The sequence below is a fragment of the Leuciscus leuciscus genome (assembly GCF_965113295.1).
Source record: "Leuciscus leuciscus genome assembly, chromosome: 13".
Lineage (NCBI taxonomy): Eukaryota > Metazoa > Chordata > Actinopteri > Cypriniformes > Leuciscidae > Leuciscus > Leuciscus leuciscus.
Window position 1 is genome coordinate 796,411 of NC_138737.1, and position 71,245 is coordinate 867,655.

Consider the following 71,245-nt stretch of genomic DNA (forward strand, 5'->3'; position numbering starts at 1 on the left):
GGAACAGAGCACATCGGTCGACACACATCGCTCCTGCTCCTCAAGTCCTCGTGTTTCTCCATCAGGATCAGGACTTCTGCAGCCGGACGAGCTTCTGACACACACACACACTGATGGAGTTAATCAGTAATCCACGGTCGTGCTGACTAATGCAGATGTACAGCTCAACAAAAACACACTGTGGGTAAAAGATGATCCACGTTTGGGGGAAAAAGGACTAAACAAATGTAAAAAGCTATAAAGTCAAATACCATGATATTTTAATCAATCGTTTGGAAAAGCTAAAGGTCTTAAATGTGTGTTAAATTGGGTTTAAACTTGAAGGGAGAGATTTCTATGTTAAACTTGGAGTGTCTGAGAAACATGAAACCCGCTGGCTCAGTCCTTTATTGTTTTAGAAATAGTAATAACTTTATAACTTTATAAAATGAAACGAGGATAAGACTGACATTAGTTAGCACTAAAACTAAAGGAGAAATGTTGCTCCAGAATCTGGTTAAATTGAAGTCTTGGTGTTATTTTAGACTCAGATTTAAGTTTTAACTCCCATATTAACAAGGTGCCAAAATCTTCATTTTGTCTAAGAAACAAAAATTCGACCTTTTTTAATCCAGAAAGAACAAATCAAGCTCTTATCTCATATAGACTTGACTACTGATGCACTTTTTACTGTCGCCCACAAAAATCAGTAAATAGACTTCATCTCAACTTCAGCAGCTCATATAACATGGATGAGAACATATAACATTAAACTTTCAGAATATTTTAAAGTCCTCCTCACATCACAAGCTCGTAATGGACAAAGACCTGTTGCCATTTCTCTCGTTAATTATATCCCATCAAGATCCGTGAGTTCATCTAATAATGCAGGTTTATTGGAGATTCCCGAAAGAAAATCTGTGATCGGCCTCTGCAACTTATGCACCATAACTAGGAACATATCAGATATTAGGGAATTAATCTTTAAAAGAAAGTTAAAAATGAATCTTTTTACTCTGCCATTTAATGAGTTACTCCGAATTGTGCTTATAATAAATGGTCTCCTATATGTTTGACCATTTCCTATATTAGATGTGTTGTTGCTGATTATTGTACTTTTATTGTCATTCATGTGTTTTAGTATTTCATCCTGTATGCGTTGCATTTAATGTTTTTTATCTCTTATGTGTGATGCACATGTTTTTATTGAATGTGATGTCACTGTTGATATTTGACTGTATAATTTGTTATGTAAAGCACTTTGAATGCATTTTATGCCTGAAAAGTGCTATCTAAATAAAGTTTATTATTGCTATTATTATATCTATATGCAAATATGCCAAAAGTTTGAACATATCTAATCATTCTGTATTATGTCTATTTTGCTTATGGTACATATTTAGTGTAAAGTGAAACCTCTAAAATAACACAAATGGAGGTCTGGGAATGTGTGCTGAATTTCCTTTAACTTACATGAAAATATATATTTTTTTAATCTAGAACAAGAATTTGTGTTTGCCTGTCCTATAAAACTAATTTTTATGTATTTAAGCACCCTGTAGATTAAATGGGTTTTAGTGTTAAGAGAAAATTAAATTCAGTCTGCGTGTCCAAACCCCTATGGTCCAAACTCTTGTTCTGCATTATGTTGTAATTGCCGCTTCTCTCCACTAAGTGTCGCGCTTTTGCAGGATAATGTTGCTGCGTCCCAGTTCACCTACTTATACTACACGGCACCCTACCATACTACAGTATGCACTTGATATCTGATATCTTGATACTTTTGAGTGTGTAGTAGCAGAAGAGTAGACAAGCTTTGGGACATACAACTTTGTCATAAAATAGCGTCTTTAAAGGTTGCTCTCAGTGGCTTAGTTACAAGCACCCTGACATAACTGGCATGTCAATCATCTTGTCACACTTAAAAATCCTTCACATTTCATGCCATTTAATTTCCTACCGTATCTGAGAGAAATGCAGTAGCTCTTTTATCTTTGATTCTCCTCATATTAATGCATTATAAAAGTTCACATTGTTGTAGCAGATGAAATATAACATGGATAACATTAAAAGTTTCAGTAAATTACATTTTTCTCATTTGCAGTAGTGTTAATTTTTACACTTCTGTTCGTACAATTTTGTTTAATCCAAAATGTACTTAAGTATTAAACACATTCATGCTTTTGTGTGGTTTTTTGTTATTTTTCTTATATTTACAAAATAAACAAGAAGTTCAGAACAATCACGCTAGGATAGATTTAAAAACTTGATACGTTTATACAAGTCAGTTACTTACAAGTTCAACGAATGAGAACAATTAGTAAAAGACACAGTTTTAAAGCATTTAATCAATAATATTGTTGAATATTAAATGTCCCCAACTAAGCAAGACAAAAGCCAAGGCGACAGTGGCAAGAACCAAAACTCCATCAGTGACAGAATGGAGAAAAACACCTTGGGAGAACCCAGTCTCAGTCTCTCAGTTCTCCTCGGGCCAACCAGCGAACAGTGTGTGATTATGATCCAGGTCAGAGGTCAGAGGTCAGATTGGTCGTGTCGATGAGGCCTTCACAGGGCTGATGAGGCTGGCACTTCAGGGATGCGTAATGGTCCTATAGATTTTAAAGTTTTTTTTTTTTTTTTTTAAACAATAGCTCTAATATATATCTTTGAAATGTTTTGTTACATTTTTGCCTAAATAATTTTGTACTTCATAATCGTTTCATAGTTTAAATTTAGCTGAAAAGCCTTTAAAGAGGTAAAATAAAAAATAGGCTACAGCTACACCTAACGTTAAAAATATCCACTAATTTTTACTAGTCACTGACATGTTGCTTTTCATAACCTACAGTTCTGTCATTTTGTTTTAACTCTGGATTATCAGTTGATATGTGGAAGTTCCCGAGGACTCGTTATAGCGGACTGTAACGGAGATTGCTGTGAACATCGCTGGTGTCGAGCTCATTCTCCACAGGGACGAGCTGAACCGATCCCGAGTTTGGCTCAGCTGGTGAACCGAGCCACGGATTCCACACGAGAAGATCTTTCTGATGACTAGGATGACTTAAAGCGAGAGTTTTATTTGGACAGAAACCCAGAGGCTTTTAAATGCATCCCAGAGCTGTATTACCACGGTAAGATTCAGATGAAGCGAGGAATATGTCCCATTTACTTTAAGAGAGATATGAACTATTGGGGAATCGACGTGGAACATCTGGATGAACGCGTGCATTTGATACCCACTTTATTGCGTGTAATACACACGCACCCCACACGACTAATCCTACCCATGCGTAGGCTATCATATGCACGTACCCTACACCACTACTAAACCTACCCATGCGTATTAAATGCACGTAAAAACTCATTGCACGATAAACACAATGCGTGCTATATAGACGCATTTAGGGACAATTGTTTAAAACAATCTCCTTCATTGTATTAATTCAAAATTTACAATTTTAATGAACATAAACAATTTTTTAGGCAACCAGGTAATTTTTTTTTTTAAGTTAAACCAACAACTTTTTTTTTTTTTTTTTTTTTACAGTTTACGCATTGAAAACTACAGTAAATGTATCTTTTTTTATATATAATCCATTAATCCTGCTGTGATACACAAGGAGCTTGATTCTCAGTTCCGCGCATGAATATTCATGTACTCCACCCACTGAAACCGAAAATCTCGTAACATCTCCTGATAAAGACCACAAAGGTATCATCACAGGTTAGATTGATAGACCACACCCGAATCAGAAACTGAAGTTAACTTTAAAAAGCCACAGGTGTGAGGGTCAGTTGTACTTGTCTTCCCATCCGAGCACAATGTTGACGTACTCTGTCAGCACTGGTAAACAGGAGTTCGCTGGGACATTAGATCATGTTTACCTGACGCTGATCGGCACGGAGAGATGCAGTGACCGGACTCTGATGGACAAATCCTGCTTTCAACGTTTTACAAGAGGAACGGTAAGATTGTTTTTCTTGACGCGCATTGAGTTATTAAATATAACATAGAAAATATTTTATCACTTATCATTAAATCCTTTTTTATTTCCTCATAAAAAGTGAGAAATCACAGTCTCTATGACTGTGTCTCCAAACTGCATTTCTGTAACCCTACTTTTCCCAATGCTTCCACATATTTCTTCACTTGTCCAGTTTATTCCCAGCAGTATAAAGCACTCTGACAGATAATCCAATTTAACATATGTTTGAAAATGTATGGAAGCTTGTTTCCGCCAAACAAGGTAGCCTATACCAAGTTATAACAATTAAAAAGATAATTGCGACCTTTTTATCTTGCAATTCTCATTCTTTTTCTCAGAATTGCGTGATATAGTAAGAAAGAAAAGTCAGAAATACACGATATTAACTCACAATTCTGAGGCAAAAGCATTTTGTTCCACTTGAATTGGACTTCATAACTCACAATCCTGACTTTTTCCTCACAATCCTGACTTTTTTTCTTTTTTTTCCTCTCTCGCAAATCTGAGAAAAAAGTCAGAAATGCGAGATACAAAAAAGATCACAACCTTTTTTATTCAGAGGGGGAAACCAGCTTTCATAATGTTTTAAAAAAATAAAACAACCGATATTGAATAACAAAATACCTAATGAGATTAACTAGGGCATCCTGACTGCAGTGAAAATTGTGTGTGGTAATTTGATTAGTTTTCCCCCCAATTAAACTCTTTTTGCACATAACCTGTGATGTCCAGTCGAGGCCTGTCTCACCGGTTCTACTGGAAGCGGGCCTCGTAACAGAAGGGCCCTCAGTTGTGCTTGAAACGGGCCACTGAATTGCAAAGGCTCTGGTTGTGTCTAACAGAAGCTGTCGTTAAAGGTGATGCCCATCGACATCAGTGTGAAGGAGACGCTGGGAGACATCGAGCTGGTGAAGCTTGAGAAGAAGAACTTGCTCAATGATCAGTGGTACTGTCGAGGCATCAGTGTGATGTCTCCCTCCGGAGATCGCTTCGACTTCCCCTGTTATCGCTGGATCGCGAACGGAAAGGCAGTGGTTCTTCGAGATGGCATGGGTGAGTCCTATCCCGTCCTCTCATCACTATCCAGGCCTGAATCAAGCATGTCTCAAAAACTGCAATTTCTGTGTGTGTTCCTTTAGCTCGATTGTCTCACGAGGATAAAACCAGTTTGCTAAATGATCACAGACGCATGGATCTGGAATCCAGACAACAACTTTTCAGGTTTGAGGACACAGTTACAATCCTGGACTATATTCTATCGTTTGGTGGTGTAAATGTTGTCTTTATTTCCCTCCAGATGTTTTAGTTTAAAATGCTGAACACACTTAGGCCCAATCCCAATTCTATTTTATACCCCTTCGCCTACCCCTAACCCTTACCCCTTGCCCCTTGAAACAGAGTGGCAAGGCGTAGGGGTGAAAATATTCCCCTAAGAAATGGGACACCACTACTCAGGGCTCCAGACTAACTTTTTGCCTTGGTTGCACTGGTGCGCCTAACTTTTTTATTTAGGTGCACCAGCACAAAATTTGGGTGCACTGAAAATTTTTCTCGGCTCGCGTCACCTTTAACGCCACAATTTCAAGGTCACCTTTTTATCACGCTCTATATACATTCATATTATGTAAATGATTTTAAACAAGAATAAGGTGTAGGTAAATAAAAATCAAATTTTTTTTTAAAGTGCTTCACTGAGCTGCCAAACTAACTATTTTGAGTCTCTAGCTCAGGCGCGGTATAGGCTCTACCTCCGTCTCTGAGTCGGATGCCATCTCCGACGAAGGACCAGGGCTTGGCATCTTACCAGGGACTGGGGAGAATGGTGGCTGAAGTAGCTTCATGTCTGGGCTGTTGTCGGAGCATTGACCGGGGAGTAAAGGGTTTAACGGTATTCCTACTCTTACCGATACTGCTTATCGATCCGGTACTTTAACTGTATTCTTATCGGTTCTTTTTGTTTTTATATATATATATATATATATATATATATATATATATATATATATATATATTAGTCTAAAAAGAAATCTAATAAAGTAATCAAATGTAAAATAACACTGCATAATTTTTCATAAATAGATTAATGCTTAATAAAGCTGAAGTTATTCTTTCAAGAGCTTTGTAGTGATTTTTCTCTTGTTGTTTGATTCGCAGTAATGGCGCAATCGTCCGCATGTTTATTAGACTGCGGCCCCTTTAAGACCGAGTGCAGATCTGCTATTGATCTGATGCACCATATTCTCCCAACTATTTCCATAACTACGTCCATTTAAGACATAAACTGTTTTTAGTGAATCTCCAAGCCGGTCATTTTGACATACTTTTGTGTACATTTGATCGTTTAGACACGCACATTAAACCCAAAGTAGGCTATAATTTGCTTGTCTTGGTTTCGGTTTCGGAGCGCGTGCCGCCTTGCGAACAACATCTCTTGCGCAGATTTTGTGCTTTTAATAGCTCTTTTAATTATTTAACGCGTCTCGCAAGTTAGCAACAGTAGCTAGACTGCATTTTACAAAAATCACCGATCGTGCTGATTCTGTCGTTAGGTTTGAGTTTTAGGGAGAAATGACAGTGTAATGCTGCGAAGGGAAGAAGTTGCGCAAGACAGAATGCGGCTATAGTTTTTAATGGTTTTACCGGCTCAATATATTATTTTTTATAATCTTTGGAAGCCGAAATCTAAAATAAAATCAGACTAATATCACAGACCTTAAGTGTAACCAGGCTACGTTTGAATGTTTAATTCTGTCCTCCGTCATCACTCATTAAGCGTGAGAGAAGAGTGTGAGTTCCGTCAAAGGAGAACAAACACTTAGTTCGTGGAGAGGCAGCGGATGCGAGGACGTTAGGTGCACCGGTGCGACCTAGGAAAAATTTTAGTCGCACCCTTACAAAATTTGGTCGCATGTGCGACCAAATTGGTCGCACTCTAGAGCCCTGCTACTACACCGTTACATGTCATTATACATCGTCGCTAGCGCCTACGTCACAGGAGATGCGCCAATGTTTATCACAAACTTCCAAGATGCCGTCGTCAGCTGTAGTCTTGCGTGAGTTACAGCTATTTTTTGTATTTTTCTTCTGAAGTTTGCAGAAAAAAACGGAGATGACGATATCTTCGACGCCTAAAAGCTGCGTTCACACCAAACGCGAATAGAGCGTCTGGCGCGAGTGATTTCAATGTTAAAAGACGCGTTTACACGCGTCTGGAGGTCTTGCGGCGCGAATGAGGCGTTTAGTGCGGCGCGGTGGACGTGAATTCGCCTCATTCGCGCGTCCACTTCGCTTCAAACTTTTGCTTTTTACACGCGTCATATTGTTAACGAACTTTAACGATTTTTTTGCAACTGTTTCTTTGAAGAACATGACCATAAATATGAACACAAGATTGAATGTGACAAAGAAAATGATTATTGGCAGTCATGTTGCCTCTGTAGCCGGTGTATGCAGGTACATTTCTCATACCCCTTCGTTTGAAGTGTGGCCCCGAAAAATCTTCGTTTCAAGGGCTATCTGGCCCTTCCCCTTACCCCTACCCCTCCAACCAAAAGAGAATTGAGACAGCCCTACCCCTTCACGTGCACACGCAAAACAGAGGGGAAGGGGTAAGTGAAGGGGTAAGGGGTAGAATTGGGATTGGCCCTTACACTCTCATATCACTTTTCTTGAAGGTGGAAGGAGTGGCAGCCTGGTTTCCCCATGAGCATAGATGCCAACTCGAGCAGTGAACTCCCTCTGGACGTTCAGTTTGAAGCTGACAAAACTGTGGACTTCAGTGTAAACTTAAGTAAAGCGTAGGTTACACCGTTTGCATTCCTCCCTTCGCCTGTGTCCATAACAAATATGCTATTATTGATTTCCAATGACCCTGTTTGCAGTCCAATGACTGCTGAAAAGGACAGTTCACCCCCAAATTTAAATTCTGTCATTTACTCATGTTCATCCAAACCTGAATGAATGAACAAAATATATATATATATATTGAAGAATGTTGGTGCCCGGACAGTTGATGGTAACCATTGGCTTCCACTTTCTTTCTTTTTTTTTCTACTAAATATGGAAGTCAATGGTTACCGTCAGCTGTCTGGTTACCAACATTCTTCAAAATATATATATTTTTTAGTTCAGCTGAAGAGAAATTCATACAGGTTTGGAACACAAGGGTGAATAAATGATTTTTGGGTGAACTCTCTTAACCAGGAAATATCCCAAAATAAATTGAGAAACAAGTGAAGCTGAAACCGAACCAGAAAATCTGATTATGAACATGTATTTTTCTTGCTGTGATCTCTTTCAGGATCAAGAATCTTGGTCTTAACAAACTTAAGAGCTTGTTCCAGTCATCTTGGACAGATATTGAAGATTTTCAAGAAATATTTATGACAATCAAGAACCCTGTGTCAGGTTTGAACAGTTTCTTCCTTTGTTAAATCTTTATTTCTAATACAGAAATGAGCTGTCCAACTTATTGTGGGGAAAAAATACAATAAACCGGCTGAGACACACATTGTTTGCATTCCCCTAAACTCACTGGCATTATTCCCTCTGACAGAATATGTGATGCAGAACTGGGAAAAGGACTTCATGTTTGGCTATCAGTTCTTAAACGGATGCAATCCTGTCATGATCAGTAAGTGCACAAATCTTCCAGACGAGTTCGCAGTCACGCAGGAGATGGTGAAAGACTCCCTGGATCGAGGTCTCACACTACAGGAGGAGTTAAAGGTCAGGAGATAATGCTTGGTCCTCAGTGGTGTAGACAGGACAGTTGCAGTGGTCAATTCTGGATGTGAATGAATGATAATGAGATTTTCTCCAGTGTCTCTCTAAACGCCTCTCTATTACAGGAGGGAAACGTCTACATCGCAGACTATGCGATCCTGGAGGGAGTGCGAGCCAATGCCACCGACCCGAATACCCAGCAATATTTGTCTGCTCCCTTCTGCCTTCTGTACAAGAACAGCCAGAATGAAATCATGCCGATCGCTATTCAGGTGCTTGTAGAAATCATCTAGTGAAATATTACTTCAAATTAAAGTTAGCGTTTGGAGTTTTAACCAAATATTCTGTTGGTTTACTTGATCTGAAACAGCTCAGTCGTCAGACTCCTTCTGGGGAGGCGAACACTGTGTTTCTCCCGAGCGATGATCACTACGACTGGATGCTAGCCAAGATGTGGGTGAAATCCTCCGACTTTAATGTACACCAGCTGGTCACACACCTTCTCAGGACACATCTGACATCTGAGGTTTTTGCCATAGCCATGTACAGACAGCTCGCTGCAATCCATCCAGTGTACAAGGTAGATTTTGAAACCCATGGCTTACTGCTTTATTAAAGGCCGTCGTCTTGCAGCAAATCATTGCAGCCTTTATGTTCTCCTCACAGTTGCTGATACCTCATGTCCGTTTCACCATTGCCATCAACACTGCAGCTCGAGAGAAACTCATCTGTGAAGATGGGATCTTTGATAAGGTATCTTTAACCCTGAATAAAGTTCCTTGGAACAATTGTTTTTCTTTTCATGTTTATTCCTGGTTCTTTCACATGACGTTTAGGTCTGAAGAGGCATACAGTCTTAACCCGTCTTTGACTTGATATTCAGTCCTCTAGCTGTCAGCTCTGGCTTCAGTTTTGTAGACTTCACTGCACTTCTCTAAAGAAGTGTCTACAAAAATGTAGTCTGAGACTCAAAGATTCACTAGTGTCCTTGTGTTTCAAAGGCTAATGCCACTGGAGGAACTGCAATTGTGGAAGTGATTCAAAAGGCCATGAAGACTTTAACCTATAAGTCCCTGTGCTTCCCTGAGGCCATGAAAGCTCGAGGAGTGGAAGATCTGCCCAACTACTACTACAGAGACGATGGCATGATGGTCTGGGAGGCAGTCAAAAGGTACTTGATAAAATACACAAAAATTAGGGGTGTAATGGTTCAAATTACTCACGGTTTCTGTACGGTTAGGTATGTGCTTGTATTGTAATAAATAAGGTTATGACACATTTTAGATGCCAGTGAAATTTCACAATTCTCTATTCCAGTTTTGATACCACAGCAAAAACTACAAGCGTAACCCATATAAATTTTAAACATTATTAAAGACAAACCGCCAGTAATAAAATTAGAACAAATGATCAAAATATAAATATAGATGAATCCTTATTAAAGTTACAAAAGTTGTTCAGCCAAGAGCAGTGTGGGGTTTCCCCCTTATTTTCTTGTTGTTTGATTAACATTGAAAACACAGACAGCAGCAGAAATATATTAGGCTGCTGCCACTTTAAGACATAATGCATGGATCAATATACTGATACTGTACACATGCGCTGCCTTTCTCGACTGTTTACGTTCACTTAAGACATAAATGACTATGTTTACTAGGATACTCGCCAAGATGTGCATTTTGATAATTTTGTGTGAATTTGTCCATTCAAGCGCAAGACATGAAAGAGAACTCTATTTAGTATTCACGCAAAACTTTTAGCGCGCATGTGTTCTCTTTCGTGTCTTGCACTTCAATGTTTTAATTGGCAAGGCTTAACGTGTGCAAATGATAAACTTCTTTGACAATGCAGCACTGGCTCAATTTTTTATTTTATTTTATTTTTTACCAAACCATATAATAGATGCAAGGTCAGATTTGAGAATAACCGCCGTGTGTCACGTTAGATACAAACAAAACCGAGGACTCAATTGCAGCCAAAACAAGAAGAACTTTAATAAAAAACACAATAACAAAAATACCCACGAGGGGGGAAAAATACAAGAAACTCTGAAACAGAACTGGGACTGGAAACAGAACACCAAACATAGACAACGTAACCACACAAGACTACAGACACAAGGAGACTAAATAGGGGAGCAAACAAAGGAGGGTAACGAACACAACAGGTGGGGCAAATTAACCAATAACTAGGGCGGGACGGGAGGGACAAACCAGGGCGGGACGGGAGGGACAGACCAGGGCGGGACGGGAGGGACAGACCAGGGCGGGACGGGAGGGACAGACCAGGGCGGGACAAGAGGAACAAACTGTCCATGGGAGGGCCAGGGTGGAGACTTTCCCTCGGGCGGCCAGGGCGGCGAAGACCCCTCGGGCGGCCACGGCGGCGAAGACCCCTCGGGCGGCCACGGCGGCGAAGAACCCTCGGGCGGCCACGGCGGCGAAGACCCCTCGGGCGGCCACGGCTCAGGAACAGGAACTGGCGGCACCGTCTCAGGCACTGGAACTGGCACCACCAACTCAGGCACTAGATCTGGAACCAACGGTTCTGGAACAGACCCTGGCTCCGGCTCTGGAACAGACACCACCGGCTCAGGAACAGACACTGGCTCCGGCTCTGGAACAGACACCACCGGCTCAGGGACAGACACCACCGGCTCTGGAACAGACCCTGGCTCCGGCTCTGGAACAGACACCACCGGCTCAGGAACAGACACTGGCTCCGGCTCTGGAACAGACCCTGGCTCCGGCTCTGGAACAGACCCTGGCTCCGGCTCTGGAACAGACCCTGGCTCCGGCTCTGGAACAGACACCACCGGCTCAGGAACAGACACTGGCTCCGGCTCTGGAACAGACCCTGGCTCCGGCTCTGGAACAGACCCTGGCTCCGGCTCTGGAACAGACACTGGCTCCGGCTCTGGAACAGACACTGGCTCCGGCTCTGGAACAGACACTGGCTCCGGCTCTGGAACAGACACTGGCTCCGGCTCTGGAACAGACACTGGCTCCGGCTCTGGAACAGACACCACCGGCTCAAGTGTGTGTGTAGCCCACACACACCACATGGCTGTGGCCATAATGGCCAGTGTCGCGGTCACTGAGGGCTCAGGAACAGACGCCACCGCCTCAGGAACAGACACCGGCTCAGGAACAGACACCGGCTCCGGCTCAGGAACAGACACTGGCTCCGGCTCAGGAACAGACACTGGCTCCGGCTCAGGAACGGACACTGGCTCCGGCTCAGGAACGGACACTGGCTCCGGCTCTGGAACAGACCCTGGCTCCGGCTCTGGAACAGACACCACCGGCTCAGGAACAGACCCTGGCTCCGGCTCTGGAACAGACCCTGGCTCCGGCTCTGGAACAGACCCTGGCTCCGGCTCTGGAACAGACACTGGCTCCGGCTCTGGAACAGACACTGGCTCCGGCTCTGGAACAGACACTGGCTCCGGCTCTGGAACAGACACTGGCTCCGGCTCTGGAACAGACACTGGCTCCGGCTCTGGAACAGACACTGGCTCCGGCTCTGGAACAGACACTGGCTCCGGCTCTGGAACAGACACTGGCTCCGGCTCTGGAACAGACACTGGCTCCGGCTCTGGAACAGACACCACCGGCTCAAGTGTGTGTGTAGCCCACACACACTACATGGCTGTGGCCATAATGGCCAGTGTCGCGGTCACTGAGGGCTCAGGAACAGACGCCACCGCCTCAGGAACAGACACCGGCTCCGGCTCAGGAACAGACACTGGCTCCGGCTCAGGAACAGACACTGGCTCCGGCTCAGGAACAGACACTGGCTCCGGCTCAGGAACGGACACTGGCTCCGGCTCAGGAACGGACACTGTGGGTCCAAAAGGTCTCTCCAGGATTCTGGCCAGACGCTCGAAGTAATCTGACAATGTCCCAGACGCCACCGGCTCGGGCACTGGAACTGGCCCCACCGGCTCGGGTCCTGGAACTGATACCACCGGCTCGGGCACAGGAACTGGCACCCCCAGATCCGACTCAGGAACAGACACCACCGGTTCAAGTTCAGACACAAGCTCGACGGCGGCCATCTTATCCGAAGACACAGGCTCGGCGGCGGCCATCTTGTCCAGAAACATAGGCTCAGCAGATGTGACGTGAACATTCCTGGGTGTTTCTAGGATCTTCCGTAGCGTTGAAAAATAATCCAACAATGTTCCAGTGGCCATCTCCTCAGGGAACACCAGCTCCGCGTCGGCCATCTTGTCCGAAGACACAGGCCCGGCAGACGCGACGTGAACAGTCTCTGACTGGGCAGACGTGACGTGAACCGTCTCTGGCTGGGCAGACGTGACTTGAACCGTCTCTGACTGAGCAGAACTGACCTGAACCGTCTCTGGCTGGGCAGACGTGGCATGAACCGTCTCTGGCTGGGTAGGTGTGACGTGACCCGTCCTTCTTCTCCTCCTGCGTCTCGGAGTCCCTGGGATCATCGGCGTTGGAGTCACCGGCGTTGGAACCCTGGGAACCGGCGATGAAAAACACTCGGGGCTGAACCTCGTCGGTCCTTGGTCACGAAACGACCAAACTGGAGAGTACTGTTGGTGCTCCCTTCTAGCATCTCCTCCCCTGTGTCCTCCACGAATTCCCCTGAATTTAGCGAGACGGGTTCCTCTGAAAGACTCACTCTCCCACGAAACGAGCCCGTGAGTCTCCATGCTGCTGAGTCCTCAAGGTGGTGGTTACGTTCTGTCACGTTAGATACAAACAAAACCGAGGACTCAATTGCAGCCAAAACAAGAAGAACTTTAATAAAAAACACAATAACAAAAATACCCACGAGGGGGGAAAAATACAAGAAACTCTGAAACAGAACTGGGACTGGAAACAGAACACCAAACATAGACAACGTAACCACACAAGACTACAGACACAAGGAGACTAAATAGGGGAGCAAACAAAGGAGGGTAACGAACACAACAGGTGGGGCAAATTAACCAATAACTAGCTAACAAGACGGGCGGGGCTAACAATGAACATGAGCACCTGACTTAACATAACCAACACCCAAGTGCAAAACAAGACAGGACAGACATGTGACACCGTGCAAATGCGTAACGAACCGTGGGCGGGAAACGGTACTCTGTTGTTGTTGTTGTTTTTTTACCGAAAACGTTACATCCCTAGTTTAAATGCTAATGGTAAGAATTAAAAACAAAGAACAAATTAGTAAATCATTTAACTTGATCTTCCTCCAGTTTTGTTTCTGACGTGGTGAAGATCTGCTATGGCAGTGATGAGACGGTTCAGGAAGACAAGGAGATTCAAGCATTTGTTCAGGATGTTTGCTTCTCTGGTCTGAAGAATTGTCCGAAGAATTGTGGTGAGTACAGGATCATTTAACTAAAATGTAAATGTGTGAGGGTTAATGTGTTACCCCCTCAATGACCGTGCGAGAAGTCCCGGACGAGCCCCCAATTCTCACATGCTTTCCCAGTCTATGGAGGGCGTAACAAGGGAATTCAAGGAAGGGAACAAAAGCTCTCCTGTCCCAGCATTACAAAAAAAAATCCAAATTAAAGTTTATTTGGTATATTCAAAATACAAAAGGGAAGCTTCAGATAGACTTCAGGAGGGGACCAGGCCAAAATAACAAACATTAAAGTTCTGACTTTGAGGGAAGTACTTTCTAAACTATCACAAAATTCAAAATGGGGGAAAAAATTATTCATACCCACCTCCCTCTCTAACCAAAGACAGGAGAACACATGGACATTAACCACAATGGCATCAGCCTTCCCACTGCTTCCAAAATAACAATCAGATTGTAAACAGTTTCAAATTTAAATCCCTCCTTAAGTGTCAGTGAACTTAACAAAACCGAGTAACTAAAGTCTTCTTCAGTGAACAGAGCTTCATCCACAAGCAGAGGAAACCCGCGGTGAATGGTAACCAGAGTCGGCAAGTCTCCATTGAGCTTTGCATTAAGGCGGGCAAAAACATTCCACATGAATAAATAAAATCAAGTAATTCACCTTTTGCCGGGAGTTTGATTGATAGGCGATCTGATCAATCATAAGGTCGAATTGCCATTTTATCAGGAAAATAAACCAGACATGAGTTAGCAGATTGACGTCTGTGGACTTGAACTTGAAAAATGGTGTATTGAACATTGTAGGTCTTTGCGAACGGTCAATTACGCCCTGGAATGTAACATGTTTACATTGTTTACATGCATGCTTTGTTCACATCACTCTTAAATGCATGCATGTGCTAAACCTGTAGCCAATGTTCACAGAGTTTCCGGATTCCCTGAACACTCGGGAGCAGTTGGTCGAGTTCCTGACCGTTGTGATTTTCACAGCTTCAGCACAACACGCTGCAGTCAACTTTGGACAGGTGCGTTTACACACACTCTTCAGGATGAATATAAACTATCTATATAGGCTGATATCTGTGTGTCTGTCCTGTGTTCCAGTATGACTGGTTCTCCTGGGTCCCAAACAACCCTTCCACCATGCGGAAGCCCCCTCCCGCTCAGAAGGGCCAGGTGGATATGAAGTACATCATGGAGAGTCTGCCGGACCGCGGACGTTCCTCTTGGCATCTAGGAGAAGTTTGGGCCCTCAGTCAATTCCAGGACAACGAGGTTTGACTGATTCTTCAGAACTAGTTTGCATAAACTCCTACAAATTCGTTGAAACATTGTTTTAATATGTGCAAATCTTCTCCAGCTGTTTCTAGGTGAGTATCCGGATATGTACTTCACTGAACAACCGGTCATGGAAGCCGCTAAGACTTTCCGCAAGAAATTAGCTGAAGTGACCAACGTCATCAAGAGCCGAAATGAGGATTTGAAAGTGCCGTACTGGTATCTGTGTCCAGACCGAATCCCCAACAGTGTGGCCGTCTGAGAGAACATCGCTGGGGGAATCGCTTTTTTTCTTCTGTTGTTTAATCTTATGATTGTTGGGATTGCTTTTCACGAATGAGTGGTAAGAGCCATTTCAAGATTTTTAAAGTCACAGGATGAAGTTGTGAAGCAGTGTTTTGTCTTTCCTTTGCTTGTGCTGTGGTATAATAACACTTGTTGAATTTGTACTGGTCGGATGAAACATGCGCAACTAAGATTTTCAATAAACCAATTCACCATCACTTTGGCTCTTCTCTGGCTTTCTCAGTCAAACTCTCTGGCTGATAGTACACTGTTAATACAGTTGACAGAAAAGGAACAACGACAATCTGTGAACCCATGAATTATGCAGATTTACTGAGATGATACTGAGTCTCTATGAGTTTTTACCTGATCTCTGATCAGTTTTATGTCTGATTAAAATGTGTACAAATGTATTAGTATAATTAAAATGAATAATAGTAGGTCTGTTTAGCTGAGCAATTCAAGGAACCAACAAAACAAACATTGATAAAAGAACACATTACACATACCTGATATTTAATCTTATTAGATGATTAGTCAATTGCATTTGATTTTACTTTCAATAAAATCAATGTTTGCAATTGAATTTACATTGTTCTGACCAGCAGGGGTCACCAGCATGTGGCATTTGTTTTTTTAATTGTCATGTCCCCATGAGTATACCGATTTTAAATATGAATAATGAGTATATTCTCAGAGTACGCACATATTCTAGTACACCTGGCACACTTGGATAAATCCTTTTTTTTTTTTTTGGAAGGGCAAAGTTCAATCTTATAGGAATAGTTATTCATATGACAATTTCCCCAGTGCATAACGGATCTCTCTCTAGGTTGGCCTAGTTCATCATAGCTTATCTTAGAGACAGGTTTCCCATTCCTTTTAGGACAATGCTCCAAGTTTGATGTATTTCCAGAGCAATTTTTCCTCCTCTTGCAATTTCTGAAAAGAGTCTACAATTGGGTGCATATTCTCTCTGCAATCCTCATTTTCATAGGTTTCCTCCACCACTTCCTCTCCTCCAGAATGTTGAGATTCACTGTTGAATATTCTCACTGTCTGTCACCCTCTTTAACTTCAGTCTTGTGCTGGAGATCAGGAATTAACTGCGTCCATTGTCTAGACCAGTCTGGAAAATAGTACCAATATTTTTCCCCTTCACTTCCTGAGGAATTATCAGCAGTTTCAGGAGTTTCCAATGCTCTATCCTCTCTCAATGTTTCTTTGTGCTCTTTTGCAGCTGATTTGCACTAAATCAGAGGGTGCAGGGTTATCTATTACATTTTTAGTCGGTTGTCTACTACTCACTTGTACAAAAAGTGTGAAGGAAGTGATTGCTATGAAATTGAGACCATTTTACTAATCACATTAAGATCTTTAAAATAATACCAAACATGAATGGGAAAAAACGTCTCGGTTACATATGTAACCATTGTTCCCTGAGTAGGGAATGGAGATGTTACGTCAGTGACGACGAATGGGGTTTCGCTTAGAAAGCCTGTCATCTTCGAGTATATAAAGCGAGCCAATGGCAATGAAATGCCATGGGTCTGCGGAATTTGCATAGCGTAACTCCGCCCCACCTCGTGGGTATATAACGGAAGTACGCTGGCAACATGCAGATATGTCTTCGCTGAGGAGCTGAGACTGAACTCAAGCGTTCCAGCGGTACAGCGGAAGTGGCAGGGAGACGTAACGTCTCCGTTCCCTACTCAGGGAACGAGGGTTACATATGTAACCGAGACATTCCCTTTCGTGGTCACTACGAGTTACGTCAGTGACGACGAATGGGGTTCCCAGTCTAATCACGCCACCTCGGCTGTCTTCCAGTGCCCTGCGTAAGTGTGAGCTCCCTGTCGTGAGACTGGCACGGATGAAGGACTCCTACTTAACACAGGAATACCAAGGTACACTGGGAAGCATATCTCAGTGGAAATATGCAATCATGCCCAACCCGAAGGGGGGGACTTGGAATACACATATGACCCTGAGGGGCTGCATATGGAGTATCACTGGGGTATCCAGCTGCAGGTGGAATATTTCAACCCCAGGGGTGGCAAGGTGGCTTGCCGAGGGAAAGACACATGCTCAGAGAGGCTTACAGTGGAAAAACACATGTGGGGGTCGCCCAGAGGGGGAACCTTGCACATGGAGGCACCTAGCCGAGCGCGAAAGCTGCCGGTGGCATAACTCTGGCGTTGACGTCGACAGTGCTGGAGGAACTCAGGGCTTTTTAGGCTCACCTGAGGAAAATATCGCACGTATCCCGTCCGTGGAGAGGAATGGTGAGCAAGCGAAGACACCTGAGCAGAATCTAGTACCGGCTGGTTGAAGCGAGTACATGAGAAGAAACTGGCTCCACTCGGAGATTATAGAATCTCGCAAATGTGTTAGGTGTCGCCCAGCCTGCAGCTCTACAAATGTCCGTTAGCGAGGCACCATGTGCTAGAGCCCAAGAGGAGGCCACACGAGTGGAGTGGGCCGTCACACCAAGGGGGGCATGGTCGACCCTGCTGCTGGTATGCCAAAGCAATGGCGTCCACTATCCAGTGAGACAACCTTTGCTTGGAGAGAGCCTTTCCCTTCAGCTTCCCACCATAACAGACAAAGAGCTGGTCTGAGGTCCTGAAACACTGCGTTCTGTCTACGTAAGCACGGAGGGCGCGTACTGGACAGAGCAGTGCCAAGGCTGGGTCTGCCTCCTCCGATGGCAGCGCTTGCAGGTTCACCACCTGGTCTCGAAAGGGAGTGGAGGGAACCCTGGGCACATATCCAGGCAGGGGTCTCCGATTTTATCTCCAGCCCAAATTAAACACACCTGAGGCAGCTAATCATTAGGATCAATGAAAACTTACAGGCATTGGAGCTAAACTCTTCATGAAGAGGAACAAACACCTCTGAGCTATAGCCATTAACTATATCTCAGTTCATTTTCTGTGAAACTACATAGCATTCAAGTAACAAGTTTATCTTGTAGAATAAAAGAGCTTAGGTTTTTTCAATGAAAATTTCTTTAAAGGGATGGTTCAGCCCGAAATTAAAATTCTGTCATCATTTACTCACCCTCAAGTTGTTCCAAACCTGTATGAGTTTCTTTCTTCTGTTGAACACAAAAGAAGATATTTTAAAGAATGTTGGTAACCAGAAAGTTGACGGTGGCCATTGATCTCCATAGTAGAAAATAAATACCATGGAAGTCAATGGCTACCATCAACTGTCTGGATGCTAACATTCTTCACTCTATCTTCTTTTGTGTTCAGCAGAAGAAAGAAATTCATACAGGTTTGGAACAACTTGAGGGTGAATAATTGATGACAGAATTTTCATTTTGGGCTGAACTATCCCTTTGAAGCTGCAGATTCACCTTATGTAGACCTTGATCTCTTTAAATATCACAAAATAGCCATGTCAGTCACTTTCTTAATAAACACAAGATGTTTTTTGTTATTGTGTTTCCATGGAAACAAGCTAAACTGAATGGAAATCAGTTACATTTCTCAAATTTAATACAGATTCAGGAATATGAATGATTACCTGATTAAGCAGTGATAAGGCACAGGATATCATCAAGTCCCAGGTCAGGTGATTATGCTGTCAACAACAACTCAGTGTATAATCAATGTCAGCATTATCAGGAGGGTGCTGCTTTTTTATTTTTTTAATTGTCCATCTTCATCTGCCTTCATTCCTACTAAAGGAGCAATGTGCTCTGCATGCAAGCACTGATGGATGCAAGACATGGGCTATGTTTGCAGTGTAACTTTCTTGCTCATGTTCATGTCTCCTGCACTTCAAGAAATGTGTTAAATGACATTAGAACTTTATTCAGGAAATTCGTAATAAACTTTACTAAAGCAATGTGCATTTTTTTAAGAATGTAGATGCACCATTGTTTGAAATTGCGCTAGAGAAGTCATGTAAGTATGTCAGGTGCTTCAACAAATAAGACTTCTGTATAGGATGCACCTGTGTTTTCTCTCTAATGAAGAAGCATTAGACTACTGAGAAGTGCACATGCAAAACCAAAATGGGCGTTTACCAATCAGTGGCCAATTTCAAACTACAATAAATGTTTTTCAACCATTTTTCAAACAGACTTGCTAAAATCATGAAGGTCCACCCCTACACCAAGCCCCCAGTGGATTAGAGCAAATCGGTAAAGCGGTTGAAAATGCCCATTGTGGTTTGAAAACGCCCCACTGATTGAGAAACACCCACTAGTGTTCTGCAGAGATACATGCCTGAATGATCTTGTGCTCATCAACTACAAATCACTGTTAGTTCAATGTCACTGTCTCCATCCATGTGTGCTGTTGGCTTTCATCAAAATTTCAATGCTGATCCAACACACTTTAAACATTGAAATGTCAATCTCAACCAAAATGATGGTTTGGATCAAAACTCAACATTTTATCAATTTTACCATGCTGTCCGGGAGGGGACGTCGATTGTAGACGAGACCCAGATAGACTAAACGGTGACTGCAGATGTTAGGGGACGTCGATTGTAGACAAGACCCATGTACGTAGTTAGGTTTAGGGAAAATCTACCACACAAATTAGATAGTTTAGAAGAACTCGATGTTGCAACAAACTACTGACTCTCTTTTTTTCTAGCACTTTAGACATGGTTGCTCCTTTGCACTTAAAGAAGAAAATAGTCAGACACTGTGGTACAACGAGCACACTCAGGCCCCCCTATTTCGCATTCCGTGGAAGGAAAGTGTTATTCGCCACTGTCGCCTCTGGCTTGCTTACTTAATATTCCACAATATTATTGATCTGACTGTACTGACGCTGTTGTACGAAAACTGAACTGAGCTGGACGATGACATCATTTTTTCCAGAACTGCTTTTTAGATTAATTTAACTAATTTAATAATTGATGATCTTTACAATGGAACTAAATCAACATTGAACTGACTTCAGCTGAACAACAGCCCAAATGCATAATTTTCCTGTTATCACTGAGAAGCTTCTTTGACCAAATCTGTATTGTATAAAGCGCTATATAAATAAAGCTGACCTCTGTGGTGCACTGAACGGAAGTCTAACCCACCCGAACAAAAGGGTAGGGTGGTTTTTTGGGTCTATTCCAAAGGGCAGCAACTGGTTTTGGGGAAGAGGAGCAATGATTATCAAATATCTTAAAGAGGACACAACCAAAAAAGGAGAACAAAATTCTCTGAAGTTTTCAATCTTTCACATAATGTAAGTGACGGCTGGGAAACTGAGACCATTTTACAATTGCACTAAAAATGATACCAAACATGAAAGGGAAAAAACAATAGATTCACAAGATACCGATGTGTTATCGCCATTCTTAGTGAACTTTCACTGACTTGAGTCAGGAGTGAAGAGGAGGAAGCAGGAAGAGGGGGATGCATAGCTCTTTCTTTGAGATTTTCTCATCAGAGTTCTGTTGTTTTACTGCCAGGATCTCATGTTATGTAAGCTTGAAATCCTGTCTTACAATAGACCCCACCACAGTACCAAGTGCAAGTCAAGAAATTCATTTGATATAACTTCATATAAAAGCCACAGGTGTGAGAGTCAGTTGTACTTGTCTTCCCATCTGAGGACAATGTTCACATACACCGTGTCTGTCAGCACTGGAAAACAGGAGTTTGCTGGGACAAATGATTACGTTTACCTGACGCTGATCGGCACGGAGAGATGCAGTGACCGGACTCTGCTGGACAAATCCTTCTTTGATCGTTTTGCAAGGGGAACGGTAAGATAGTTTTTTCCCCCTCACAAACTCAGCTAAAATGAAATAAAACATAATAAATAGTATAGGTTTGTCACTATTTAAACATGCATTTATTTGATTTATTGCTTGATATCTTATGATTTGCAGACATATTTTATCACTCTCATTTATCTGTGGGTGTCATCAAAAACCTTTGTTTCCTCACAAAAAATTCGAGAAAATCATACACTGTAAAAAAATCTTTTGTTGACTTAACTCATAATTTTCTGTTATCTTTTTGCATTGTTTTTTTTTTGTTTTTTTGAGTTAAACTAACTTATTTGGAAAAGTGTACCTGACAAATTTGGAAAAGTTTACCTGACAAGTTATAAAGTACAATGAACTGATTTAATTTAGTTAAGTAAACTTCAAATTTAAGTTCAGCCAACTAAAGTTAAGTTTTCTAAACTACATCCAATAAGTTCAGCCAACTAAAGTGCAGCAGTACCAAATAATCAATTACTACTAGAACATTCATTTGTAAAATACATTTGATTTTTTTTTTAAATGATGGAAAATTAACGATGACTGATATAATTTACAATAGTCAAGTCACCTTTATTTATATAGCACTTTTTACAATACATATTGTATCAAAGCAGATTCACAGTGATAACATGAAAATATCATTTTATATATTTTATATGATCTCTATTATTAAAGATAACTGTTGTTTAAAGTTTCTCCAAACTGCAATGCAGTAACAACACTTTTTCTTTCAATGCTTCCACAAATTTCTTCAGTTGTCCAGTTTATTCACAGCAATATAAAGCCGTCTGACAGATAATCTCATTTAGCCTACATGTTTGTTGAAAATGTGTTTCATAAAAATAAAAAAAAACTATATTATAATATGTCACAAAATACCTTGAGGAATTAATTAAAACTAAAGCATCCTGACAGTGAAAATTGGGGTGGTATTTTTGATTCATCTGACATTATTTGTCTCTTCCCCAATTAAACCCTCTTTATTTTTCACACATAACCTGTGTGATTGAGTTATGTCTGGTAGTGGCCTATGTTTCACCTACTATATGTTTTCATCGCCCCTCGTAACAGAAGGACCCTCAGTTTGCGCTCTGACTGGTTTTTGAAACGGGCCACCGAATTGCAAAGGCTCTGGTTGTGTCTAACAGAAGCTGTTGTTAAAGGTGATGCTCATCGACGTCAGTGTGAAGGAGACGCTGGGAGACATCGAGCTGGTGAAACTTGAGAAGAAGAAATTCTTGTTCAATGATCAGTGGTACTGTCGAGACATCAGTGTGACGTCTCCCTCTGGAGATCGCTTTGACTTCCCATGTTATCGCTGGATAGAAAATGAAAAGGCAGTGGTTCTTCGAGAAGGCAAGGGTGAGTCCTATCCCGACTCTGATCACATCCAGTCCTGAATGAAGCACGTCACAAATTGTTACGAACTGCTCCGAGACACGAAGGTTGAGGATCCAAATGCAGCTTTATTAAGGGGTAATCCAAAGACGAAATCCAATAAACAGGCAAAGGGTCAAAACACAAGTAGACAGTCCAAACAAACAAACAAACAAACAAAACAGGCAGGGGTCAGAGGCAAGAGAGTAATCCAGGGAACAGGCAAGAAATCCAAAAACCAAGAGACATGAAAACCAGGGAAAATGCTCAGAAGTGCAGTGCAACAACATACAAAACTTCGCAGTGAGTGAATGAGTGAACATGGTATAAATAGGCTGAGACTAACAGGATGATGGGACACAGGTGAATGCAATCAGTGATAATGAGGTACAGGTGAATGTGATGAGTGATCAGAGATGAGTCCGGGCAGTGAGTATGGGAAATGTAGTCTGAGAGTGAACGTGAGTGTCTGATGTGGAGTGCCCTCTGGTGGCTCTCAAGGGCACTCCAGCTGGTGACCGTTACACAAATACTGTAATTTCTGTGTGTGTTCCTTTAGCTCGATTGCCTCAGGATGACAAAACCAGTTTGCTAAATGATCACAGACGCACAGAACTGGAATCCAGACAACAACTGTTCAGGTTTGAGGACACCGTTACAAACAGTTACAATCCTGGAAAACAATCAATCATTTGGTGGTATAAATGTTTTTTTTATTTTCCCCCAGATGAATCAGTTGGCTTATATTTACAGTTTAAAGTGCTTACACTTATACTTGTCACTGTGACACCTGTCTTGGACTTTGTTTTGCCTTCTGTGTTTGTGCACCATGTGTTTTCTTGTTATCCGTTATCCGTCTTCCTAGTTTTCCTGAACATGCCTCACGCAGCCCAATCGTGACAATACTATCATTCCACTTATACTAGGGGGAAAACTTTGTGTATCACCAAATATAATTCTTGGTCCAGTAACTGAAAGATTAATGTTGCCTATTCTTGAAGGTGGAAGGAGTGGCACCCTGGTTTCCCCATGAGCATAGATGCCAACTTCAGCTCTGACCTTCCTCTGGACATTCAGTTTGAAGCTGACAAAACTGCGGACTTCTCTTTTAATTACTTTAAAGCGTAGGTTACACAGTTTATTTTCATCCCCTTTGCATCTATACCTAACAAATATGCATGTTATTGATTTCCTGAAACAGTTTGACTGCTTAATCAGGAGAAACAAGTGTAGCTTAAACTGAACCAGACACTAGCCGCGTTTCCATTACCCTTCAAATTGCTTAAAATGAAATTGCGAATTGATAATTACGTCCAATGGAAACACGTAATTTTCGCAAAAACTCCCATTTATCGCAAAAAAGTTTTCCCGCTCGCATGAGGGTTTTTTCCAGGCAATTCGAAAAAGAAATATTTCGCAAAACTGCAATGGAAATAGTTTTTGCGCATTTACAGGTCAGCTGACGTAGACGACGCGGTGTGATTGGACAGAATACGAGACAGAGTTCTTTATTAAATTCATATAAGACGAAAGAATTACAGGAATAATGGATTCTAAACCTCAAATAAATGCCACAATCAAGACCTGGAAGCAGAAATGAGGGAGAAACACCCAGAAACACCTCATATGTGCCGCTCACAAGTATAATAAGGGTCGTTCCTCACCATTAATGCTTGGAAACACACATACATCTCCTTCCATTAATAATAATGGCCAGTGCAGTGGCTGGCATATAGTACATAATCCTACCAATACCCGTTGCCATGGTTTTTGGAATTATTTTACTGATCGCGAGAGGAAAAAATTACGTTTTAGTCGCAAAACATCGTTAATGGAAACGCCGTCATTTTGCAATAGTTTTTTGTCGACATTTAGAAAACAACGCAAACGTTTTGCGCAAATCTGTAAATTCAGCTGTGTTTTTATCTCTTTCAGGATCAAGAATCTTGGTCTTAACAAACTTAAGAGCTTGTTCCAGTCGTCTTGGAAAGATATTGCAGATTTTCAAGAAATATTTTTGATAATCAAGAACCCTGTGTCAGGTTTGAAATGCCTTAGTTAAAGAATATATATTTTCTTTTTCTCTAATACAAAAACAAGTTGTCCACTGTGAGTAAATTGTACATTTTGCAAATTATTGGAATTAAAAAATAAAGAGGCTGAGACACATATTGTTTGCATTCCCCGGCCTAAACTCACTAGCATTATTCCCTCTGACAGAATATGTGATGCGGAACTGGGAAGAGGACATCATGTTTGGCTATCAGTTCTTAAATGGCTGCAATCCTGTGATGATCAGTAAGTGCACGAATCTTCCAGACGAGTTCGCAGTCACGCAGGAGATGGTGAAAGACTCCCTGGATCGAGGTCTCACACTACAGGAGGAGTTAAAGGTCAGAAGAAAAAGGCACTTACAGCACTAATTTCTAATTTCGTCTAAGTTTGGGATGCGAGTTTGAGAGGGAGGCGGCAGGTATAGAGAATGCTCAGTCGCCACAGGTTTGATGCTTGGGCCTGAGTGTGTGTAAACCGTAAAAGGAGAACGGGGAGCAGAGTCTATGGGTGATGAAGCGGATCAGAGGGGTGTGAGGGAGCCTGGTTATGGGGGGGCTTTGTAGGTGAGAGAAGAAGGAATGGATAATGGATCTGTTGTGGGACTAGAAGCCAGTGAAGCTTCTGGAGGAAAGGTGGATAGTAACTAAGTACATTTACTTGAGTACTGTACTTAAGTACACTTTTTGAGTATCTGTACTTTACTTGAGTATTATTTTTTCTGGAAACATTTTACTTTAACTTGACTACATTTGAAAGACAAATATTGTACTTTTTACTCCACTACACTTTCTACTCAAGGACCTTGAGTAGAAAGTGTAATGTCAGTCAGGGGATGATTTTGGGTGCATTTTGGTTGGACATTAAAGTCAGTATGACGTTAGAACCCGACTGATGTTGGTTTCTGATGTCAACATGATTTTAATTTTCAACCACACTACACAACGTCTATCCAACGTTGGAGATTAACGTCAATCTGATGCTGGATTCTGACCTCAATCTGATTTTCATTTTCAACGTTGGGTTGGCTCTTTTGCTATTTTGTCATTGTTTTGGAGCACACTAGCTTATAGATAACAGTAAGGCTTACATATTCATACTAAAAGCCAAAAACTTTAAATAGGGAACTATTTGAGGGAACAGCCATTTGGGTGCCCGACACCATTGTGGACGTTATTGAGTGACTTATTCAATCTCACATTCAATCCCACTACTGGGACTGTGTTCTAGAAATAAATGTGAAATTGATATGAGGGTAGACAGGCATAGATTCAGAGGCATAAGGTACTGTAAGTATTACATAGAACAATGGAACAATATTAAAAAAGGTGACATGTGAAGGCCCAGTATGGTAACCCATACTCTGTAGTGTACACACATGCACTGCAAACCGTACACACTGCAAACTGTGCCATAAAGAATGCTGTTGCAGTGGTCAATTCTGGATGTAAATGAATAATAATGATGAAATGTAATTTCTCCAGTGTCACTCTGGCTCCAACACTAAACGCCTCTCTATTACAGGAGGGAAACGTCTACATCGCAGACTATGCGATACTGGAGGGAGTGCAAGCCAATGCCACCGACCCGAATACCCAGCAGTATTTGTCTGCTCCCTTCTGCCTTCTGTACAAGAACAGCCAGAATGAAATCATGCCGATCGCTATTCAGGTGCTTGTAGAAATCATTTAGTGAAATATTCCTTCAAAAATAAAGTTAGCGTTTGGAGTTTTTACCAAATATTCTGTTGGTTCACTTGATCTGAAACAGCTCAGTCGTCAGACTCCTGCTGGGAAGGCGAACACTGTGTTTCTCCCGAGCGATGATCACTACGACTGGATGCTAGCCAAGATGTGGGTGAAATCCTCCGACTTTAATGTACACCAGGTGGTCACACACCTTCTCAGGACACATCTGACATCTGAGGTTTTTGCCATAGCCATGTACAGACAGCTCGCTGCAATCCATCCAGTGTACAAGGTAGCCATCCTTTAATGCTTTCACTGCTATGAGATTTAATGTAGTTGTTCAGATTCAGAGAATGCCAAAGAAAAGAAGGCGGTTTGGTGGATATTGAGTGTAGATGATGGGCTACAGGTTCTGAGAAGGGGAACAAGACACTGCATCATGAAGTCGATGCTATCAGCGTGACCGGTGTCTGAAGCACATGTGACAAACGCTGCAATTCTTTTGGCCAACGACAGTCCATGATATCACAAGTGGAGCGCCTGTAAAAGGGCATCTGTAATAGATGTCATCAACACTTTTGTCTGAAGGAAATGTGCATACACAACCTAGACGTTCCCATTTTTTGCACCTTGACAAAGCGCTTTTTAGGGATTATCTGGCCAACGGGAGAGTTCTGCAACCCTTGATATTACCACTACTTCCAGAGGGAGAATGCAATCCTCAACCTGATTAGTTGGGATACAAACACGAGAGAGGCATAATGTAATTCCCAAAGACTCTCGCCATCAAAACTCAACCCCTAGAGAGACCGTAGAGTAAGAGCTTCAGCTACTAAAGAGGTTGTTTAGGGGAGACCGCTCACACCCTGCTTGAGCAAATATACTTTTCCAGGGTTCAGAAAGAGTCCATTTACTCAACTAAATCCCAGAGTGCTTGGGCTCTACTTAAAGACCCCAATGTACCAGCAGCTTAACCCTACCTAAATAAAAATACTCTAACTAAGACCTGCTATCGGCTACATTTTTCTTTTTTTTCAGCATTAAACCATAGAATGCGACAGATAACAAAGAGGGACACCCCGTCATTATCAACTAGAACATTATCAATTTCTATAATTCAATGTTAGGCTGCATAGATCAGGTCAGCTGGAACCAGGAACACCTCCCATAAACTCTGATGTACTCGTTACATCATAAGAAGAATGGCGTCCACGCTAATATTAGTCTCTCTGCCGCCTTCAAGCGCTAAACAAACAAAATGGCTCCTGAAGACAAAAAAACTGATGACGTGTATTACAGACGCCCTTTTAAACTGACGGGTGCTCATAGTCCAATGGACTGTCATGGACTGTCATAGGCCAATGAAATTGGTGTGTTTGTCACACGTGCTTCAGACACCCGTAACACCTATGCCGTTAACTCCATGACACGTCGAAGTTCTATTTTGAAAGGGTACTGACAAAGTATCTCAAGACTATGACATGAAACTCATATTTTCCTGTTTCAGAATTACTTCTAAATTCTTACTGGACGAAGTGTGTTCGAAGTGTGCTGTTGTACAGTACACCTGTACACTGTAAAGTTACTGCTTTATTGCAGCCTTTATGTTCTCCTCACAGTTGCTGATACCGCATGTCCGTTACACCATTGCCATCAACACTGCGGCTCGAGAGAAACTCATCTGTGAATCTGGGCTTTTTGACAAGGTATCTTTAACCCTGAATAAACAGTTCCCTTTAAGGAACCACAGTTTTTCTTTTCATGTTTATTCCTGGTTCTTTCACATGACTTTGAGGTCTGAAGAGGCATACAGTCTTAACCCGTCTTTGACTTGATATTCAGTCCTCTAGCTGTCGGCTCTGGCTTCCGTTTGGTAGACTTCACTGCACTTCTCTAAAGAAGTGTCTACAAAAATGTAGTCTGAGACTCAAAGATTCACTAGTGTCCTTGTGTTTCAAAGGCTAATGCCACTGGAGGAACTGCAATTGTGGAAGTGATTCAAAAGGCCATGAAGACTTTAACCTATAAGTCCCTGTGCTTCCCTGAGGCCATGAAAGCTCAAGGAGTGGAAGATCTGGTCAACTACTACTACAGAGACGATGGCATGATGGTCTGGGAGGCAGTCAAAGGGTACTTGATAAAATACAAAAAAATTAGGGGTGTAATGGTTCAAATTACTCACGGTTTCTGTACGGTTTGGTATGTGCTTGTATTGTAATAAGGTTTATTTAAACCTAATAGAATCGCCAATAACTAGGGCACAATCAACAGGATTCTCAGTGGGTGTTTCACTGAGTGGGGAGAACCTGTTTAATGTTGTTATCGGAATGGAAGAGCGGTGTTTTGTCCCGCGACTACAGCATCTCATGGTCACCCAATTGCCCTGCTGCATGGGCTCTACTTCAGCCGGAACCGAACAATGTACAGAGTTCACTAAGCTAGTCGCATCCAAAGCAGTATCTAAAGCCCTTGCATTCTTACTATCCTCGATTAAAGTTTGGATGCGTGTCTCTAGTTCTGAAATCTTCCCCATCAGCTTTACTATCTCCCTGCATTTATCACATGTAAATCCTGTGCTGACAGAGAAGGATATGCTAAACATGTTGCATGAGGTGCAAGTAACAATAAGAGGAGAAGATGACATGACTTACCGTGGCATTTTGACAATTTTGTGTGAATTTGTCCGTTCAAGCGCAAGAAGACATGAGAGCTGATGCATCGTCAGATTTGAGATTAACCGCGGTGCAAATGCGTAACGAACCGTGGATGGGGAACGGTTCTGTTGTTTTTTTGTTTTTTTTACTGAAAACCATTACATCCCTAGTTCAAATGCTAATGGTAAGAATGAAAAACAAAGAACAAATTAGTAAAGCATTTAACACCAAGGTGTATTTTTACATTTGCTGATTCATCATTTAACTTGATCTTCCTCCAGTTTTGTTTCTGATGTGGTGAAGATCTGCTATGGTAGTGATGAGACGGTTCAGGAAGACAAGGAGATTCAAGCATTTGTTCAGGATGTTTGCTTCTGTGGTATGAAGAATTGTCCAAAGAATTGTGGTGAGTACAGGATCATTTAACTAAAATGTAAATGTGTGAATGTGGTTTTACCTCCCCAACCCTGCGAGAAGTCACATGGTTAAAATCCCGGACGAGCCCTCAGTTCTCACATGCCTTCCCAGTCTAGGGAGGGCGTAACAAGGGAAATTATGAACAAAAACATCAAAAAAATGAATATAAAAAGAACAACAAAATTCATTCCTTAATTCCTCTCTAACCCAAAAAAAACAGACTAATTATGTTTCGAACCATTGATTAGTCGCATGATTTCAGTAAACGAGGCTTTGTTACATCATAACAGTTTCAAAATGTTTCAGAATTTCACTGGTTTGCCACCAGAGGGAGATGATTTATGTGAAACGCTGAACCAGCGTCTATAAATAAATGTTTTACCTGATATCAGATCCGTTTTATACATTTGTAGACATTTAATGACACAAAGGAAGAGTTGTGGTTAAAATGTCTTACTGGTCTGATTAACCAAGCTCTCCATTCAAAAAAACAAAACAAGCCCTACAATTTTATAAAATAACATATTATAGACGCACTTCATATTTAGTGGTATTAGATGTTTTGCTAATTGCATTCAGTAGATTACTCCTTCAATAAAACATTTGACCAGCAGGGGTCACTAGCTGTTTCGAAACAGTGAATCATTTTGTGAAGCAATTGGTTCAACTGAATTTCTCACAGGAGAAACATGGACATTAACCAAAATGGCATCCATACTGCTTCCAAAATAACAAATAAATTGTAAACCGTTTCAACTTAAATCCCTCCTTAAAGGAACACTGTGTAGGAATTTCTCCCATCTAACGGTGAAAATTGTATTTTGCATTCAAACGAATAGTGCTCTCTAGCGCCTCGCTGTTTCAAATGCGCGTTGCAACTACGGTAGCTGTTACGTACCAAGAAGCTACTGTTATGCTACCTATATAATAATAATAATAATAATAATAATTCATTACATTTATATAGCGCTTTTCTCTGCACTCAAAGCGCTTTACATAGATGGGGGAATCTCCTCAACCACCACCAATGTGCAGCATCCACTTGGATGATGCGACGGCAGCCATATTGCGCCAGAACGCCCACCACACACCAGCTTACTGGTGGAGAGGAGACAGTGATGAAGCCAATCAGTATATGAGGATGATTAGGAGGCCATGATGGACAGAGGCCACTGAGCAAATTTGGCCAGGATGCCGGGGTTACACCCCTACTCTTTCGAAAGACATCCTGGGATTTTTAATGACCACAGAGAGTCAGGACCTCGGTTTTACGTCTCATCCGAAGGACGGTGCTCTTTGACAGTATAGTGTCCCCATCACTATACTGGGGCGTTAGGACCCACACAGACCACAGGGTGAGCTCCCCCTGCTGGCCTCACTAACACCTCTTCCAGCAGCAACCTGGTTTTTCTCAGGAGGTCTCCCATCCAGGTACTGACCAGGCTCAGCCCTGCTTAGCTTCAGTGGGCAACCGGTCTTGGGCTACAGGGTGACATGGCTGCTGACGTGAATTACACAACCAAGCAATGAAAAAAAGCTTGAAATTTAGACTGTAACATTGACTTAGCTGTCGAGAAGAAAGCAGTCCTTTTCAAAGTCTTTCTCCTTCATTAGCTCTTTCTGGAAAAAGCTATCCCGATATTTATCCTAGTTTTTTGGAGACAAAAAGGCTTCTTTAAACTTTGTTTGGCTGCTTGTGGATGAAGCTGGAGAGGAAACAGTGGATGGTAACTAGACTCGGCTGGTCTCCATTGAGCTTTGTATTGAGGAGAAGGCGGCGAGCAAAACACCAGGGCCCGTATTCATAAAGAATCTTAATGCAAAGAGTAGCTCCTAGTGACAAAATTCTAAGAAAATTCTTAGAAATGTGGGCGTTTACTCTTAAAATTAAAGAAAAAAATCCTAGTAAAGAAAAAAGTAATTCAGAAAGCATCTTAACCCTTAAAAGAGGTCTTAAGCTCAAAATTGTTAGGAGCACGGACGAGGACTTTTAAGAGGCTTAAGAGTTTCTTTAGCAGAGGAGAAAATGGCAGAAAGACGAAGAGGGAGAAGAAATGTGTTGTAGACAATGTATAACAGTGAGTTAATAAGACACTATAGATTAGATCGTGCAGGGATCATGTTTGTGACTGATCTTATTGGAGACACGCTAACATCTCTGATACAGCACAGCGCCAGAAATGAAAGTAATCACTACATTATGATATTTGGCAACTGGGAAAATTCCATGTTTGATACATTAAAACCAACATTCAAACCACCACTTAAATAGACATGCCAGCAATCAGTGTAATTGGAAAGAGTGGAACAATTTTTATCATTCTAAGCCAATCAAATACCTTATAGGAAATTAACAGCATGGTAAAAAAAAAAAAAAAAAAAAGGATTTATAGGCCTATACACATATAAAATGTGTGTGTGTGTGTGTGAGAACGGTCAAATAGGAAAAATTACGCATGTAATTTCAAAGTGAAGGCTTAGAATAGACCCTATACTTAAAATCACTTTTTTTTTTTCTTCTTCTTGGACAACCAACCAATCACAGTCTTCAAAAGATTGTGTCATACATAGCAACGGGGTCAACCCCGCCTCCTTACTAAGATGAAAGTTTTTGTCTTTTCCTTACTCAGAGTTGCTCTCAGATCGGTCCCGAATCGCTTTTAAGCTAAGACTCCTACGTAAAAGTTTTTAAGCTAAATTAAGAGTTTTCTTAGAGGATTCTTAGAATCTTTATGAATACGGGCCCTGATGTTTCACATAAAAAAAATACATACAATTAAAGTAATTCACCCTTTGATTTTGATTGATAGGCGATCTGATCAGTCATAATGTCGAATTTCCATTTAGTCAGGAAAATAAACCAGACATGAGGGTTAGCAGATTAATGTCGTTGGACTTATGGTGTGTATTGACCATTGTAGGTCTTTGCGAAGGGTCAATTACGCCCTGGAATGTAACAAGTGTTTGTATGCTTGCATATACATTATGTTCACATCACTCTTAAATGCATGCATGTGCTAAACCTGTAGCCAATGTTCACAGAGTTTCCGGATTCCCTGAACACTCGGGAGCAGTTGGTCGAGTTCCTGACCGTTGTGATTTTCACAGCTTCAGCACAACACGCTGCAGTCAACTTTGGACAGGTGCGTTTACACACACTCTTCAGGATGAATATAATCTATCTATATAGGCTGATATCTGTGTGTCTGTCCTGTGTTCCAGTATGACTGGTTCTCCTGGGTCCCCAACAGCCCTTCCACCATGCGGAAGCCCCCTCCCGCTCAGAAGGGCCAGGTGGATATGAAGTACATCATGGAGAGTCTGCCGGACCGCGGACGTTCCTCTTGGCATCTAGAAGCAGTTTGGGCCCTCAGTCAGTTCCAGGACAACGAGGTTTGACTGATTCTTCAGAACTAGTTTGCAATAATTCGTTGAAATGTTGTTTTGATTGTGTGCAAATCTTCTCCAGCTGTTTCTAGGCGAGTATCCGGATATGTACTTCACTGAACAACCGGTCATGGAAGCCGCGAAGACTTTCCGCAAGAAATTAGCTGAAGTGACCAACGTCATCAAGAGCCGAAATGAGGATTTGAAAGTGCCGTACTGGTATCTGTGTCCAGACCGAATCCCCAACAGTGTGGCCGTCTGAGAGAACATCGCTGGGGGAACTAGCAAACACTGTTTGCAGCGATTTTAGACATTATATAAAGAGAAAAGGCAACGTAACTGGTCTATTTCACAACCAAATAAATAACTGCTACAGTAACTGCAAGGACTTTTAGTGAAAGCTAATCTGGATGAAAATAATACAGTTGTGAAATGCTGAGAAATGAACGTCTACACAAAAAAGTCGATATTCACAATGATTGAAATGTGTATGTGTTTGTTTTTATTCTATTTAATTTTATAATCGTAAGTCATTCATGTAGCCTAGTTGTCGTTTGATTTATCATGTATTCATTTTATTACATAATTTGTCGTTTTATGTTTATATATTGTTTTTATTGTTTTTCTTTCTGCTGTTGATTTAATCCGATTGTTGGTTTGTTTTCACGATTTCAAAACAAGGTTTTTAAAGTATAAAATGTTAAGTGCTTTGGTGTAATAACACTTGTTGAATTTGTCCTGGTCAGACGAAACATGCGCAACTAAGATGATTCAATAAAGCAACTCTACTCATTGTTAACACCACTTCGGCTCCTGCTTCTGCTCTTCCTGGCTCTCTCAGTCGAACTCACTGGATGATAGAAGATTAGCTATTTATAGTTATCAGAAAACACTCGCTGTTCACAGGATTGACTGGTTATGGATACCCGACAAAACATCTTCTGGCAGGAATCTGTATTTTGTCTATTTTGCAAATGTTAGATCTGCTAATAGGAAAGGGAGAAAGAATGAGTGCAGATCTGTGTGCTCGACCTCGCTTTCCTTCAACATCCACGGCGACTTCTACATGAAAAACATTTCTTTTTTTAATATAAAAACAAGAGTTGTATAGGTATAATTTATGTTTGTCTACAAAATTAATTTAAAGTATTTAGACAGAAACCTGTTGATTTACTGGTTTCGAGGATGAGAAATAAATTCCGTCTGTGACTGTCCAAACTCTCCACTAGATGTCGCGCTTTCGCAGGAGAATATCACAGGCGCTTCACTGCGTCATAACCGAGCGACAGGCAAACAGACGCGTTACAAAACATCAAAATCACTCTGAACTTCAACCCAACCTATGAAATAAATTAACAGATTGTCTGGTGAGTAATTCTATTTTCTGGCAATTTTTATAAATAATAAAATGCATTAACACTATATTGTTGTTATGTGGAGGAATGTCAGATAATAAAATATAACATTAATATACAATCATCGTTTATCATGTTATTGATCAAATTTACTTGGACGAAAAGATCTTCAAATGAATTTTTTCAAAACTGAATATGAGCTTCAGGACTGACATAATCAATCTGAAATACAGAAATATGTGGATATAAATACTATTTAAATATATTTCCATTCTGATGATCCAGATTCAATATCTAGTTCAAATTTGCTACTTGTTTCAGAACGTTCAGAGAACATTCAAAAGTAACGTTCCATAATGTTTGAAGAATGATACAATGTAATGTTCCCTTAAAGGGATAGTTCACTCAAAAATGAAAATTGTGTCATCACTTACTCAACCTCGTGTTGTTCTAAACCTGTATGGGTTTCTCTGTTCTGTTGAACACAAAAGAGATATTTTGAAGAATGTCGGTAGCCAGACAGTTGATGGACCCCATTGACTTCCATAGTGGGAAAAAATATACTATGGAAGCCAATGGGGTCCATCAACCCATACAGGTTTAGAACAACACGAGATTGAGTAAGTGATGACACAATTTTCATTTTTGAGTGAACTATCCCTTTAAGGGAACATGACCAAGAACAAACATTTTTAAAACTTTTTTTTTTTTTATGGATATTTTGAACGTTTAGAGAACCTTCAGAAATAATGTTTTCATAATTTAATGGGATAAAAACGTTCTTAGAACATATTTTTGTTAACTAGGATGTTTCCTAATAATAGTGATTTACAGCCAAATTAATTAAATAAAACTTGCTTCATAAATTGTACAAATTTCAGTAAATTAAAGTTTTGCTTAAAATGAATGTTGTGTGAGTCGTTTGGATAAACGCATAAACACTTTAATTGAAGGTGATGTAGTTACACGTTACTACATGTACTTACTGTAGTCATAACAGTAAATTATGCATAATTACAAGAAACTAACCCTAAACCAAACCACAACCGTAACTAGTACATCATTAATGAATAATACTCAGTACTTATTAGGGATGCAAGATATATCGGTATCGTCCCGATAAGAAAATGTGGCCGATATATTAAAGCCGATAAATAATGTATTATCTCCTCCAGCTGAGACTCTTCAGATGCGACTGTTCAACATGATGGTTATGAATTGCTTGAAATATGATTGGAATCACTTAAAAAAAATAGACTTGTGCTTCACATTTTGCACTTTACTGTGTCATATCGGCTACATAAAATTATAATGAGAACATCATAATTGTGTGGCTTTTATCTGTGAGACTTTTGTTTTTTTAATAAGACTCGCAAAAATGATATAAAAATTTGGATTTAGATTTATCAGCCAATATATCGGTTATCAGCTTTCAAATATAAAGAACTGTCGGTTATCGGTATCAGCCCAAATCTTCATATCTGTTCATCCCTAGTACTCATTTGAGTAAGTACAATGTCACTACATCACCTTAAAATAAAGGGTTACACTTTATTTTAAGGTATCCATATTACAGTGTAATTATTCACTTAAGTACTGTGTAATAATCATTAACTACGTGTTCTTACTATAGGGTTAGGTTTAGGGGTTTGGTTTAGGGTTAGTTACATGTAATATGCATAATTTATAGTTATTACTACATGTAACATATGTAACAAGGACACTGTAAAATAAAGTATTACCTAATAAAGTGTAACCAAAGCATCTACTAAATGAATAATGTTAATATAGATACACTCACCTTATGGAGTTCTCTTGCTTAAACAATACAATGTAAAACTGCATATGCATACACACATATTAGTAAAATTATGCATACTTTTATCTTAACATTCTCTGTAACACTTTACTTCAAGGATTCATTTGTTAAAAGAACCGTATGTAAGAAATGTATTTCAATTAATCATAAAATGGCCCTGATATGTCACTAGACATTAAGAAATCATGTTCATTTCAAATACTTATATCACTATATCACTTATATAGGGGATACACCGCTCTACAGTCATTTGAAAGTGATTGCAGTACCAGTTTTGGCCACAATCTTACATACCGTTCCTTTAACATTAGAGCAATGCATGTGTGAATGTGAACTAATGGGACTTTATTGTAAAGTTGTGATGATAAATCAGTGCTGATTCCTCAGCGTTGCTGTTTCCCGTTAGCGTTCTCAGAGATGTTCTCAGACGAGCTGCTGGCACGGTTCCTGGACGCCTCGTCTCGAGGAGATGTGGAGACGGTCTCAGTCTTGATGTCTCGGTCCACAGAGCTCCTGAACCAGCGAGGAGAGCAGGGCTGGACCGCTCTAATGCTGGCCGCCAGAAACGGACACTTCGACGTGGCCAAAGTCTTACTGTCCCACGGGTGAGAGAACAACACCTGCCCGAACTAGAGGAGAGAGCATTCATTAACATTTAATTTAATATTCAACAATATTATAGATCTGCCTGCATTGACACCATTATATGAGAACTGAACTGAGCTTAAAGGAACTTGCCGACTTTTGGGGACTTTATCTTATTCCCTGTATCCCCCAGAGTTAGATAAGTCCACACATACCCTTCTCATCTCCGTGCGTGCCGTAACTCTGTCTGATGCACCCACCGCTAGCTTAGCTTAGCACAAACACTGGAGGTAAATGGCTCCAGCTAACATACTGCTCCCAATAAGTGACAAAATAACGCCAACATTTTCCTATTTACATGTTGTGATGTGTATAGTCACAGCGTGTACGAATAACAAGGTCACATGAGACACAGCCATCTTCTAACCGTATACATACTGGGAACTATATTCTCAGAAGGCGAAGCACTACTACTTCTGCGGAGTGATTTACTCCAACTCTGAGGATCTCTCTTCTCCTCACCACGGGGCTTCTCAGGCACTGCGAGCAAATCACTCCGCCCAAGTAGCAGTGCTTCGCCTTCTGAGAATATAGTTCCCAATAAGTTTTGTCACTTATTGGGAGCAGTATGCTAGCTGGAGCCGTTTACCTCCAGTCTTTGTGCTAAGCTAGGCTAGCGGTGAGTGCGTCAGACAGAGTTATGGCACGCACGGAGATGAGAAGGGTATGTGTGGACTTATCTAACTCTGGGGGATACGGGGAATAAGCTAAAGTCCCAAAAAGTCGGCGTGTTCCTTTAAGCTGGACTGTGACGCTATTCTCTTCTGGAAACAAACTTTGTTGCATTATTCTCCTGTTATCTCTGTAAAGCTGCTTTGAAACTCTGTGTTGTAAAAAGCGCTGTATAAATAAATGTGACTTGACTTAATATTCAACGCAGTTTCTCAGGGGACCGCAAAAGCATTGAAATATTCATGTCCCTTTAGGGCCTCCATATTAAAGGAGTCGTTCACTTCAGAATTAAAGTTTCCTGATAGTTTTTTCTCCCCCACGTCATCCATGATGTTCATGTCTTTCTTTCTTCAGTCGGAAAGAAATTAAGGTTTTTGAGGAAAACACTCCAGGATTGTTCTCCATATAGTGTCTTCAATGGGGTCCAACGAGTCGAAGGTCCAGATGTGAGTTTCAGTGCAGCTTCAAAGTCTCGACACGATCCAGCCGAGAAATAAGAGTCTTATCTAGACAAACCAGCCGACATTTTAGAACAAAATAAACATTGATATACTTTTAACCACTAATGCTGGTCTGGCTCTAGCTGTGATGAGACACACATTACGTAATCAGGTTGAAAGGTCAAGTGTGACGTAGGGGGAAGAACAGACCTAGTCTTTGCATATTCGCTTCGTAAACACAGGATAAAATGAAAAGAAGTTTTTCACCCTATTCTACATTTCTGAACCAGAACACGCGTGACCTCATCCTGATTACGTAATGTGTGTCTCATCACAGCTAGAGCCAGACCAGCATTAGTGGTTAAAAGTATATAAATGTTTATTTTGTTCTAAAATGTCGGCTGGTTTGTCTAGATGAGACTCTTATTCCTCGGCTGGATCGTGTCGAGACTTTGAAGCTGCACTGAAACTCACATCTGGACCTTCGACCCGTTGGACCCCATTGAAGTCACTATATGGAGAACAATCCTGGAGTGTTTTCCTCAAAAACCTTCATTTCTTTTCCAATCGAAGAAAGAAAGACATGAACATCTTGGATGACGTGTGGGAGAGTAAACTATCAGGAAACTTTAATTCTGAAGTGAACTGACTTGACATGAATTTGCAGATTATCTGATTTAGCTTCACCCTCACCCTGAGATTATCGTCTCTTTCTTCCCCGGCAACAGATGCGACACTAGCGGCACAAACCGCTCGGGTCAGACGGCAGCAGATGTGGCTCAGTTCTGGGGTAACCTTCACATCGCCCGTCTGTTGGCCAGCGTTCCCGATCCCGTTCCCGATCTCCGTCGGCTTCTTCCCGACCCCGCCGGGGAAGAGCCGGACACGTTCTTCAACAGAGAGTTTCTGGACAGAATGAGCATCAAGCGGAGCGACTCGGAGTGGCTCGACTCCAAACGAGCTTCTCCAGACTCGGTGTTCCTGCTCTTCCACAAGTTGAATCCTCTGGTGTCGTCGGGAGCGGGAGAAACCCGGCTCTGTAAACTCAGAGCGCCGGGAGTCCAGGAGCTGCTGAAGAACGGAGACACAGTGGTGGTTTTCCTCGGAGTGGAGAGGCAGGAGAAGCAGGAGAAGGACGATGATCTGGTGGCGTGGTTCGCTCTCGATACTGAAGACGATTCTACAGAATTCCTGAAAGCTGAAGATCCCGGTTGTTTTTTCCTTCCGGGAGCGATGCCGGGACTTTTGAGGCTTAGTGACGATGATGCAGGTGGGATTTCTGAACCAAAACTTATTCAGACACCAGATTTTGATATTGTTTCACTAGTGTGAACAGGACACTATAGTTCATTTATGTAAGTGAGGAGAGCAAAATAAAGTAAACTGTGACATATTATACCCAAATAATATATATTAAAAAATAATAATTAACTACACAATTAGATAATACCAGTTTAGCTCAACCAATCACCAAGCAATGCTTCATTTTGTTCAGTCTGTGTGTAAAAAGAGCATTAGCAATTAAAGACAAAACACTTCAGCAACACATGATCAGCTCAAAGTGTGGATAATGTCACTGGTAGTCACTGTATGAAGAATATTTGGGTATAATATGTCACAGTTTACTTTATTTTGCTCTCCTCACTTACATAAGTGCACTATAGTGTCCTGATCACACTAGTGAAAATGATATCTGGTGTCTGAATAAGTTTTGGTTTGACTGTAAATATAGTTTATGATGTAAGATGTGCTTTATTTACTACATGAATCATGCTTTCACACACAGGCGTCGTGGCTCAGGCCAGATCCGTTCTCGCGTGGCACAGCCGGTACCGGTTCTGCCCTACGTGTGGCAGCGCCACTAAAGTAGAGGAGGCCGGCTACAAGAGGACCTGTTTGAGAGCAGGCTGCAGAAGTCTCCAGGGCGTCCACAACACCTGTTATCCCAGAGTTGGCAAGTAAACTCCCAATTACAGCTCAGCCGGAGCTCTGGGAATATGATCTTTCACACGTCTGGCTTGTCCATCTGCACTTCCAGATCCGGTGGTGATCATGTTAGTCCTTCACCCTGATGGGAATCAGTGTCTGCTGGGACGCAAGAAGACCTTTCCTCCAGGACTGTTCTCGTGCCTCGCCGGGTTCGTGGAGCCAGGTATCTGAAACCCAAATCTTTAAGCTTCCATACTTCTCTTATGCCATTTAAAGCTGCAGTGTGTAATATTTAGGAGGATCTGATGACAGAAATGCAATATCAGACACATAACTATGTTGTCAGTATAAAGATCTTACATAATGAAGCGTTATGTGTTTATTAGCTTAGAATGAGGCATTTCTCTCTACACACACCGCGGGTCCGGTTACATCCACATGTTTCTACGGTGGCCCTGAACGGACAAATGCGTTTCCTCACTATGTTGTTCTTCGTGTAAAGAAGCTTCAGCTAAAGTCAGCGAATAAAACACTGACACAATGATGAACAAGTGACAATAACATTCGCAATAACATCGTTTTACTGAATAATTAAGTAAACATAATTCCTTAATTTATCTTTGTAAAAAAACTCATTGTTTAACTGGCTACACTCTGCTGTCTCAGACGACGACATCACTTCCTGTCGGCCACTGTAACGTCTGTTGGGTGCAGTTCAAAACCTCACCACTAGATGCCAAAAATTACTCACTGCACCTTTAAGATATTTATTACCATTTAGACTTGTATTGTAAGAATTGTAAGATATAAATTCGCAAGCGTGAGATAAAAAGCCAGAATTGCGAGGTGAAAAATGCTATACAATCAAAACTGTGAATCGAACTGAAATGCAATTACAAGTTTAAAATGGCTATCATCATAAAAGTGCATCTATCCATGATAAAAGTTCATCTATCATAAAAGTGCATCTATCCATCATAAAAGTGCATCTATCATAAAAGTGCATCTATCCATCATAAAAGTGCATCTATCATAAAAGTGCATCTGTCCATCATAAAAGTGCATCTGTCCATCATAAAAGTGCATCTATCATAAAAGTGCATCTGTCCATCATAAAAGTGCATCTGTCCATCATAAAAGTGCATCTATCATAAAAGTGCATCTATCATAAAAGTGCATCTATCATAAAAGTGCATCTATCATAAAAGTGCATCTGTCCATCATAAAAGTGCATCTATCATAAAAGTGCATCTGTCCATCATAAAAGTGCATCTGTCCATCAAAAAAGTGCATCTGTCCATCATAAAAGTGCATCTATCCATGATAAAAGTGCATCTGTCCATCATAAAAGTGCATCTGTCCATCATAAAAGTGCATCTATCATCATAAAAGTGCATCTATCCATGATAAAAGTGCATCTGTCCATCATAAAAGTGCATCTATCCATCATAAAAGTGCATCTGTCCATCATAAAAGTGCATCTGTCCATCATAAAAGTGCATCTATCCATGATAAAAGTGCATCTGTCCATCATAAAAGTGCATCTGTCCATCAAAAAAGTGCATCTATCCATCATAAAAGTGCATCTATCATAAAAGTGCATCTATCCATGATAAAAGTGCATCTGTCCATCATAAAAGTGCATCTATCATCATAAAAGTGCATCTATCCATGATAAAAGTGCATCTGTCCATCATAAAAGTGCATCTGTCCATCATAAAAGTGCATCTAGCCATGATAAAAGTGCATCTATCCATGATAAAAGTGCATCTGTCCATCATCAAGTGCATCTATCCATCATCAAGTGCATCTATCCATGATAAAAGTGCATCTATCCATGATAAAAGTGCATCTATCCATGATAAAAGTGCATCTGTCCATCATCAAGTGCATCTATCCATGATAACAGTGCATCTATCCATCATCAAGTGCATCTATCCATCATAAAAGTGCATCTATCCATGATAAAAGTGCATCTATCCATGATAAAAGTGCATCTATCCATCATAAAAGTGCATCTATCCATGATAAAAGTGCATCCGTCCATCATAAAAGTGCATCTATCCATGATAAAAGTGCATCTATCCATCATAAAAGTGCATCTATCCATGATAAAAGTGCATCTGTCCATCATAAAAGTGCATCTATCCATGATAAAAGTGCATCTATCCATGATAAAAGTGCATCTGTCCATCATCAAGTGCATCTATCCATCATAAAAGTGCATCTATCCATGATAAAAGTGCATCTGTCCATCATAAAAGTGCATCTATCCATCATAAAAGTGCATCTATCCATGATAAAAGTGCATCTGTCCATGATAAAAGTGCATCCGTCCATCATAAAAGTGCATCTGTCCATCATAAAAGTGCATCTATCCATCATAAAAGTGCATCTGAAAGAATGCGCTGTGTGTGATTGGCTGCTGACGATCATGTGACGTGTGTGATTGGCTGCTGACGATCATGCGCTGCGTGTGATTGGCTGCTGACGATCATGTGACGTGTGTGATTGGCTGCTGACGATCATGTGACGTGTGTGATTGGCTGCTGACGATCATGTGACGCGTGTGCCGCTCAGGTGAGGCGCTGGAGTCTGCGGTGAGGCGGGAGGTTCTGGAGGAGAGTGGTGTTCAGGTGGGACCCGTGCAGTACCTGTCGAGTCAGGCCTGGCCGATGCCCTCCTGCCTGATGATTGGCTGCCACTGCGTCGCTCTGACCACTGACGTCACGGCGGACGAGAACGAGATCGAAGAGGCGCGCTGGTTCACACGCCAACAGGTGCGTCGCTCACACACACGCCCTAAACTTACTGGAACTCAATGATCTAATCATCTAATAAGATTATCAAGTCTTTATATGTTCTTTTATCAATTGTCAGGGTTTGTTTTGTTTGTTCTATGAATGGCCCAATAAGAGACTATTAACTATCATTACTCATCTTAATAATACTTATGTCTAATTAAAATGTCTACAAATGTATAAAACTGATCAGAGATGAGGTAAAGCCCACAGACGTGTCATTGGTTCATCATCATTCCCAGCACTGAAACATTGAAATTTCCATTGAAAAACCATAAGTGTTTCAAAACAGTTATGACGTAATGAAGCTTCGTTCACTGAAATCACGTGACTCTGGCTGTTTGATACACGTCAGTGTTTCGAAGCTTCATGAATCAGTGTTTTGAAATTGCCGTCACTAAATAACAGATCCATCCCAACGCTTTCCTCCGTTCAGGTGATCGACGCTCTGGTGAAGGACAAGCGTGCGGTGTTCAACATGCCTCCCCGACAGGCCATCGCACACCTCCTGCTCAAACACTGGACTGGCTTCAACGCAAACCTCTGAGCCTCGTCATGCTCCGGACGGATCTACTAATCAAAATGATTTAACCAGCTTCTTCTGAACTGAATCAATCGGATGTACTTTAGAGATTATAGAAGTCAAATTAAAGTAAAATCATGACATGATGAAGTGTTTGATATCCTTACATTGTAAATCATTAAAAGCTCCAGATGTAGTTTCTGACCAACATGTTCATAGTAACGATCACTGACACACTCATCTCTGACTGAAACACACTCTGCACCGTGAAGATGAATACAAATAAACTCAGACTTTAAATGATTTACCATGAGAAGTCAAACTTTGAAATTCATACAATTCTGTGTATTTTAACACACACGCTGTTGAAAACAGGAAGCACCATGACTGATGTTGCACAATACTGTAACTGTAAAATACATACAATTCATCATGCGTCTCCATCTACACTTCAGCTTATTCATTATTTAAATCATGTTTCTGAAATGGTTCTCAACCTGTTTGTATACAACAAATTTCAAAGACCATGTGACTTTTTACTGGATATGGATTTTTTTTTTTTTACTCTGAATTTCTACCCGATAAAAGATTTCCAGAGCTTGGCATGACTAGACAAATGTACATTCATTATAAAAATGCCCATGGAACTATACATTTTAGATAAGATTTTATTAATTTCCAGCTCAAGAAATCACACTTTTAGAATAAAGCTTCCTTGATTAAAGACTATTGGAAATCATGGCTCTTCAAAAAGTCTGAAAATAAATTAAAATAAGGCAAGGCAAGTTTATTTATATAGCACATTTCATACACTATGGCCATTCAAAGGGCTTTACATTGAAAGAAATAAAAATAATCACAAAATAAATTCGAGGAAAATTAAAACGGTTATTCAAAATGCTTTACATAGAAAGGAATTGAAATATCACACTGTCAAGTGCTTTGCATAGAAAATAAGCACAAAATAAAAGCAAGGGAAATTAAAACATTTATAAAAGGAATTAAAAGAGATAAATGATACAGTTATAAAATGAATTAGAGTAAAATTAAGTTAACTAGTAAAAAGAGGATATATAGAATAAACTTCTCATCTGGCAAACGCCGGTGTATCTTATTTTGCATATAGGCTAGTTTTACTCTTTGACTGTGTGTGTGGTGTTTATTCGGCGCGCCTAAGAATTCTATTGGACGTCTCCGATGGACACGAATTTTCCCTAAAGTCGGACAAGAGGAGCTCTAGGACTGACACGGGTTCATTGCCCTATCAGTCCACATCCCAAAAAAGTAATTTATGTCTGTCTCCTATCCAATTTTCAGTGCAATTTGAGTTTAGAATCAAAAGGAGGATGCAGAGATAAAATACAGCGTAATCAATCGGACACTCGTTCAGTGAATGCACAGCTAAACAGAAGTGTTCTGAGTCTGGATGTGAAACAGAAGTGTTCTGAGTCTGGATGTGAAACAGAAGTGTTCTGAGTCTGGATGTGAAACAGAAGTGTTCTGAGTCTGGATGTGAAACGTGAAACAGAAGTGTTCTGAGTCTGGATGTGAAACAGAAGTGTTCTCAGTCTGGATGTGAAATGTGAAACAGAAGTGTTCTGAGTCTGGATGTGAAATGTGAAACAGAAGTGTTCTGAGTCTGGATGTGAAACGTGAAACAGAAGTGTTCTGAGTCTGGATGTGAAACAGAAGTGTTCTGAGTCTGGATGTGAAATAGAAGTGTTCTGAGTCTGAATGTGAAACAGAAGTGTTCTGAGTCTGGATGTGAAACGTGAAACAGAAGTGTTCTGAGTCTGGATGTGAAACGTGAAACAGAAGTGTTCTGAGTCTGGATGTGAAACAGAAGTGTTCTGAGTCTGGATGTGAAACGTGAAACAGAAGTGTTCTGAGTCTGGATGTGCAACGTGAAACAGAAGTGTTCTGAGTCTGGATGTGAAACGTGAAACAGAAGTGTTCTGAGTCTGGATGTGAAACAGAAGTGTTCTGAGTCTGGATGTGAAACAGAAGTGTTCTGAGTCAGGATGTGAAACAGAAGTGTTCTGAGTCTGGATGTGAAACAGAAGTGTTCTGAGTCTGGATGTGAAACAGAAGTGTTCTGAGTCTGGGTGTGAAACAGAAGTGTTCTGAGTCTGGATGTGAAACAGAAGTGTTCTGAGTCTGGATGTGAAACAGAAGTGTTCTGAGTCTGGGTGTGAAACAGAAGTGTTCTGAGTCTGGGTGTGAAACAGAAGTGTTCTGAGTCTGGGTGTGAAACAGAAGTGTTCTGAGTCTGGATGTGAAACAGAAGTGTTCTGAGTCTGGATGTGAAACGTGAAACAGAAGTGTTCTGAGTCTGGATGTGAAACGTGAAACAGAAGTGTTCTGAGTCTGGATGTGAAACAGAAGTGTTCTGAGTCTGGGTGTGAAACAGAAGTGTTCTGAGTCTGGATGTGAAACAGAAGTGTTCTGAGTCTGGATGTGAAACAGAAGTGTTCTCTGAGTCTGGATGTGAAACAGAAGTGTTCTGAGTCTGGGTGTGAAACAGAAGTGTTCTGAGTCTGGATGTGAAACAGAAGTGTTCTGAGTCTGGATGTGAAACAGAAGTGTTCTGAGTCTGGGTGTGAAACAGAAGTGTTCTGAGTCTGGATGTGAAACAGAAGTGTTCTGAGTCTGGATGTGAAACAGAAGTGTTCTGAGTCTGGGTGTGAAACAGAAGTGTTCTGAGTCTGGGTGTGAAACAGAAGTGTTCTGAGTCTGGGTGTGAAACAGAACTGATCTGAGTCAGGATGTGAAACAGAAGTGTTCTGAGTCTGGGTGTGAAACAGAAGTGTTCTGAGTCTGGGTGTGAAACAGAAGTGATCTGAGTCAGGATGTGAAACAGAAGTGTTCTGAGTCTGGGTGTGAAACAGAAGTGTTCTGAGTCTGGATGTGGAACAGAAGTGTTCTGAGTCTGGGTGTGAAACAGAAGTGTTCTGAGTCTGGGTGTGAAACAGAAGTGATCTGAGTCAGGATGTGAAACAGAAGTGTTCTGAGTCTGGGTGTGAAACAGAAGTGTTCTGAGTCTGGATGTGAAACAGAAGTGTTCTGAGTCTGGATGTGAAACTTTTTTTGTAATGGACTTTTTGGGAAAGTCCATTACAATAATCCACCCTGCTGGTGATGAAAACATGCACAAGTTTCTCTAAGTCTTGTCTGGAAACAAAGCATCTAATTCTTGCAATGTTTTTCAGATGATAGTATGCTGATTTAGTTATTGCTTTGACATGACTACTGAAACTAAGGTCTGACTCTAGTGTCACACCAAGATTCCTGACTTGATGTTTAGTTGTTTGACCCCTAGAGTGAAGGTATGCGTTCACCTTGAGAACTTCATCTTTGTTTCCAAACGCAATGACTTCAGTTTTGTCAAGTCAAGTTTATTTGTATAGCGCTTTTCACAATACAGATTGTATCAAAGCAGCTTCACAGTATTAAATTAAAATAATACAACAAAGTTTGTTTCAAGAGGAATTTATTGATTGATAAAATTAGATTAAATATCCCCAAAATATCCCCAACTGAGCAAGCCAAAGGCAACAGTGGCAAGGAACCGAAAAACTCCATCAAGGGACCTAATGGTGTCCTAAAACTCCATCAGGTGACCTAATGGAGAAAAAAAACCTTGTGAGAACCCAGGCTCAGTCGGGGGCCAGTTCTCCTCTGGCATTTATGAGCTAGAGGACGGATTGTAGTTTGAACTGTAGGATTATATGAATGCCTGGCTGAAGAGATGCGACTTTAATCTAGTTTTAAACTGGGAGAGCGAGTCTGAGCAACGAACAGTATCAGGAAGACTATTCCAGAGTTTTGGAGCCAAATGTGAAAATGCTCTCCCTCCTTTGGTGGTTCTGGATATCCTAGGTATGACCAAAAGCCTTGAATTTAGTGATCTTAAAGAGCGCGATGGATTATAGGGTGATAGAAGATCCGTTAAATAGACTGGAGCTAAGCCGTTTAGGGCTTTATAAGTCAGGACTTATAAAGCCCTAAACGGCTTAGCTCCAGTCTATTTAACGGATCTTCTATCACCCTATAATCCATCGCGCTCTTTAAGATCACTAAATCTTAACGATTTTTTTTTTGTCTTTGTCTTTGTTTAACTGAAGAAAGTTTTGGCACATCCAACTGTTGACTTCATCAATGCATTGGCACAGGGAGTCAATGAGGCTGTAATCGCTAGGCGATAGGGCTAAGTACAGCTGTGTGTCGTCTGCAGAGCTGTGGTAAGAGATCTGGTTCTCTCTCATTATTTGGCTCATTGGGAGCATATACAGGGACTCCGCATGTCATGGATGTCCACTCAGACTTATGGTCTCCTATACTCACATAATAACCTCTCCCTTCTACTCACTTATAAATGTTGGGTTAAAAATAACCCAACGAATAACCCAACTACCATGGTATAGCACCTTCCCAACTATTTAACCCAACAGTCGGGTTATTTCTAGAGATTACCCAACGATTTTAAAAATGACCCAATATTTTTTGAAAATAACCCAACATATTGACCCAATATGTGTAACCCAACGGTTGGGTTAAGCAAATAACCCAACGTTTTTTTTTACTGTGTAAGTATGACCTGAACCATTTTAGGACTATCCCAGAAAAGCCCGACCCAGTTTTCCAGCCTGTCCAGAAGTATGTTATGATCGACAGTGTCAAATGCAGCACTGAGGTCGAGTAGTACCAGCACTGATAATTTGCCTGAATCAGTATTTAAGCGAATATCGTTTATTATCTTTATGAGCGCTGTCTCTGTGCTGTGGTGCGGTCGGAAACCAGATTGAAAATTGTCAAAGTATCCATTCGAGATTAGGAAGTTGTTCAGCTGATTGAAGACAACTTTTTCAATGATCTTGCCTATGAAAGGAAGATTTGAGATCGGTCTATAGTTGCTTAATATATTGCTCTAACAAGTGCTGTCGATCTTCTCTCTGATCTGAATTGTGTGTGTAGAACACTTGAGTTTTGCCACAGACTCGTCCCAGCGTCTAGAACGCAACTCAATGCTTTTCCAAGCGTCTCCATACTTGAAAAAATTTGGAAAACTAATTTAAAACAGGAAATTATGGAATATTTACGTACATATTTACAGCGGGTCTATTCGCACGGGATCAGTATTACCCGAGGTCATTTTTCCGGACCTTTTTACTGAAGGTAAAAGTCGTCGTAATCTTTACTGACATTGTCCATGATGATCACTGAGATAAACATTCAGACGGGACTAAAATCACAGAGAAGCTCTGGTAACTATTACTTTACCCTCTCCATGTTAAACTAGTCCCGTCCGGATAGGGCTTTAGACTCTCTACTGTAGCAAAAAGAGTGTGTGTGTTGTTTCTGTTTCTGTTTATAATATTCCAGAAGAAAGTCTGTCTAGCTTTGCCTAGTTCCATATTGAAAGCATGAAGGCTGTCTTTGTAGATGTTATAATGGACTACAAGTTTTGTCTTCCGCCACATGCGCTCTGCTTTTCTGCATTGTCTTTTCATATGTTGCACTGCTGTTGAGTTTCTCCAAGGTGCTTTTTGTCTGCCACTCTTCTTCCTGACTTTCACAGGAGCAATATCATCAATTACACTTTTAACTTTTGAGTTAAAAGAATCAAGGAGAAAATCAACAGAGTCAGCAGATATGCTTGGTGTTAAGGATATAGCCTTCATAAATAGTACACTAGTGTTCTCATTTAAGCATCTCTTCTTGACAGACACAGATCTAGCTTCAGTGGCAGGAGAGATCAATATATCAAAGAAAATACAGAAATGATCAGATAGTGCTACATCCTTAATAACAATCGATGAAATGTTTAGACCCTTAAAGGCCATTGCACACCGAGTCCGAAATTCGCATCCGAAATGTTCGCACGTTAAAAAAAAAATTCGACCTCACGTTGTGTCAATCACGCTTGCACACTGTCTACGAAACTTTCGTCCGTAATAAAAACATTCGGATCGGGTTCGATTTTCTGCGTTTTTCGCATCCACAGCCAGTATTTTGAGAGGTTTTTTGGACAATTCAGAGCCACCGTACAAGCGAACGACAAAATCCACAATGGATTAAGCAGCCAATTCGATTACTAATCATGTATTATTTGGGTATAAAATATAACCTGTATACAGCTGTTCTGTCTGCCCAGCGCTTCCGCCGGCCGTGTGTGTGCGTGTGTGTGTGTGTGTGTGTGTGCGCGCGCGCGCACGCGCGCCCATACCTTAGACATATACTGCCAGTCTCTGTTCAGGATCGATTGGTTCACGGAAATTGGTGGTCTTCTTTTTGGCTCCAGTATCGCTAGCAAAGCATCAAACTGTTCCACTGACATTCTGAGGTAAATTTTGAATCGTTTGGGATAATTTCGCAACTCCTTGATAAGGAGGTGAAACTCCTTCCTCTCGGCGCAATCTCAGGATTGGATGGACCCAATATTTCCTCTTTCTTTTTCTCTTTTTAAGAAGAAAGAGGGCAACAAAAACAAAATCATCCTCACAGCTTGACGAATCCATTTTGTATTTTTTGCGTTTTTTCCCGCAAAGGTTTAATAAATACGCATCGGACTCAGTGTGCAAGGTTTCTGTGCGTGACGAATTTTAAGGCTGACGAACACGAAAAAACGCATACGAAAATTTCGGACTCAGTGTGCAATGGCCTTTACTGATAAGTAAATCTAGAGTGTGTCCATGATTGTGTGTGGGTCCATGTACATGCTGAGTCAGATCAAAAGTTTTTAATACCGTTATGATTTCTTTTGCCATATTGGTTTCTGCATTATCTATATGAATGTTAAAATCTCCAGCAATGGCAAAACAGTCAAACTCTGAGGTAATTGTTGATAACAGTTCTGTAAAGTCCTCAGCAAAGGCTGGAGAGTATTTTGGAGGCCTGTAAATAATGATGAGTAAAATGTGTGGAGAACCTTTAACACAATACCCAGATTTTTGAAAGACGGGTAATTCCCAAATGATATTTTCTTACGTTGATACTGATAGACATCTTTAAATATCGCTTCTACACCCCCACCTCTCTTTACAGCTCTGCAGACACTCATACGAGTGAAGTTATGAGGGGATGTTTCACTGAGGACTGTTGTGTCTTCAAGCCAAGTTTCATTTAGAAACATAAAATCCAGGTTGTTTGTGGTTATTAAATCATTAACTAGAAGTGATTTATTTGTAAGTGAGCGGATGTTTAAAAGTGCAAACTTGACAGTATTAATTGGCATGTAACAGACAGCAGATTAGATGGGTTTGCTGTACAGCTATTGAAGACCTTAGACTTTCTATCATGTAATATAACAGAAATAGAGAACGATACAAGAACACTGGGTTTGTTCTGTAAACATTTGAGAACGTTACTGTTGAAGTGTGGGATAGTTTAGTTCCAGCATACACCAGTTCCTCCAATTTCTCAGAGACGCTCATATTTAAGGTCTTAAACATGGCCTTATATTTGATAAAACTGAATTCAAGACTTTTTTCTGAGATGTAAACCTGCAATTATCTCACAGTTCAAACCTTTTTCCAAAGTTGTGAGATTTAAACTTGCAATTGTGAAAAAAGGTCTGAATTGCAAGATATAAATTCGCAAGAGCGAGATAAAAAGTCGGAATTGTGAGATAAAGAGTATGAAAAACGCTATACAATTAAGTGTGAATTAAATTGAAATGTGAATTTATTTTGTGGCGGAAACAAAACATAAGAAATATTAAAAAAATTGTGAGATGTAAGCGTGCAGTTACGAGTTTAAAAAGGAACATTGGAAAATTATAGCAACATAAAATACGATTTTTTGTATAATCTTGTTTTAAACTGTTGAAAGGCCCTCAGGTTGAGATCCGCCGCTTCTGTTGAACACACGATGTGGATTCGACTTCATCAAACATTGTATAATACAAATGCAAATGTGAAAGTTGTGTGAGATTCTTCTGAGTTGATTCAGACGAGATTAAACGCACAACATGTGCGGAACATGTAGATCTCAGTCTGAGGTTTTCTCAGAAAGGTGAGATACAATTTGTCCATTTTGAACATAACCAGTACGATCAGCTAAAAAGGGTAAGTCGACGTACTCCAGTGGACTGGAGGGAGTGTGAGCGTCAGAGTTGTGTTTCCACAGAGTCGTACAGATCTGGGATGGGATCTCGTCCTCGTGTTCGGATATCAAGGACACGCGGTGCTCCACTTGGATGAGGTTCTTCTCCGTCTGCTGGTCGAACGGGAACACACTCTCCAGCTTCAGCACACAGATCTTTCCATTACCCTGTTAACATCACACACACATCATCTACAGAATCTGCCTTTTCTTGCTGTATTTTACTTTGGTAAGAAAGCTTTTTGTGATATTCCCTTTCATGCAGTGAGTAATAGAGCGGTTTGAGAATGTAAAAGCTCTGCCACGTTAATATTAAGATAAGATAAATGGAGTTTTAGTCTCCTAAAGAAGTGATTCTGAATTCTGAACTCGTCCTGCTGAACCTGAGTAGGTTTGTAACTAATTTGCATAATGCCCGCCTCTGGTCTTGATTGGCTGATCAGCGTCTCTTAGCCCCGCCCTCAAACATTGTAGTTTATCTGGAAGAGTTTGTGTTGTTCATGTCGAGAAGACTCTGAGATTGATACGGTAAAACCCACGCCATCGTTACTGTTCGTATCACTGTGATCAAGAGCTGAGATTCAGATATGATAATGAGTGTTTGCTTTCTGACCAATCACAGCAGAGCAGCTCTCGGAGAGGCGGAGCTTAGAGAGACTGAATCTTCAATCGAAGCGTTTCAGACACTGAGAGAAAAGAGCTGATGCTGCAGTGGAGATTATGAGGAAACTAGTGTTTTTTGAACTTGAATGCATGTGATCCTGTTCTAAAAATAAAAAATAAATAGCATAATAGGGGAAACTTTAATTAAAACTAATGACTGTCAAACCAAAAGATAATATTGAGAGTGACCTGCAGATGTGGGTTGAGAAGCCAGCGTCCGATCAGACTGAACCTCGGATTGGCGATGACAGGGAGGAAATATTTCCTGCATCTGTGTGTAAATGATTACAGAGATATTACTGGAGCCACAACAAACACTGAAAGACTGATTTCCACATCGGATCAGTGCTTACACGGTCATTGATGACACGGAGAATATCCCAAAGACGAGCAGCAGGAGAACCACTGGAAGGGCAAATCTCATCAACTCATTATAATCTGACAAAAGAAAGAAAGAAAGATGCATGAATGAATGATTTACAAATGATGTTTGATGTAACATCACCCTCATCGGTCGAGTCTTCTGAACTGTTTCTAAAAGCAATAAGACACTTGAGGTTGTGTTACACGGTTTTCCAGTGCAATTTTATTCTCATGCATGAATTAATAAACACAGCGTGCATTTCTTTGAATAAAAGCGTATGCATAATAAGTGCATTAATGTACCCCAGAAACTGACATAATAAAATACATCATTTTCTTTTTAATTCTGGGTTTGTGCATTGCCTTCAACCATTACAGTCAAACTCTTCATTGAAATTGTGTACTATCGTTACACGACACATCAGAGTGTCGAAACTTTGCAGACATGTTCATGACCCTAAATGAGAAACAGTCCCACAATTTCAAGAAAAACCTCCTAGGTTAACCAGTGTTTCTGCATTCAGGTCAGATTTAAAACAGTCAAACACCATCAAACGTCACTCAGTGTAGATCATGGTCTGTAGAACATCTCTGACCTATCAGTGGTGTGTTGACGTCCAGACAGGCCTTCGAGAAGTTCCCGGTCTCAGTTTCTCCATGTATGCAGACGGAGTATCTGGTGTTTGGATGGAGCTGGAGGAACGAGTGCTGATGTTGATCTGGGAAGACTGAGAGAGCTGAGAGAACACATTCAGTGAGAGATTAAACCCTCATCCTTCCCTCGGATCATTTTGACCCAGAAATGTTTTTATTGAGTTCATCAGAGGGGTTCAAGACCCCAGGACTTCTGTTTTGTTGGATAGTTTTAGGGTTGAAATTTTAAAAAGTAACAAATTCTTCCGGCGCGGGTCAATTTGACCCCATTAGGAATGAGTGGAATGTGAGGAATGCTTCAGTACACATAGAAACACCTAAAAATGCTCAAAATTCTAACAAAAAATGCTCAACTTTACCAAAAAATGACCCAGAGGAACAGCTCATTTACTCCATATAGAGATATAAGGAGTATAGAGTTATGAAATATCATGTTATATTATTATTTTCACACAAGAGGTCGGCAAAGACACACAATGTAAGATATTTTGAGCTGAATTAAAAGGTTAATGCATGAAATTGTGAGTTATTTTGAATTTAAGTTAAAAGAATTTGAGGAATGTGCTTAAATTACTATTTATTTATTATTTATTGCTCAAATCTAGAAAAAAATGCATTTAAAAATCGAAAAAATATTATCAAAATGAAATAAAATAAGCTTTCTGGACCAAAAAAAAAAAAGTTTAATTTTAGTGCTCCGGGTCATTTTGACCCACGAGAACAGAACGAGATTCTCTCCAGACTGACTTACACTCAGTATGATATGAATATTGTTAAAGCGCTGTTTAAATGAGGGTGACTTGACTCCAGACTGATTTACACTCAGTATGATATGAATATTGTTAAAGCGCTGTATAAATGAGGGTGACTTGACTCCAGACTGACTTACACTCAGTTCCATGTTCTCCTCTCAGCACGAGCTTGTACTGAATCACTTTAACTCTGGGCTTCGCCTCCTTCCACGTCCACTGCACCGCCAGAGACGAGCGCGACACGTTCACCACACGAAACCCTCCCACATCCAGCAGAGCTGAGCAAAGTAAGAGGATATAACTCAACATCCGTCAACAGCTTGTGAAGCTTTAATCCGTGAGTCGACCTTTACCTCCGTGTTGTAGATCGGCAGAGATGGAGGTCTGAGGCCCACAGAGAGAGTCGTAGACGGGAAACACACTGATGTTGTAGATCTCGTCCTGTTTGAGGCCTACCACAACATGAGATTACATTTAGATGCAACTTTATGTTATAAATAAGCTTTTCATAAGTGTTTGAGAATATCAAGAAATCATATCCAGGTCACGTTTTAACACAACACGGCAAAAGATGATGTTCTTCCTCAGTATTTGACACTTGTTTTCCAGCACAAATATCTCAACATTCTTAATTCGAGACACATTTACTGGAGAAGAGAAACGAGTGAAGATATTAAGACTGACAAAATGAATCAAAATGAAGTGAGTTTGTGCTTAAAACAAGAACAAATATCTGACAGTGGAGTGAGAAAAATAAACTTTAATAAACTATTATAAATAAGCTATTTTTCTGACCCTATTGGCAGATATTTGTTCTTGTTTGAAGCATTCATTTTGATAATTTTTTCATTAAATGAGACTTAATATCTTCAGTGATTTTGCTTCTTCTACAGTAAATGTATCTTGATTTAAGAATTTTTGGATATTTGTGCTGGAAAACGAGACAGAAACAGATTTTCATTACTGTAAGATTAATTGCCTGTTGAATTTTCCTCATTTTGAAGTCACTTTACAGAAAAGTGTCATCTAAAGAAGTAATGTACATTAATACGGTTATTTTTACTTGATTACAGTGAACAATATTATTAAAAATCTTTAAAAATATACAATATTAAATATTAAAAATATACAATATTAAAACAATATTGGTAACACTTTATATTCTATTTAACAATAGTTAAATAGAAATGCATGAACTGACAATGTGCAATATAGTCTTACAGTATTTATTAATGTTAGTTAATAAAAATCTGATTGTTTAATGAATAAAATCATCAAAATGTTTGCTCTTAATAATGTATTAGTAAATGTTGAGAGTAATATTAACTTACATTAATAAATGCTGTTCATGTTAGTTCATGTTAACTAATGCAGCCAACTAATGTTAAAAAATAAAACCATATTGTAAATATTAATGCTCTAAAATAACACATAATGCATTAGATATCAATGCTTGTTTATTTTGCTTGTTGGATTAAAAGTGTGCCAGACACAGTAATATTGTTATATGTCTACGTTTCACATGTTTTATAATCCCAGACCCTCCGTTGACCTGTGAGACGGGCTGTGAACGTGGATCCGTCGACTCGCTGCCAGTGTGTGTGTCCGGGGTCCGTGACGGCGCTCCATCCGATGGCGAACTCGCTGACGTTTACACGAGTGACGTCACGATCCCATCGGATCCGCAGCGAGGAGCCGTCAGAATAAACCCAGAGAGCCTTCACCGACCACACATCTGAGGGAACACGATCCAGATCCTTACACAACTCACAAAACACTGCATCATACAGACTAACTCACACACATTCACACATCTGTGTATCATCTTATTTATGTAGACCCATTTCTTATTTGTTTTTAAAGGGATAGTTCAAATTAGCCCATGATTTACTCATCCTCAAGTCATGACATTCTTCTTTCAGACAAATTCTTTCAGAAATCTCTTCATGTTTTCCAGAAAGCTGTCAAGTCTGCCAAATCAAAATACTTTGCTGAAATTGTTTCCAAAAATCAGCATAGACCAAGAATTTTATTTTCTACCATTGACTCTGTTTTAAACCCTGTGGTTGATGCTTTCCCTGATGTGTCTGATTTTTTATGTGAACATTTTTCATCTTTTTTTATCACAAAGATAATAAGGTTAAGACCAGAAACAACGCAGAGCTCTCCTGTTTTCCCTGAAGTGCCTAGATGCCCATCTACCTGGAGCATGTTTGATCCAATTTCGTTAACTACCTGCAAAGACATTGTTGAACATCTAAAACCTACCTCTTGTCCTAATGATACTATTCCGTCACACTTTTTTAAGCAAATTATTGATATCATAGGGCCTGATCTCCTATTTTTTATCAACTTTTGTTTGAAAACTGGTACGCTACCAGATTGCCTAAAACATGCCACAGTCACTCCCCTATTGAAAAAACCTAATCTCGATACATCTGATTTAAGTAACTTCAGACCTATTTCTAATCTTCCATTTATTTCGAAAATCCTGGAAAAGGTCGTTCTCAATCAATTACATTCCTACATGAGTACAAATTCATTATATGATACTTTCCAGTCAGGATTTAGGAAACTGCACAGTACTGAATCCGCTTTACTGAACGTCACTAATGATATTATGCTGGCTACAGATACTGGGAGTGCTGTTGCCCTGGTCCTCTTAGATCTGAGCTCTGCCTTTGATATGGTCGATCACTCAACCCTTATTCTTCGACTGAAGAATTTAGGCATTCATGGCACCGTTTTAAATTGGTTTCAGTCTTTTTTAACTAATAGAACATTCTCTGTATGTATTGAAAATTGCACTTCCTCAGCAGCACATCTCTCCTGCGGTGTACCACAGGGATCCATTCTAGCTCCGATATTATTCTCTCTTTATCTGTTACCATTGGGTTCTATTTTTTCTAAACACGGAGTGTCATTTCATTTATATGCCGACGACACCCAATTGTACTTTCCATTTAAACAAAACAACTCAAGCTCTTTAGAAGTCCTTCTTGCATGTTTTCAGGAAGTGAAGCTATGGCTTACACAAAATTTTTTAGCTCTTAATGAAAACAAAACTGAAGTAATACTGTTTGGATCAAATGATCGCTATGACTCCGGTACTTTAGATCTTGATGAATTAAATCCTCATGTTACTTCATCGGCAAAAAATCTAGGTTTCCTGTTCGATTCAGGCCTTAAGTTTGACCAACAAATTAACTCTGTTGTTAAATCCTGTTTCTTTCACTTACGGCGTCTCGCAAAAGTAAAATCTTTTCTTTCTTCTAAGAATTTCGAAATAGTCATTCATGCGTTTATCACTTCACGACTAGAATATTGTAATTCACTTTATTTTGGAGCTAACCAATCATCAATTGGGCGCCTTCAATTAGTACAAAATGCTGCTGCCAGGCTGTTGACTGGTAGTCGAAAGTTCGATCACATTACGCCTAGCCTAACCTCTCTAAATTGGATACCAGTCAAAAAGAGAATAGAGTTCAAAATTTTGATTTTTGTTTTTTAATCATTACACGGCCTAGCACCGGGGTACCTATCGGACCTAATACACTACCACAACCCACCCAGGTCACTTAGGTCTAGTAACCTTAGATTGCTCTCTGTACGTCGATCGAGACTGAAACATCGAGGTGACCGAGCCTTTGAAATAGCAGGCCCCAAATTATGGAATAGCCTACCATTATCAATTAGATTAGAGTCGTCAGTTGCCACTTTCAAATCAAAGCTTAAAAGACACTTTCTTAATGCTGATCCTTAATCTATTTTCTTAACTTGTAATTGTATTATATTCTATGTGTTATTTATTTTAGTATGCTTGTAATCATATTGACTGCTCTTGCAATTTTACTATTTCCTTGTATTGATTATTTTGTCCTGTTCAGCACTTTGGTCAACCATGGGTTGTTTTTAAATGTGCTCTACAAATAAATAATGAATTAATGAATTAATTAATGAATGAACAAATTATAAATGTCCTGGCTCTTGAAATTAATAAAAGTGCATCTGTCCATCATAAAAGTGCATCTGTCCATCATAAAAGTGCATCTGTCCATCATAAAAGTGCATCTGTCCATCATAAAAGTGCATCTATCCATGATAAAAGTGCATCTGTCCATCATAAAAGTGCATCTGTCCATCATAAAAGTGCATCTATCCATGATAAAAGTGCATCTGTCCATCATAAAAGTGCATCTGTCAATCATAAAAGTGCATCTATCCATCATAAAAGTGCATCTGTCCATCATAAAAGTGCATCTATCCATGATAAAAGTGCATCTGTCCATCATAAAAGTGCATCTATCCATCATAAAAGTGCATCTGTCCATCATAAAAGTGCATCTATCCATGATAAAAGTGCATCTGTCCATCATAAAAGTGCATCTATCATCATAAAAGTGCATCTGTCCATCATAAAAGTGCATCTGTCCATGATAAAAGTGCATCTGTCCATCATAAAAGTGCATCTGTCAATCATAAAAGTGCATCTATCCATTATAAAAGTGCATCTGTCCATCATAAAAGTGCATCTATCCATGATAAAAGTGCATCTGTCCATCATAAAAGTGCATCTATCCATCATAAAAGTGCATCTATCCATGATAAAAGTGCATCTATCCATGATAAAAGTGCATCTGTCCATCATAAAAGTGCATCTGTCCATCATAAAAGTGCATCTATCCATCATAAAAGTGCATCTATCCATGATAAAAGTGCATCTATCCATGATAAAAGTGCATCTGTCCATCATAAAAGTGCATCTGTCCATCATAAAAGTGCATCTATCCATCATAAAAGTGCATCTATCCATGATAAAAGTGCATCTATCCATCATAAAAGTGCATCTATCCATGATAAAAGTGCATCTATCCATCATAAAAGTGCATCTATCCATCATAAAAGTGCATCTATCCATCATAAAAGTGCATCTATCCATCATAAAAGTGCATCTATCCATGATAAAAGTGCATCTATCATCATAAAAGTGCATCTATCCATCATAAAAGTGCATCTATCCATGATAAAAGTGCATCTATCCATCATAAAAGTGCATCTATCCATCATAAAAGTGCATCTATCCATCATAAAAGTGCATCTGTCCATCATAAAAGTGCATCTATCCATCATAAAAGTGCATCTATCCATCATAAAAGTGCATCTATCCATCATAAAAGTGCATCTATCCATCATAAAAGTGCATCTATCCATCATAAAAGTGCATCTATCCATCATAAAAGTGCATCTGTCCATCATAAAAGTGCATTCAAAAGACTTCAAAAAAGAATGACTATTTTTCATTTTTGGGTGAACTATCCCTTTAATGCATTTTAAATCCAGTATTTTATCTCTTATGCATCTGTTTTGATTATTTTATGATTATTTCAAAATCCTTTTTAAGTAAAGCACTTTGAACTACCATTGTGTATGAAATGTGCTATTTTATTAAACTTGCCTTACCTATCAAGTATGCACTACAGATGAATCACACTAATGAGAGACGACGGCTGCTCACCGTGAGAACGAGACGCGTCGATGAGGAGCCGGCGGTGAGGCGAGTGTCCAGCGCTGTTATAAGCCCGTACGGTCACCTCATATTCCTCTGCCATGACCAGAACTACAGCCTTCAGAAACAACAGCATTCATTCCTCTATCCGTCTAACACAACCTGATACTCATAAACACACCTTTATCACAATCACACCAACACCAATCATTTGTAAATGTAATAAAAATAATACAAATATAATTATAATACTAAAAATATATAAAAATAAATAATTAAAAAATGTAAATGAACATTTACAAAATACAAAAAAAAGTGAATATTTTTTAATATAAATTAAAAAATAAAATACATTAAAAAAAATTCAAGTTAATTATATAAAAATTATTTGAAAATATATACAATTAATTAATAAAATGTCAAATAAAAACATAAAAAAATAAAAGATTATAATATATAAATAAAAATAAAATAAAAATATATAAATACAATAAAATAATATAACATCAAATAGAAGGAAATAAATTTTTTTTTTATTTACATTTAAAATTTAAAAATTCAAGTTAAATGAACATTAAAATAAAATGTAATTAATAAAAGTAAAAATGTAAAAAGTTCAAATAAATAAAATACAATAAAATAAACAGAATTTACCTTGAGCTCAGTGGTGTGGTTGGTTGTCTTCAGAGAGGGCTGTTTGGTGGGCATGTACGACACTTCATACCCTCGAATGAGTCCTCGAGCATCGGTGACGTCCAGAGCCTTCAGAAACACACACGACTGAAGGCTGACAGCACGCGAGAGACGATACACAAACACACCTGAAGAATATTACCTTCCAGAGAAGCAGCAGCTGCCGAACCCCGGAGTTTACATCTGAAGCCACGTAATAACTGAGCGAGAGAGGCGCAGACGGCGCTGCAAACACAAGCCAAAGACCTCGTGTGTTTATGGAAAAGAACATGACAGCAGGAAAATGGTCAGAGTCAAGATTTTAGATTCAAACACATTAGGAAACTTCAGTCTGTGTGAATGACGTTACATTATAGGGATAGTTCACCCAAAAATGAAATCTCTTGGCTATCCCCCGCTCCAGACTCTGCACTCTGGGTGGCAGGTCCTTCAGTGCCTTGGCCCCCAAACTCTGGAACCGCCTCCCACAACCTCTTCGTGACTGTCCATCTCTTCCCTTCTTTAAAGCACATCTCAAGACCTTTTTGTTTAATGATCACTTCTCCACACCTAACTCATAGCTTAATATAAATAACTTGTCTTGTTGTATTGTTTTGGTTGTTGTTGTTGTGTTTCCTTGCCTTCCTACTATGTAAAGCGACCTTGGGTTTGAGAAAGGCGCTATATAAAATAAACTTATTATTATTATTATTATTCAAGTCATCCTAGGTGTATATGACATTCTTCTTTCAGACGTAAACAATCAGAGTTATATTAAAAAATGTCCTGGCTCTTCCAAGCTTTATAATAGCAGTGAATGGCCGTATATTTTTTGAAGTCCATAAAAGTGCATCTATCCATGATAAAATTGCATTTTTATGGACTTCAAAACAGAAGAAACATCCATTCACTGCCATTATAAAGCTTGGAAGAGCCAGGGCATTTTTTTATATAACTCTGATTGTTTACGGCTGAAAGAAGAATGTCATATACACCTAGGATGACTTGAGGGAGAGTAAATCATGGGCTAATTTTCATTGTTGGGTGAACTATCCCTTTAAAGCAAGTGTGAGTAGAAATGATCAGAAGCCTGAACAGATTCAGACACAGGATCTAATGAACAACATTCAGGGCCACTGCATCAGCTCTGTTCGGGTCACTCACGGCTCTCTGACGTCTTTACTCGTGTCTCTTCGCTCCAGTCGCTCCACCGGCTGTGATCATGAACGCAGGAGACGCTCAGATGATACTCGCTGAAGGCCTGTAAACCCTCAATTACGAACAGAGACTCCTCTGAGGCAGTCTGACATAGAAGCAGAAGATTTTACTTAAATGAGCATCTCTAAGCATCATCAATCAGATTCAGAGATCTAATGAAGTAAAATATAAAAATGATCAAAAAAATAAAAAAAGTAAAATAAGATCATTTAAAAAAAGATATATAAAATAAAACAAATTAAAATAAGCATCCACACAACAAAAACATATGTTCAAGCTATTTCTGTCATTTCTGACCTTTTCTGTCCATGACTCTGCGTTGAGGCGTTTGTAGCGGATTCGGCATTTAGTTATTGTCCCGCCATTCCATGTGACGTTGACTGACGAGTCTGTGACGTTAACAGATGTGATCACCGGCCGAGGAGCCTGAACTACAACATTCAGACACATCACAACACAACCCATCACATCTCAACCCATCACATCACAAGACAACCCATCACATCACAACCCATCACATCACAACACAACCCATCACATCTCAACCCAACCCATCACATCACAAGACAACCCATCACATCACAAGACAACCCATCACATCACAACACAACACAACACAACCCATCACATCACATCACATCACAACACAACCCATCACATCACATCACATCACAACACAACCCATTACATCACATCACAACACAACCCATCACATCACATCTCAACCCATCACATCTCAACCCATCACATCACCTCTCAACCCATCATATCACAACGCGACCCATCATATCACAACACGACCCATCACATCTCAACCCATCACATCACATCACCTCTCAACCCATCATATCACAACACGACCCATCACATCTCAACCCATCACATCACCTCTCAACCCATCATATCACAACACGACCCATCATATCACAACACGACCCATCACATCTCAACCCATCACATCTCAACCCATCACATCACCTCTCAACCCATCATATCACAACGCGACCCATCATATCACAACACGACCCATCACATCTCAACCCATCACATCACATCACCTCTCAACTCATCATATCACAACACGACCATCACATCTCAACCCATCACATCACATCACCTCTCAACCCATCATATCACAACACGACCATCACATCTCAACCCATCACATCACATCACCTCTCAACCCATCACATCACAACACAACCCATCACATCACAACACAACCCATCACAACACAACACAACCCATCATATCACAACACAACCCATCACATCTCAGCCCATCATATCACAACAAGACCCATCACAACACTACCCATCACATCACCTCTAAACCCATCATATCACAACACAACCCATCACATCACCTCTCAACCCATCATATCACAACACGACCCATCACAACACAACCCATCACATCACAACACAACCCATCATATCACCTCTAAACCCATCATATCACAACACAACCCATCACATCTCAACCCATCATATCACAACACAACCCATCATATCACCTCAAAAACCCATCATATCACAACACAACCCATCACATCATAACACGACCCATCACAACACAACCCATCACATCACAATACAACCCATCATATCACCTCTAAACCCATCATATCACAACACAACCCATCACATCACAACACAACCCATCACATCACAACACAACCCATCATATCACACACAACCCATCACATCTCAACCCATCACATGACCTCTCAACCCATCATATCACAACACGACCCATCACAACACAACCCATCACATCACAACACAACACAACCCATCACAACACAACACAACCCATCATATCACAACACAACCCATCACATCTCAGCCCATCATATCACAACAAGACCCATCACAACACTACCCATCACATCACCTCTAAACCCATCATATCACAACACAACCCATCACATCACCTCTCAACCCATCATATCACAACACGACCCATCACATCACAACACAACCCATCACATCACAACACAACCCATCACATCACAACACAACCCATCATATCACCTCTAAACCCATCATATCACAACACAACCCATCACATCTCAACCCATCATATCACAACACAACCCATCATATCACCTCAAAAACCCATCATATCACAACACAACCCATCACATCATAACACGACCCATCACAACACAACCCATCACATCACAATACAACCCATCATATCACCTCTAAACCCATCATATCACAACACAACCCATCACATCTCAACCCATCATATCACAACACGACCCATCACAACACAACCCATCACATCACAACACAACCCATCACATCACATCACAACCCATCACATCACAACACAACCCATCATATCACACACAACCCATCACATCTCAACCCATCACATGACCTCTCAACCCATCATATCACAACACGACCCATCACAACACAACCCATCACATCACAACCCAACACATCAGAGCATACAATCATCAGTGTCATGTTTATCACCATAATTAATCAAGTTTATTTTATGCTAAAATTAAATAAAAAGTTATAAAGGCCATAGCTACAGTAATGTTTTCATTATAACCATCACCATAAATGGATGAACTGGAGTGTAAACACGGTTCAGGTTTCTTTACAAATACTATAATGAGAAAATCTGTACTGTCTCTAGTTTTCAAAAGTCTATTTTCACAAGTTCGCACTTACAAATAAGTCAGATAGAGTAAAAGGTATTCCTGTCTGTGGTAGGAAGTGAGGAGTCAGGGTAGTGGAGGGATGATGAAAAACATTACATTAATTAATTGGTAAAAGTTCCAACATAACCCAATGATGTTTGGACTTAATGATGATGAAAAACTGTCGAGGAATGTCGGTGAGTCAACTGTATATATAGATATTGGCCTCCTCTCTTGCTGATAGGATAGACATGTAAATTGCTGATGACATGTTGATTGGATAGATCATCCCGAACTTTGTTGATGAAACCTCATTAAAAACCTTTGAAAAGCATTTAATTTTTCAACTTTCAAATACTTCAGTAAAATTCAATGCAGATAGTTTTTTACTTTCACTCAAGTATTTTTTGTGTAGGTACTTAGCTATAAAGACCTTAAAAGCAACTATAAAATGCTGATTCAACTTTCAATACAATGTCTCAGTACTTTCTAGACCCCTGCTGTCATCTTATCTTACCGATTTCCTCAATGATCACTGGATAGACATCAGAGAACCACTCTTCCTGGCCGAAGACACTCTTTGACTTGATGGTTAAATTGAAATGTGAATAGAAATTTATAATGGCAGGACAGTAGACGTCAGTTCTATAAAACAAAAATTATATTAGCATGCCAGTTCGTATCAAGACGGATTAGTTTATTTTCAGCTGGTCTAATGGAGGTTTCTATGGAAGCTTGTTTTTGCCACGGGATTAAAAAAAAGAAAAACGGTAATTGCACATTTTTATCTCGCAATTCTGATTTACAAACTTGCAATTCTGAGTTATAAAGTCCGAATTGTGAGATAGCCTATAAACTCGCAATTTTGAGAAAATTAGTTTCTCAAAATATGTGACTTTGTTTTGCAACATTGCGACTTTGTTTTTAAGAATTGCGACTTTATTTGTCAGAATTTTTACTTTAATTATAACTCGCAATTGTGAATTTACATCTTGCAATTCTGACTATTTCTCAGAATTGTGACTGATTCGCAGAATTGTGCCTTTATTTCTCAGAATTTTGACTTTATAACTCTCAATAGTGAGTTTAAATCTTTGTTTCTCAGAATTGCAACTTTATTTTTCAGAATTCCACATTTATTTCTCAGAGTTGCGACTTTATAACTTGCAATTCTGACTATTTCTAAAGACTGCGACTTTGTTTTGCAGAATTGTGATTACTGATTATAACGTCCAATTGTGAGTTTACATTTTGCAATTCTCTCAGAATTGCGACTGTGACTTTATTTTTCAGAATTGCGACATAACTCGTAATTCCGAGTTTACATGTCAGAATTGTGATTAGCATAGCTACTCGCAATTGCGAGAAAACGTTAAAAATTGAGAGATACAAATGTGCAATTATCTTTTCTATTTTTTATTCCATGGTGGAATCAAGCTTCGACAGGTTTCTGATGCATGATCTGACACTAAAGCATGCCGTCCTGAAGAAATGAAACCGTTACCGTCTGAAAATGAAGGTACTGGTGGTTTCCGTCCAGACGCCGCTCGTATTCTGAAGCCACTTGCAGGTGATCGACTCCTCATGGGACAGAAAGTGGCATGACGTGTTCACAAATCTCTCTAGAGAACAAAGATGGACGTTAAAACTGAACCAGCTGCAGATATGAGGATAAACCCGTGTCGGGCTCATTAAAGCACTCGCACCAGGAGTTGCAGTGAGAACATCTGATTCTGTGGGACACTTAGCGTTGGACATCACACACATATTCTTCCCACAATTCTTCAGGTCTTTCCCAGTCACCGTGAGCTCTGGAAAACAGTCTCATTCACTCACACACTTCATGTACTAGGATGTTTTTAATGCACATGTGTGTCAACAATGGAATTTTACCTTGAATGCTGAAAACAGGCTCTCTCTTCAAAGCACCTGTAAATCATAATTGATGAACTTCACAAAGTTATTGAACAAAACTGAATCAAAACTGAACTGATTTAAGCTAATTAATGAAACCATTGTCTTTTTTCAGCAAGTTTGCACACTGCAAAAAAATATTTCCTTTCTCTAAGTATCTAAACATTCACTAAACGAAGTGGGGTCAGAAAAATACATTTTAATTCAAAGAGAAAACAAGCTTATTTTTTTCAGACCCCATTGTGAGATATTAAGGATATAGTCACTTAGTTTTGATTAATTTTTCTTTTTATCTTCCGTCATTTTGGTTCTCAAGTAAAGGTCTTGATTTAAGAATATTTTAGCAGTGCAAAATAGATTCTGTTATTCTGCTCTGAAACAATCTGTACTGTAAAACAAGTACAAAGTGTCCTTATGTACTATAGTAATAACATTACATTGCATAATTTACATGCAATTTACCCTAAACCAAAACCTAATCCTATCCTAACCATATAGTTGTGCTGTTAATTATTATTAATCAGTACTTAAATATAAGTATATAATATAAGACACCTTGAAATAACTAAATCAAACACAATCAGAGACACACACATGTAGAAGATTACTTACAACAGAAGCAGAACACACAGATCAACACACACAGAGATCTTCTGCCGCACATTTTCTCATCTGCAAAAAAAAAAAAGTGTGATGTGGTTTTAAATTAAAAGCATGAAAAATAACCTCAACAGCAAAAGAAAACTAAGCGTATGATATAAATCAAACACACTCGGTTTGATGGACTGGAATCGCTCGCATGCTGTTGGAAACGCTGGGCTTCTGTGGCTTTCTGTGTCTCACGGTTTCTCGTAGGTTTAGAGGAACACTGATAACATCGAGGTGAAACTGCAGAAAAACACTTCCTTTGACTCTTTCCTTCCATTTCACTGGTGGTTGAATTCAGTCGAACTGAACAAATCGACAGGAGATTTCATCTGTTATCGGTCATCTATCTGAGAAAAGGGCCTGTTCGGAAAAACTGCAGCATTTGAACATCAATTTACAATAATATGATTTTTATAGTTGTAATAGGCCTAAATCTAATTGGTTAACGTTTAAAATATAAACCAACAATGAGATTTAATGTTAGCGCTATTAATCAAAATATTCATGTTCATTAACTAACGTAAACCGATGCAACTCTTGATCTTAAAATGTACTGTTGGTAAATGTTGAGTTTAGCATGAACTATGATTAATAAATGCTGTAGAAGTGTTGTTCGTAGTTAACTTCACTAATGTTAACACATGAAACATCGTTTGACGTAAGAAATGTTTAGAGTTTAGTCGAATGAACAAAGGAAAAGAATCACATGCTGGAAAGAAAATAGTCAAGATTTCCACATTTTAAACGGTTAATTCCTCAGAAACTGTTGATGAACACGATCTTATGAACGTACGTCACACGAGTTGCAACATTTTTAAAGAGCAGATTAAACTTCAAAGCTACAGGAAGACAGAAATGGTACCAGAAATAAAGTAAATGAATCGGTGTCTCAATCAATCAGTGCAAAAACAGTTCAGAAAGTGCTCAGTCGCAATCAACACAAACACCGTCGTCACACACTCCTGATGAAACTGGTGAAAAACACGAGTTTCAAGACACCAATCAATCAATCAATCAATCAATCAATCAATCAGAGTATTGGCCATCATAGAGGAGATTCAACAGAATCATGATGATTATGGCAATGAAATTACAGTTTTTTACGATTGCTATGACAGATTTTTCCAATTTCCAAAACTGTTAAAGGAACATTCCACCGTTTTTTCATATTAAACTATGTTGTTATTCCCTTAACTATAATGTATGGCGGAATAGCACTTGGGAGCACTTCGACTCGGCGCAGTAATATCATCACTCCTGAAAAATCCTCTCTCCCTCTCACTTCTGTCATTAGAACCAACCATAGACAGTATAAGAAGTGGACAGAGCCATCTCATTGGAACTCAATTGAGACAAGTGAAGCCCATTTTTAGCGATTTTTTAGCACTTCCATTCCTGACGCGCAGACTCAAACCGAATCAAACTAAGCTTGATGACGTGAGCAATCTGTCTGACAGATGTAAATCTTCTAGTAGCTGTGCGTGCAAACTGCCAACGTTAATCTTGCAGAGACGGCGAGCTTGAGCAAAGAGTTCTTTGGCGTGAGTGAGCAGGAGTAAGTATTCTGATTAATTATTTTGTATAGTATTTATTTTAAAATGTTATTCCCTTGACGTCCCCCCGATTGCCTGCGAACTTCTCCTCCTGTCTGTACGGTAATCTCTCTACTGTGCGACAGAGAGTCGAGTGGTTATGACGCAATCGTTAGCCTGTTTTTACAAAAACTGTTTCTACGGGGCCATAATGTAACATAGAAGGTAATGGAGCCCTTTATACATTGTCGTGTTTCTTTAGAAATAAATAATGGACAAATGGAGTCTTTAAACGCCTCAGATGTAAAGTTATTCACTGTCAAAGTGACGCCAAAATGAATGGGAGTCAATGGAAATGCTAACGCAAGTGAAGTTCTGCTACAAGATGGTGGCACACAGCCGGCTTCAACTTCCGGTCGATATATTACCCGCCTGGAACCAACGTGACTTTTTACTGCGCCGAGTCGAAGTGCTCCCGAGTGCTATTCCGCCATACATTATAGTTATCCTTTTTACCCGCTTAGAAAAGTGCCATGTTTTATATTGTAATAATTGTAACACCATACTTGGTCGTGTAACTACTCGTGTAACTGTATGTAAATAGGGAAAACGTGGAGGTGTTTGGTCGCTTCTTACTTCATCTCTGTTTGGTCCCTAATGAATGAACTGGGCTAAGCTATAAGTGCTATCAGAGTGTCGCCGCGCGCCAGAGCGATTGAGTGCGTGCACTGAGATGAGAGAGGTATGCATCAACTCGTCTTAGTTAATAAGGGAATAACATAGTTTAATATGAAAATGAGTATCCTTTCCTGTAGCTCAGTGGTAAGAGCATTGCGTTAACAATGCAAGGTTGTGGGTTTGATCCCAGGGGATTACACATACCTATGTATAAATGTATAGGATAACGCAATGTAAGTCGCTTTGGATAAAAGCGTCTGCCAAATGCAAAATGTAAAAGTATCCCTTTAACACAGTTAGCACTACATCCGTCTGTGTAAGCTACACTATTAACACATTTCTTGTTGCTTTAACACAAATGTAAAATGCTTGAACTTCTTTTACACACAAGCTCAAACAAGACCAAAACTATGGATTTGTACTGCACAAATTTACCAGTGCTTTAACACTGTATGCCAGAACAGATAACACCATGTTCTACACCTAACCTTACAGGCTAAAGTCAAGGTGAACAGCTGCTTATACTGTGAATTGAAACACAAATATATCCCCTGTATTTTATTCTATTGTTACTGAGAAACAGCTGATTGAATTATGCAAATATATAATTAGAAGATGACTCTCTTTTTTTTATTCTTCGTATATTTTGTATTTTCACATAATAAATGGCAGCTCTATTGCATATTACTGCAGTGCAAAACACAATCTATGATCAACACTATATACTGTGTGTGGTGTAAGGGCATATCCCTGACACATATACAATAATGCAGTTTCTGTAATTCCATCTGATGTTAGTGTTTTTATGACACCATGATTGACTAAATCTTCCTGTTGGATGAGAACATATGTTTGTGTTTTGAAAAATTTGCAGTGTTTTGTTAGAGACATAGTGTATTATTGTATTTTGAAAATGAGTGTTGGAGTTTAGTTTACAATGTGTGGTTTTGAGCATGAAATGAACTGTTTTGCCAGTTGTGTGTTGTAGGTGTGTTGGTGCGTTAAGAGTTTAGGAAATTTGTTAAAAGTATTGAAAAAATTGTCATAGCGATTGTAAAAAACTGTAAGCTCATGTTCATCAGATCAAGTTCACAGATTGTTCATTGTTCGGTCGGTCATGTGTTCGGCTGATGCTTATCGTGATTCGTGACTCACCAAGTGCATGAATCTCAATATAAGAATGTGATTTCAACTTACACTGGAGTCTGGACTCAACATCATGTGTGTGAAACTGGTTATTATACTTGAGTCCAGACTCCAGTGCAAGTTGAAATCACACTCTTAAATTAAAAACATCACACAATAATATCATATTGACTTTCCCATTTGGATGCACCAAAGAATCAATGGAGAATTTAGTTTCTTCTCTTAATCAGGGGAAAATGAGTCTGATCACGTGATTTGAGGAATCATTCTGGGGTGCGTTTCCCAAAAGCATCGTTGGCCAACTAGGATCGCAATTTCCATTGAACTCTATTGGGAACGACGGAACTTGTGTTTGCTTTGGGAAACACACGCCAGATCAGGAGAACAAACGCCGCAGAACGACACACACACTTTAATACTTAGCAGATCTAACTCTGGACTTCAGAACATGGTGTTCTTCATCAGTGTTTCTGTCTCGTTTCCAGCACTAATATCTAAACATTTCTTAAATCAAGATACATTTAGTGGAGAAGCAGCAACATGACTGAAGATATTAAGACTGAAAAAATGCTGAAAATGAAGTTAGTTTGTGGTAAAAATAAGAACAAATATTTGCCAATGGAGTCTGGAGTTTGAATTAAGTTTATTTTTCTGACTCCATTGGCAGATTTTGTTTTTATTTTTACCACAAACTCACTTCATTTTCAGCACTTAATATCTTCAGTCATTTTGCTGCTTCTCCACTAAATGTATCTTAAAGGGATAGTTCACTTTGAAATTAATTTTTGGTATGTTTTAGCTTACCTCAAAGTCATCCAAGATGTAGGTGTCTTTTTTTCCGCAGTAGTTTCAATTTTTATATTTTTAGGTCAAACCGTTCTTGTCTGTCAGTCATATAATGCAGGTCTATGGTCACTGTCTCAAAACACAAGCACAGAGTCCAAATTAAAAAAATTCCCCATCGTCCAAATTAAACAATTCCCCATCGTAAGTACACATTGATGGCCTAAGACACGAAACGAGCGGTTTGTGTGAGAAAACGAACAGTATTTATATCGTTTTTACCACTTATACGCAGCCATGTCGAAGTGATCTGATCTGATCTGACGTGTACGCAGACTGGTGCATAGATATATACACAATAGATGTCGCCTTAAAGACATTCGTACCAATGAACTGCCGTAGACAAGGCAACATCTAGTGTATATATCTATGCACCAGTCTGCGTACACGTCAGATCAGATCACTCAGACGTGGCTGTGTACAAGAGGTAAAAACGATATAAATACTGTTCGTTTTCTCACACAAACCGCTCGTTTCGTGTCTTAGGCCATCAATGTGTACTTACGATGGGGAATTGTTTTAATTTGGACTCTGTGCTTGTGTTTTGAGATAATGACCATAGACCTGCATTATATGACTGACAGACAAGAACGGTTTGGCCTAAAAATATCAAAATTGAAACTACTGCGGAAAAAAAGACACCTACATCTTGGATGCCCTTGAGGTAAGCTAAAACATACCAAAAATTAATTTCAAAGTGAACTATCCCTTTAAATTTAAAGCTACACTGTATATTTTTTTTATTGATTCTTAGCAAAAAACACTTTGTTCTTTCAAAATGATATGTGCTC

At 39.9% G+C, this 71,245-nt stretch overlaps 5 protein-coding genes across 13 annotated transcripts in view; 3 read left to right on the top strand and 2 right to left on the bottom strand.

Moving 5' to 3' along the window:
• Positions 1-105, bottom strand: part of gramd2b (GRAM domain containing 2B) — a 14,588-nt gene extending 14,483 nt beyond the window's left edge. For all 4 annotated transcript variants that reach the window (XM_082188906.1, XM_082188905.1, XM_082188907.1 and 1 more), the window contains exon 1: positions 1-105. This exon is cut by the window's left edge and continues 36 nt beyond it. In XM_082188906.1, coding sequence (XP_082045032.1) covers positions 1-62 — 62 coding nt within the window. In that variant the 5' untranslated portion in view covers positions 63-105.
• Positions 106-3,804: 3,699 nt separating this feature from the next.
• Positions 3,805-15,803, top strand: LOC309512839 (polyunsaturated fatty acid 5-lipoxygenase-like; the record flags this gene model as incomplete). Its single annotated transcript, XM_082188563.1, has 14 exons — positions 3,805-3,948; positions 4,826-5,021; positions 5,108-5,189; positions 7,643-7,765; positions 8,269-8,375; positions 8,524-8,696; positions 8,819-8,965; positions 9,064-9,273; positions 9,360-9,446; positions 9,695-9,864; positions 13,921-14,045; positions 14,961-15,061; positions 15,141-15,311; positions 15,397-15,803. 14 exons carry the CDS (start codon positions 3,805-3,807, stop codon positions 15,574-15,576), a joined length of 2,016 nt encoding a protein of 671 aa, XP_082044689.1. The 3' UTR covers positions 15,577-15,803.
• A 4,717-nt stretch (positions 15,804-20,520) lies between these two features.
• On the top strand, positions 20,521-33,717 carry LOC309512484 (polyunsaturated fatty acid 5-lipoxygenase-like). 3 transcript variants are annotated; one of them, XM_082188095.1, is made up of 14 exons: positions 20,521-21,332; positions 22,502-22,700; positions 23,275-23,356; positions 23,717-23,839; positions 24,651-24,757; positions 24,936-25,108; positions 26,292-26,438; positions 26,538-26,747; positions 28,075-28,161; positions 28,416-28,585; positions 29,391-29,515; positions 32,635-32,669; positions 32,749-32,919; positions 32,996-33,717. In XM_082188095.1, exons 1-14 carry the CDS (start codon positions 21,042-21,044, stop codon positions 33,173-33,175), a joined length of 2,100 nt encoding a protein of 699 aa, XP_082044221.1. In that variant the 5' UTR covers positions 20,521-21,041; the 3' UTR covers positions 33,176-33,717. The 3 variants fall into 3 exon arrangements, with proteins under 3 accessions (XP_082044221.1, XP_082044220.1, XP_082044222.1); XM_082188094.1 differs by having other exon boundaries at positions 20,523-21,332; positions 32,569-32,669; XM_082188096.1 differs by lacking the exon at positions 23,717-23,839 and having other exon boundaries at positions 20,523-21,332; positions 32,569-32,669.
• Positions 33,718-34,177: 460 nt separating this feature from the next.
• Positions 34,178-43,404, top strand: nudt12 (nudix (nucleoside diphosphate linked moiety X)-type motif 12). Of its 3 annotated transcripts, none has more exons than XM_082188901.1 (7): positions 34,178-34,280; positions 36,475-36,692; positions 38,573-39,114; positions 39,631-39,798; positions 39,883-39,996; positions 42,354-42,553; positions 43,011-43,404. In XM_082188901.1, exons 2-7 carry the CDS (start codon positions 36,505-36,507, stop codon positions 43,119-43,121), a joined length of 1,323 nt encoding a protein of 440 aa, XP_082045027.1. In that variant the 5' UTR covers positions 34,178-34,280; positions 36,475-36,504; the 3' UTR covers positions 43,122-43,404. The 3 variants fall into 3 exon arrangements, with proteins under 3 accessions (XP_082045027.1, XP_082045028.1, XP_082045029.1); XM_082188902.1 differs by having other exon boundaries at positions 34,181-34,280; positions 36,494-36,692; XM_082188903.1 differs by having other exon boundaries at positions 34,196-34,278; positions 36,478-36,692.
• A 5,891-nt stretch (positions 43,405-49,295) lies between these two features.
• Positions 49,296-66,468, bottom strand: LOC309513153 (interleukin-31 receptor subunit alpha). Of its 2 annotated transcripts, XM_082188867.1 has the most exons (18): positions 66,380-66,467; positions 66,220-66,279; positions 65,587-65,622; positions 65,400-65,504; positions 65,198-65,315; positions 64,211-64,338; positions 61,326-61,459; positions 60,975-61,113; positions 59,974-60,056; positions 59,793-59,900; positions 59,148-59,256; positions 55,185-55,367; positions 53,986-54,084; positions 53,770-53,910; positions 52,823-52,963; positions 52,217-52,301; positions 52,053-52,134; positions 49,296-51,368 (listed from the first exon to the last, which is right to left on the bottom strand). In XM_082188867.1, exons 2-18 carry the CDS (start codon positions 66,269-66,271, stop codon positions 51,087-51,089), a joined length of 2,025 nt encoding a protein of 674 aa, XP_082044993.1. In that variant the 5' UTR covers positions 66,272-66,279; positions 66,380-66,467; the 3' UTR covers positions 49,296-51,086. The 2 variants fall into 2 exon arrangements, with proteins under 2 accessions (XP_082044993.1, XP_082044994.1); XM_082188868.1 differs by lacking the exons at positions 49,296-51,368; positions 52,053-52,134; positions 52,217-52,301 and having other exon boundaries at positions 52,826-53,679; positions 53,750-53,910; positions 66,380-66,468.
• Positions 66,469-71,245: the final 4,777 nt, after the last annotated feature.

What these genes read in the sequence shown, in the direction of transcription:
- nudt12 (XM_082188901.1), top strand. Translation starts at nt 36,505, where the DNA reads ATGTTCTCAGACGAGCTGCTGGCACGGTTCCTGGACGCCTCGTCTCGA. An exon ending in AAAGTCTTACTGTCCCACGG is followed by an intron (nt 36,693 to 38,572) that starts GTGAGAGAACAA and finishes CCCCGGCAACAG; the next exon opens with ATGCGACACTAGCGGCACAA. An exon ending in CACCTGTTATCCCAGAGTTG is followed by an intron (nt 39,799 to 39,882) that starts GCAAGTAAACTC and finishes CTGCACTTCCAG; the next exon opens with ATCCGGTGGTGATCATGTTA.
- LOC309513153 (XM_082188867.1), bottom strand. Translation starts at nt 66,271, where the DNA reads ATGTGCGGCAGAAGATCTCTGTGTGTGTTGATCTGTGTGTTCTGCTTC. An exon ending in GTTCACAGCCCGTCTCACAG is followed by an intron (nt 54,085 to 55,184) that starts GTCAACGGAGGG and finishes ATGTTGTGGTAG; the next exon opens with GCCTCAAACAGGACGAGATC. An exon ending in TGCCGATCTACAACACGGAG is followed by an intron (nt 53,911 to 53,985) that starts GTAAAGGTCGAC and finishes TACTTTGCTCAG; the next exon opens with CTCTGCTGGATGTGGGAGGG.
- LOC309512484 (XM_082188094.1), top strand. Translation starts at nt 21,042, where the DNA reads ATGTTATGTAAGCTTGAAATCCTGTCTTACAATAGACCCCACCACAGT. An exon ending in CAATCCATCCAGTGTACAAG is followed by an intron (nt 26,748 to 28,074) that starts GTAGCCATCCTT and finishes TTCTCCTCACAG; the next exon opens with TTGCTGATACCGCATGTCCG. An exon ending in AATCTGGGCTTTTTGACAAG is followed by an intron (nt 28,162 to 28,415) that starts GTATCTTTAACC and finishes TGTGTTTCAAAG; the next exon opens with GCTAATGCCACTGGAGGAAC.